This window comes from Xiphophorus hellerii, chromosome 9 (genome assembly GCF_003331165.1).
Source record: "Xiphophorus hellerii strain 12219 chromosome 9, Xiphophorus_hellerii-4.1, whole genome shotgun sequence".
NCBI classification, from domain to species: domain Eukaryota; kingdom Metazoa; phylum Chordata; class Actinopteri; order Cyprinodontiformes; family Poeciliidae; genus Xiphophorus; species Xiphophorus hellerii.
Window position 1 is genome coordinate 30,371,808 of NC_045680.1, and position 71,615 is coordinate 30,443,422.

The window sequence follows — 71,615 nt, forward strand, 5'->3', positions numbered from 1 at the left end:
CAAATTTAAACACTGAACAGGTCCCAGTTGATCCTCTCCAGATGGAAAACAAGGAGCTGAAAACCTGTAAATAAGAAATGGTGGATTACAGTGTGAACATTACCTCTGCATCCTCCGGCCTGCAGCTCCAGGAGATCTCGCCGTTGTCCGCTGTCGTCCAGAAGAAATGAAGTCCCATGATGAAATTAAAATTTGTTTGAATTAAGTTATGAAAGTATGGATCCTAAATTTCAAACTAAATTTTAAGTATCGGTAGGTACAAAAAATAAACGTATGTTGAAATGTAAAGACCTCATCTTCACTCAAAAACTGTATTCATTGGAAAGATAACCATCCTAATGCAGCTATACTACTGTGAACATAGCCACAGTATATTAGTACTAATAAGTAGGTAATCAAGGTTTATTATAGTGATATTTACAAAGCCTAAGATGAATCCCTTCCTACAGCCTCTAAACTGTATTTGCCAAGTCTTTGGCAGCCATTCTAGATATCAGATTCTAGTTACACCTAAACCTGCACAGGTCACAAGACCACAGCAACTGATTCAAACACTAAAACCCAAAGACAGAAGGATTTAAAACAGCAGAATCCTTCTCAGCTCATTGACTCTCAGCAGAGAATCAAACCAAACCAGCACAGCAAGAGGCCTAGCGTTGGCCTTCAACAAGCGATAGCATCAGCGGAGTAGCACAGCAAAACCCGCAACAGCTCCTACCCTGAGATGTCTTCTGGACCCGCCATTGGAACAGTTCTTTGACTTAAACCTTTGATGGGTTGGGCGGATCCGCCAGGCACCTTGTAGCGATTCCTCAGCTTGATTGAAGGGATCCTCAGCTTGATTGAAGGGAATCCTCAGCTTGATTGAAGGGAATCCTCAGCTTGATTGAAGGGAATCCTCAGCTTGATTGAAGGGAATCCTCAGCTTGATTGAAGGGAATCCTCAGCTTGATTGAAGGGAATCCTCAGCTTGATTGGAGGGAATCCTCAGCTTGATTGGAGGGAATCCTCAGCTTGATTGAAGGGAATCGTCAGCTTGATTGTAGTACATCCATAATCGATCAACTGCTGGCGATCCTCAGCTTGATTGTAGTACGTCCATAATCGATCAGCTGGCAGCTAAAGATGCCATTATATCTCCTCAGATGTTTCAGGGACGCCAGCAACCAAACAAACCGCCGCTGAGAGGCCATGGTCGGGTCTCTCCTTGTGTGCTGCTCTGTTTGGACACAAAAAATTACTTCACTAACCAGGCCCAGCGGCAGAATCAGCTGTGTGCCGCCTCCCCCTCCCCCGAACTGGAAGCCATTTGTTGTTTTCACTTTAAAGTGGCTAACTCTCTGTTATTCCTATATTGATTTGATACAATAAGGGCTTCCGCACTTCCCATAACTGTAGCTTCTGTCACTTTATTCAGCAATTAAAACTGTTTAATCCATTGTCAACACGTCGTAACCTGCTTTTCCAAGCCACCTTTAAACGTAACATGATCGTCAAGATGCTCGCCCTGGCTCTACACCTGTGCAAAGGAGACCAGCTGCTGCTGTGCAGAGCTGCACACGTGCGTTAGAATCATGGCAGCAAACCAGCAAAATGCAAAGACCTTTGCACGGTTTTCCCCTCAAACTAACCGACTAAGTTGAGTAATGCTGTTGGATGCAGGTAATGTTAGCTAAGAGATGACAAGCTAATACCAACACAGCACCTTAAGCTTGTTAACAAGCAGCCTGTAGGCTACTGGTGTTGTTTATGTTCAAAACTGGGAAGTACTTGTTACATTCGAGTAGCTTTTTTGGGGGGGGGAAAGGTACTTAGAGTAGTTTTATTGCACTGTACCCTTTTCTTTTACTTGAGTGATATTATTGCTACGTAGATTCAATTTACACCCACAGAATAAGCCGATGCTATACGGCAAGCCGTTTTAACATAAATTCGGTTTCTTCTGACTATCCGTAATTACGTTCTAGATATCTAAAAATGCATTTTGACTAGACAAAACTACATTTTGACTATCTGGAGCGGTAACTTAAGATATCTGCATTTACATTCTGACTAGTAAGAATAATAATTCGAGATATCTTCAATTACATTTTGACGAGTCAAAATTCCTTTCAAGATATCTCAAATTACGACACTGGTTCCGTCATTAATAACAATTTAAGATATCTTTAACTTAATTATGACTAGTCAAAATTACAATTTTAGATATCTGAATTAAGAATTGCGTGGAAGCCCCTTTGTGCTGTCCAAACAGTTGCCTGCAGAATTTTATGTTTCCCGCACAAAATTGTCGATAAATGCCACAACATAGAAAGAGCTCGGCCATGTTGGATATGCAGAGAACTCAAAACTTCATCAACTATAAGACTGCTTCTCAAATCTGCAAAGAATTTCCTGTTTATTCGTTTCCGACAAACCGAATGCACTTAAAAACTGCTTTGAAAAGCTAAAATTGCTATTGTCAAAGCATTTTCAACATATGAAATGTTTTTTCTATTTTTTTTTTCTTCTATTTGTCATTGCTTTATTAAACTTTCAAATTGCCACGTAAGTCAGGGTCGTTTTGACTACACATAATACATATTCAAGATATCAGTTAATGGGCGTGCCGTGGTGGCGTAGGGGTTGGCGCGACCCACGTTTGGGGGCCTCGAGTCCTCGACGCGGCTGTCGCGGGTTCGACTCCCGGACCCGGCGACATTTGCCGCATGTCTTCCCCCCTCTCCCTCCCCCTTTCCTGTCAGCCTACTTCATGAAAAGGGACACTAGAGCCCACAAAAAGACCCCCTGGAGGGGTTACAAAAAAAAAAAAAAAAAAAAAAAAGATATCAGTTAATGTCATTCTGACTAGTCAGAATGTTAATTTAAGATATCTTAAATAGAAAAGCTGTGTAATTCAAGATATCTCCAAATCATTCAGAGATATCTTAAAAAGAATTTTGACTAGTCAAAATTACAATTCAAGATATCTTAAATTTAGTTTTGTCTAGTAATTATTTGCTTTTAAGATATCTATAATTTAGTTTTCACTAGTCAAAACTACAGATTTCCTATTCAAAATAAATGTAAGATATCTCGAATGTTGTTGTCATTCGAGATATCTTTAATTAGAATTATGACTAATCAAAACTAAATTCGAGATATCTCGAATTTACTTTATGATTAGTCATAATTTGATTGTAGATATCTGAAGTGTGCATTTCAGATAGTCAGTAATTCATTGTAGATATCTTGAATTGAAGTCTCCATACAACTCTATGATAAATCTGACGTCATTTCGACTAGTCAGAATGTAATTAGAGATATATCAAATAGGTATTTTATCAAGTCAAAATATAATTAGAGATATCTTAAATCGCTAAAACGTCTAGTCATAAAACAATTTGAGATATCTGGAATGTAAGGGCGGCAAAACCGAATTTATTTTAAAACGGCTTGCCGTAGGTTAGCCCCCCTGTTAAACTCGTCTGGAGCCGAGCCTGTCGTCGATGGAAAAAGACAAAAACTAAAAGTAAGGTTTCCGAAATATAACTTACCGAATAACCAACGCAGCAATTTCAAACATGGCACTCCAGCGGCCTACTTGCCGTCACTGCAGCCTCCTCGCAGGTCAAGTAGGCCTCGATGTCCATAATCGATCAGCTGGCAGCTCCAGCTGCCATTTTATCTCCTCAGATGTTTCAGGGACGCCAGCAACCAAACAAACCGCCGCTGAGAGGCCATGGTCGGGTCTCTCCTTGTGTGCTGCTCTGTTTGGACACAAAAAATTACTTCACTAACCAGGCCCAGCGGCAGAATCAGCTGTGTGCCGCCTCCCCCTCCCCCGAACTGGAAGCCATTTGTTGTTTTCACTTTAAAGTGGCTAACTCTCTGTTATTCCTATATTGATTTGATACAATAAGGGCTTCCGCACTTCCCATAACTGTAGCTTCTGTCACTTTATTCAGCAATTAAAACTGTTTAATCCATTGTTAACACGTCGTAACCTGCTTTTCCAAGCCGCCTTTAAACGTAACATGATCGTCAAGATGCTCGCCCTGGCTCTACACCTGTGCAAAGGAGACCTGCTGCTGCTGTGCAGAGCTGCACACGTGTGTTAGAATCATGGCAGCAAACCAGCAAAATGCAAAGACCTTTGCACGGTTTTCCCCTCAAACTAACCGACTAACTTGAGTAATGCTGTTGGATGCAGGTAATGTTAGCTAAGAGATGACAAGCTAATACCAACACAGCACCTTAAGCTTGTTAACAAGCAGCCTGTAGGCTACTGGTGTTGTTTATGTTCAAAACTGGGAAGTACTTGTTACATTCGAGTAGCTTTTTTTGGGGGGGGGGGGAGGTACTTGGAGTAGTTTTATTGCACTGTACCCTTTTCTTTTACTTGAGTGATATTATTGCTACGTAGATTCAATTTACACCCACAGAATAAGCCGATGCTATACGGCAAGCCGTTTTAACATAAATTCGGTTTCTTCTGACTATCCGTAATTACGTTCTAGATATCTAAAAATGCATTTTGACTAGACAAAACTACATTTTGACTATCTGGAGCGGTAACTTAAGATATCTGCATTTACATTCTGACTAGTAAGAATAATAATTCGAGATATCTTCAATTACATTTTGACGAGTCAAAATTCCTTTCAAGATATCTCAAATTACGACACTGGTTCCGTCATTAATAACAATTTAAGATATCTTTAACTTAATTATGACTAGTCAAAATTACAATTTTAGATATCTGAATTAAGAATTGCGTGGAAGCCCCTTTGTGCTGTCCAAACAGTTGCCTGCAGAATTTTATGTTTCCCGCACAAAATTGTCGATAAATGCCACAACATAGAAAGAGCTCGGCCATGTTGGATATGCAGAGAACTCAAAACTTCATCAACTATAAGACTGCTTCTCAAATCTGCAAAGAATTTCCTGTTTATTCGTTTCCGACAAACCGAATGCACTTAAAAACTGCTTTGAAAAGCTAAAATTGCTATTGTCAAAGCATTTTCAACATATGAAATGTTTTTTCTATTTTTTTTTTCTTCTATTTGTCATTGCTTTATTGAACTTTCAAATTGCCACGTAAGTCAGGGTCGTTTTGACTACACATAATACATATTCAAGATATCAGTTAATGTCATTCTGACTAGTCAGAATGTTAATTTAAGATATCTTAAATAGAAAAGCTGTGTAATTCAAGATATCTCCAAATCATTCAGAGATATCTTAAAAAGAATTTTGACTAGTCAAAATTACAATTCAAGATATCTTAAATTTAGTTTTGTCTAGTAATTATTTGCTTTTAAGATATCTATAATTTAGTTTTCACTAGTCAAAACTACAGATTTCCTATTCAAAATAAATGTAAGATATCTCGAATGTTGTTGTCATTCGAGATATCTTTAATTAGAATTATGACTAATCAAAACTAAATTCGAGATATCTCGAATTTACTTTATGATTAGTCATAATTTGATTGTAGATATCTGAAGTGTGCATTTCAGATAGTCAGTAATTCATTGTAGATATCTTGAATTGAAGTCTCCATACAACTCTATGATAAATCTGACGTCATTTCGACTAGTCAGAATGTAATTAGAGATATATCAAATAGGTATTTTATCAAGTCAAAATATAATTAGAGATATCTTAAATCGCTAAAACGTCTAGTCATAAAACAATTTGAGATATCTGGAATGTAAGGGCGGCAAAACCGAATTTATTTTAAAACTGCTTGCCGTAGGTTAGCCCCCCTGTTAAACTCGTCTGGAGCCGAGCCTGTCGTCGATGGAAAAAGACAAAAACTAAAAGTAAGGTTTCCGAAATATAACTTACCGAATAACCAACGCAGCAATTTCAAACATGGCACTCCAGCGGCCTACTTGCCGTCACTGCAGCCTCCTCGTAGGTCAAGTAGGCCTCGATGTCCATAATCGATCAGCTGGCAGCTCCAGCTGCCATTTTATCTCCTCAGATGTTTCAGGGACGCCAGCAACCAAACAAACCGCCGCTGAGAGGCCATGGTCGGGTCTCTCCTTGTGTGCTGCTCTGTTTGGACACAAAAAATTACTTCACTAACCAGGCCCAGCGGCAGAATCAGCTGTGTGCCGCCTCCCCCTCCCCCGAACTGGAAGCCATTTGTTGTTTTCACTTTAAAGTGGCTAACTCTCTGTTATTCCTATATTGATTTGATACAATAAGGGCTTCCGCACTTCCCATAACTGTAGCTTCTGTCACTTTATTCAGCAATTAAAACTGTTTAATCCATTGTTAACACGTCGTAACCTGCTTTTCCAAGCCGCCTTTAAACGTAACATGATCGTCAAGATGCTCGCCCTGGCTCTACACCTGTGCAAAGGAGACCTGCTGCTGCTGTGCAGAGCTGCACACGTGTGTTAGAATCATGGCAGCAAACCAGCAAAATGCAAAGACCTTTGCACGGTTTTCCCCTCAAACTAACCGACTAACTTGAGTAATGCTGTTGGATGCAGGTAATGTTAGCTAAGAGATGACAAGCTAATACCAACACAGCACCTTAAGCTTGTTAACAAGCAGCCTGTAGGCTACTGGTGTTGTTTATGTTCAAAACTGGGAAGTACTTGTTACATTCGAGTAGCTTTTTTGGGGGGGGGAAGGTACTTCGAGCAGTTTTATTGCACTGTACCCTTTTCTTTTACTTGAGTGATATTATTGCTACGTAGATTAATTTTACACCCACAGAATAAGCCGATGCTATATGGCAAGCCGTATTAACATAAATTCGGTTTCTTCTGACTATCCGTAATTACGTTCTAGATATCTAAAAATGCATTTTGACTAGACAAAACTACATTTTGACTATCTGGAGCGGTAACTTAAGATATCTGCATTTACATTCTGACTAGTAAGAATAATAATTCGAGATATCTTCAATTACATTTTGACGAGTCAAAATTCCTTTCAAGATATCTCAAATTACGACACTGGTTCCGTCATTAATTACAATTTAAGATATCTTTAACTTAATTATGACAAGTCAAAATAACAATTTTAGATATCTGAATTAAGAATTGCGTGAAAGCCCCTTTGTGCTGTCCAAACAGTTGCCTGCAGAATTTTATGTTTCCTGCACAAAATTGTCGATAAATGCCACAACATAGAAAGAGCTCGGCCATGTTGGATATGCAGAGAACTCAAAACTTCATCAACTATAAGACTGCTTCTCAAATCTGCAAAGAATTTCCTGTTTATTCGTTTCCGACAAACCGAATGCACTTAAAAACTGCTTTGAAAAGCTAAAATTGCTATTGTCAAAGCATTTTCAACATATGAAATGTTTTTTCTATTTTTTTTTTCTTCTATTTGTCATTGCTTTATTGAACTTTCAAATTGCCACGTAAGTCAGGGTCGTTTTGACTACACATAATACATATTCAAGATATCAGTTAATGTCATTCTGACTAGTCAGAATGTTAATTTAAGATATCTTAAATAGAAAAGCTGTGTAATTCAAGATATCTCCAAATCATTCAGAGATATCTTAAAAAGAATTTTGACTAGTCAAAATTACAATTCAAGATATCTTAAATTTAGTTTTGTCTAGTAATTATTTGCTTTTAAGATATCTATAATTTAGTTTTCACTAGTCAAAACTACAGATTTCCTATTCAAAATAAATGTAAGATATCTCGAATGTTGTTGTCATTCGAGATATCTTTAATTAGAATTATGACTAATCAAAACTAAATTCGAGATATCTCGAATTTACTTTATGATTAGTCATAATTTGATTGTAGATATCTGAAGTGTGCATTTCAGATAGTCAGTAATTCATTGTAGATATCTTGAATTGAAGTCTCCATACAACTCTATGATAAATCTGACGTCATTTCGACTAGTCAGAATGTAATTAGAGATATATCAAATAGGTATTTTATCAAGTCAAAATATAATTAGAGATATCTTAAATCGCTAAAACGTCTAGTCATAAAACAATTTGAGATATCTGGAATGTAAGGGCGGCAAAACCGAATTTATTTTAAAACGGCTTGCCGTAGGTTAGCCCCCCTGTTAAACTCGTCTGGAGCCGAGCCTGTCGTCGATGGAAAAAGACAAAAACTAAAAGTAAGGTTTCCGAAATATAACTTACCGAATAACCAACGCAGCAATTTCAAACATGGCACTCCAGCGGCCTACTTGCCGTCACTGCAGCCTCCTCGTAGGTCAAGTAGGCCTCGATGTCCATAATCGATCAGCTGGCAGCTCCAGCTGCCATTTTATCTCCTCAGATGTTTCAGGGACGCCAGCAACCAAACAAACCGCCGCTGAGAGGCCATGGTCGGGTCTCTCCTTGTGTGCTGCTCTGTTTGGACACAAAAAATTACTTCACTAACCAGGCCCAGCGGCAGAATCAGCTGTGTGCCGCCTCCCCCTCCCCCGAACTGGAAGCCATTTGTTGTTTTCACTTTAAAGTGGCTAACTCTCTGTTATTCCTATATTGATTTGATACAATAAGGGCTTCCGCACTTCCCATAACTGTGGCTTCTGTCACTTTATTCAGCAATTAAAACTGTTTAATCCATTGTTAACACGTCGTAACCTGCTTTTCCAAGCCGCCTTTAAACGTAACATGATCGTCAAGATGCTCGCCCTGGCTCTACACCTGTGCAAAGGAGACCTGCTGCTGCTGTGCAGAGCTGCACACGTGTGTTAGAATCATAGCAGCAAACCAGCAAAATGCAAAGACCTTTGCACGGTTTTCCCCTCAAACTAACCGACTAACTTGAGTAATGCTGTTGGATGCAGGTAATGTTAGCTAAGAGATGACAAGCTAATACCAACACAGCACCTTAAGCTTGTTAACAAGCAGCCTGTAGGCTACTGGTGTTGTTTTTGTTCAAAACTGGGAAGTACTTGTTACATTCGAGTAGCTTTTTTGGGGGGGGGGGGAAGGTACTTGGAGTAGTTTTATTGCACTGTACCCTTTTCTTTTACTTGCGTGATATTATTGCTACGTAGATTAATTTTACACCCACAGAATAAGCCGATGCTATATGGCAAGCCGTATTAACATAAATTCGGTTTCTTCTGACTATCCGTAATTACGTTCTAGATATCTAAAAATGCATTTTGACTAGACAAAACTACATTTTGACTATCTGGAGCGGTAACTTAAGATATCTGCATTTACATTCTGACTAGTAAGAATAATAATTCGAGATATCTTCAATTACATTTTGACGAGTCAAAATTCCTTTCAAGATATCTCAAATTACGACACTGGTTCCGTCATTAATTACAATTTAAGATATCTTTAACTTAATTATGACAAGTCAAAATAACAATTTTAGATATCTGAATTAAGAATTGCGTGAAAGCCCCTTTGTGCTGTCCAAACAGTTGCCTGCAGAATTTTATGTTTCCTGCACAAAATTGTCGATAAATGCCACAACATAGAAAGAGCTCGGCCATGTTGGATATGCAGAGAACTCAAAACTTCATCAACTATAAGACTGCTTCTCAAATCTGCAAAGAATTTCCTGTTTATTCGTTTCCGACAAACCGAATGCACTTAAAAACTGCTTTGAAAAGCTAAAATTGCTATTGTCAAAGCATTTTCAACATATGAAATGTTTTTTCTATTTTTTTTTTTCTTCTATTTGTCATTGCTTTATTGAACTTTCAAATTGCCACGTAAGTCAGGGTCGTTTTGACTACACATAATACATATTCAAGATATCAGTTAATGTCATTCTGACTAGTCAGAATGTTAATTTAAGATATCTTAAATAGAAAAGCTGTGTAATTCAAGATATCTCCAAATCATTCAGAGATATCTTAAAAAGAATTTTGACTAGTCAAAATTACAATTCAAGATATCTTAAATTTAGTTTTGTCTAGTAATTATTTGCTTTTAAGATATCTATAATTTAGTTTTCACTAGTCAAAACTACAGATTTCCTATTCAAAATAAATGTAAGATATCTCGAATGTTGTTGTCATTCGAGATATCTTTAATTAGAATTATGACTAATCAAAACTAAATTCGAGATATCTCGAATTTACTTTATGATTAGTCATAATTTGATTGTAGATATCTGAAGTGTGCATTTCAGATAGTCAGTAATTCATTGTAGATATCTTGAATTGAAGTCTCCATACAACTCTATGATAAATCTGACGTCATTTCGACTAGTCAGAATGTAATTAGAGATATATCAAATAGGTATTTTGTTAAGTCAAAATATAATTAGAGATATCTTAAATCGCTAAAACGTCTAGTCATAAAACAATTTGAGATATCTGGAATGTAAGGGCGGCAAAACCGAATTTATTTTAAAACGGCTTGCCGTAGGTTAGCCCCCCTGTTAAACTCGTCTGGAGCCGAGCCTGTCGTCGATGGAAAAAGACAAAAACTAAAAGTAATGTTTCCGAAATATAACTTACCGAATAACCAACGCAGCAATTTCAAACATGGCACTCCAGCGGCCTACTTGCCGTCACTGCAGCCTCCTCGCAGGTCAAGTAGGCCTCGATGTCCATAATCGATCAGCTGGCAGCTCCAGCTGCCATTTTATCTCCTCAGATGTTTCAGGGACGCCAGCAACCAAACAAACCGCCGCTGAGAGGCCATGGTCGGGTCTCTCCTTGTGTGCTGCTCTGTTTGGACACAAAAAATTACTTCACTAACCAGGCCCAGCGGCAGAATCAGCTGTGTGCCGCCTCCCCCTCCCCCGAACTGGAAGCCATTTGTTGTTTTCACTTTAAAGTGGCTAACTCTCTGTTATTCCTATATTGATTTGATACAATAAGGGCTTCCGCACTTCCCATAACTGTAGCTTCTGTCACTTTATTCAGCAATTAAAACTGTTTAATCCATTGTTAACACGTCGTAACCTGCTTTTCCAAGCCGCCTTTAAACGTAACATGATCGTCAAGATGCTCGCCCTGGCTCTACACCTGTGCAAAGGAGACCTGCTGCTGCTGTGCAGAGCTGCACACGTGTGTTAGAATCATGGCAGCAAACCAGCAAAATGCAAAGACCTTTGCACGGTTTTCCCCTCAAACTAACCGACTAACTTGAGTAATGCTGTTGGATGCAGGTAATGTTAGCTAAGAGATGACAAGCTAATACCAACACAGCACCTTAAGCTTGTTAACAAGCAGCCTGTAGGCTACTGGTGTTGTTTATGTTCAAAACTGGGAAGTACTTGTTACATTCGAGTAGCTTTTTTTGGGGGGGGGGGGGAGGTACTTGGAGTAGTTTTATTGCACTGTACCCTTTTCTTTTACTTGAGTGATATTATTGCTACGTAGATTCAATTTACACCCACAGAATAAGCCGATGCTATACGGCAAGCCGTTTTAACATAAATTCGGTTTCTTCTGACTATCCGTAATTACGTTCTAGATATCTAAAAATGCATTTTGACTAGACAAAACTACATTTTGACTATCTGGAGCGGTAACTTAAGATATCTGCATTTACATTCTGACTAGTAAGAATAATAATTCGAGATATCTTCAATTACATTTTGACGAGTCAAAATTCCTTTCAAGATATCTCAAATTACGACACTGGTTCCGTCATTAATAACAATTTAAGATATCTTTAACTTAATTATGACTAGTCAAAATTACAATTTTAGATATCTGAATTAAGAATTGCGTGGAAGCCCCTTTGTGCTGTCCAAACAGTTGCCTGCAGAATTTTATGTTTCCCGCACAAAATTGTCGATAAATGCCACAACATAGAAAGAGCTCGGCCATGTTGGATATGCAGAGAACTCAAAACTTCATCAACTATAAGACTGCTTCTCAAATCTGCAAAGAATTTCCTGTTTATTCGTTTCCGACAAACCGAATGCACTTAAAAACTGCTTTGAAAAGCTAAAATTGCTATTGTCAAAGCATTTTCAACATATGAAATGTTTTTTCTATTTTTTTTTTCTTCTATTTGTCATTGCTTTATTGAACTTTCAAATTGCCACGTAAGTCAGGGTCGTTTTGACTACACATAATACATATTCAAGATATCAGTTAATGTCATTCTGACTAGTCAGAATGTTAATTTAAGATATCTTAAATAGAAAAGCTGTGTAATTCAAGATATCTCCAAATCATTCAGAGATATCTTAAAAAGAATTTTGACTAGTCAAAATTACAATTCAAGATATCTTAAATTTAGTTTTGTCTAGTAATTATTTGCTTTTAAGATATCTATAATTTAGTTTTCACTAGTCAAAACTACAGATTTCCTATTCAAAATAAATGTAAGATATCTCGAATGTTGTTGTCATTCGAGATATCTTTAATTAGAATTATGACTAATCAAAACTAAATTCGAGATATCTCGAATTTACTTTATGATTAGTCATAATTTGATTGTAGATATCTGAAGTGTGCATTTCAGATAGTCAGTAATTCATTGTAGATATCTTGAATTGAAGTCTCCATACAACTCTATGATAAATCTGACGTCATTTCGACTAGTCAGAATGTAATTAGAGATATATCAAATAGGTATTTTATCAAGTCAAAATATAATTAGAGATATCTTAAATCGCTAAAACGTCTAGTCATAAAACAATTTGAGATATCTGGAATGTAAGGGCGGCAAAACCGAATTTATTTTAAAACTGCTTGCCGTAGGTTAGCCCCCCTGTTAAACTCGTCTGGAGCCGAGCCTGTCGTCGATGGAAAAAGACAAAAACTAAAAGTAAGGTTTCCGAAATATAACTTACCGAATAACCAACGCAGCAATTTCAAACATGGCACTCCAGCGGCCTACTTGCCGTCACTGCAGCCTCCTCGTAGGTCAAGTAGGCCTCGATGTCCATAATCGATCAGCTGGCAGCTCCAGCTGCCATTTTATCTCCTCAGATGTTTCAGGGACGCCAGCAACCAAACAAACCGCCGCTGAGAGGCCATGGTCGGGTCTCTCCTTGTGTGCTGCTCTGTTTGGACACAAAAAATTACTTCACTAACCAGGCCCAGCGGCAGAATCAGCTGTGTGCCGCCTCCCCCTCCCCCGAACTGGAAGCCATTTGTTGTTTTCACTTTAAAGTGGCTAACTCTCTGTTATTCCTATATTGATTTGATACAATAAGGGCTTCCGCACTTCCCATAACTGTAGCTTCTGTCACTTTATTCAGCAATTAAAACTGTTTAATCCATTGTTAACACGTCGTAACCTGCTTTTCCAAGCCGCCTTTAAACGTAACATGATCGTCAAGATGCTCGCCCTGGCTCTACACCTGTGCAAAGGAGACCTGCTGCTGCTGTGCAGAGCTGCACACGTGTGTTAGAATCATGGCAGCAAACCAGCAAAATGCAAAGACCTTTGCACGGTTTTCCCCTCAAACTAACCGACTAACTTGAGTAATGCTGTTGGATGCAGGTAATGTTAGCTAAGAGATGACAAGCTAATACCAACACAGCACCTTAAGCTTGTTAACAAGCAGCCTGTAGGCTACTGGTGTTGTTTATGTTCAAAACTGGGAAGTACTTGTTACATTCGAGTAGCTTTTTTGGGGGGGGGAAGGTACTTCGAGCAGTTTTATTGCACTGTACCCTTTTCTTTTACTTGAGTGATATTATTGCTACGTAGATTAATTTTACACCCACAGAATAAGCCGATGCTATATGGCAAGCCGTATTAACATAAATTCGGTTTCTTCTGACTATCCGTAATTACGTTCTAGATATCTAAAAATGCATTTTGACTAGACAAAACTACATTTTGACTATCTGGAGCGGTAACTTAAGATATCTGCATTTACATTCTGACTAGTAAGAATAATAATTCGAGATATCTTCAATTACATTTTGACGAGTCAAAATTCCTTTCAAGATATCTCAAATTACGACACTGGTTCCGTCATTAATTACAATTTAAGATATCTTTAACTTAATTATGACAAGTCAAAATAACAATTTTAGATATCTGAATTAAGAATTGCGTGAAAGCCCCTTTGTGCTGTCCAAACAGTTGCCTGCAGAATTTTATGTTTCCTGCACAAAATTGTCGATAAATGCCACAACATAGAAAGAGCTCGGCCATGTTGGATATGCAGAGAACTCAAAACTTCATCAACTATAAGACTGCTTCTCAAATCTGCAAAGAATTTCCTGTTTATTCGTTTCCGACAAACCGAATGCACTTAAAAACTGCTTTGAAAAGCTAAAATTGCTATTGTCAAAGCATTTTCAACATATGAAATGTTTTTTCTATTTTTTTTTTCTTCTATTTGTCATTGCTTTATTGAACTTTCAAATTGCCACGTAAGTCAGGGTCGTTTTGACTACACATAATACATATTCAAGATATCAGTTAATGTCATTCTGACTAGTCAGAATGTTAATTTAAGATATCTTAAATAGAAAAGCTGTGTAATTCAAGATATCTCCAAATCATTCAGAGATATCTTAAAAAGAATTTTGACTAGTCAAAATTACAATTCAAGATATCTTAAATTTAGTTTTGTCTAGTAATTATTTGCTTTTAAGATATCTATAATTTAGTTTTCACTAGTCAAAACTACAGATTTCCTATTCAAAATAAATGTAAGATATCTCGAATGTTGTTGTCATTCGAGATATCTTTAATTAGAATTATGACTAATCAAAACTAAATTCGAGATATCTCGAATTTACTTTATGATTAGTCATAATTTGATTGTAGATATCTGAAGTGTGCATTTCAGATAGTCAGTAATTCATTGTAGATATCTTGAATTGAAGTCTCCATACAACTCTATGATAAATCTGACGTCATTTCGACTAGTCAGAATGTAATTAGAGATATATCAAATAGGTATTTTATCAAGTCAAAATATAATTAGAGATATCTTAAATCGCTAAAACGTCTAGTCATAAAACAATTTGAGATATCTGGAATGTAAGGGCGGCAAAACCGAATTTATTTTAAAACGGCTTGCCGTAGGTTAGCCCCCCTGTTAAACTCGTCTGGAGCCGAGCCTGTCGTCGATGGAAAAAGACAAAAACTAAAAGTAAGGTTTCCGAAATATAACTTACCGAATAACCAACGCAGCAATTTCAAACATGGCACTCCAGCGGCCTACTTGCCGTCACTGCAGCCTCCTCGTAGGTCAAGTAGGCCTCGATGTCCATAATCGATCAGCTGGCAGCTCCAGCTGCCATTTTATCTCCTCAGATGTTTCAGGGACGCCAGCAACCAAACAAACCGCCGCTGAGAGGCCATGGTCGGGTCTCTCCTTGTGTGCTGCTCTGTTTGGACACAAAAAATTACTTCACTAACCAGGCCCAGCGGCAGAATCAGCTGTGTGCCGCCTCCCCCTCCCCCGAACTGGAAGCCATTTGTTGTTTTCACTTTAAAGTGGCTAACTCTCTGTTATTCCTATATTGATTTGATACAATAAGGGCTTCCGCACTTCCCATAACTGTGGCTTCTGTCACTTTATTCAGCAATTAAAACTGTTTAATCCATTGTTAACACGTCGTAACCTGCTTTTCCAAGCCGCCTTTAAACGTAACATGATCGTCAAGATGCTCGCCCTGGCTCTACACCTGTGCAAAGGAGACCTGCTGCTGCTGTGCAGAGCTGCACACGTGTGTTAGAATCATGGCAGCAAACCAGCAAAATGCAAAGACCTTTGCACGGTTTTCCCCTCAAACTAACCGACTAACTTGAGTAATGCTGTTGGATGCAGGTAATGTTAGCTAAGAGATGACAAGCTAATACCAACACAGCACCTTAAGCTTGTTAACAAGCAGCCTGTAGGCTACTGGTGTTGTTTTTGTTCAAAACTGGGAAGTACTTGTTACATTCGAGTAGCTTTTTTGGGGGGGGGGGGAAGGTACTTGGAGTAGTTTTATTGCACTGTACCCTTTTCTTTTACTTGCGTGATATTATTGCTACGTAGATTAATTTTACACCCACAGAATAAGCCGATGCTATATGGCAAGCCGTATTAACATAAATTCGGTTTCTTCTGACTATCCGTAATTACGTTCTAGATATCTAAAAATGCATTTTGACTAGACAAAACTACATTTTGACTATCTGGAGCGGTAACTTAAGATATCTGCATTTACATTCTGACTAGTAAGAATAATAATTCGAGATATCTTCAATTACATTTTGACGAGTCAAAATTCCTTTCAAGATATCTCAAATTACGACACTGGTTCCGTCATTAATTACAATTTAAGATATCTTTAACTTAATTATGACAAGTCAAAATAACAATTTTAGATATCTGAATTAAGAATTGCGTGAAAGCCCCTTTGTGCTGTCCAAACAGTTGCCTGCAGAATTTTATGTTTCCTGCACAAAATTGTCGATAAATGCCACAACATAGAAAGAGCTCGGCCATGTTGGATATGCAGAGAACTCAAAACTTCATCAACTATAAGACTGCTTCTCAAATCTGCAAAGAATTTCCTGTTTATTCGTTTCCGACAAACCGAATGCACTTAAAAACTGCTTTGAAAAGCTAAAATTGCTATTGTCAAAGCATTTTCAACATATGAAATGTTTTTTCTATTTTTTTTTTTCTTCTATTTGTCATTGCTTTATTGAACTTTCAAATTGCCACGTAAGTCAGGGTCGTTTTGACTACACATAATACATATTCAAGATATCAGTTAATGTCATTCTGACTAGTCAGAATGTTAATTTAAGATATCTTAAATAGAAAAGCTGTGTAATTCAAGATATCTCCAAATCATTCAGAGATATCTTAAAAAGAATTTTGACTAGTCAAAATTACAATTCAAGATATCTTAAATTTAGTTTTGTCTAGTAATTATTTGCTTTTAAGATATCTATAATTTAGTTTTCACTAGTCAAAACTACAGATTTCCTATTCAAAATAAATGTAAGATATCTCGAATGTTGTTGTCATTCGAGATATCTTTAATTAGAATTATGACTAATCAAAACTAAATTCGAGATATCTCGAATTTACTTTATGATTAGTCATAATTTGATTGTAGATATCTGAAGTGTGCATTTCAGATAGTCAGTAATTCATTGTAGATATCTTGAATTGAAGTCTCCATACAACTCTATGATAAATCTGACGTCATTTCGACTAGTCAGAATGTAATTAGAGATATATCAAATAGGTATTTTGTTAAGTCAAAATATAATTAGAGATATCTTAAATCGCTAAAACGTCTAGTCATAAAACAATTTGAGATATCTGGAATGTAAGGGCGGCAAAACCGAATTTATTTTAAAACGGCTTGCCGTAGGTTAGCCCCCCTGTTAAACTCGTCTGGAGCCGAGCCTGTCGTCGATGGAAAAAGACAAAAACTAAAAGTAATGTTTCCGAAATATAACTTACCGAATAACCAACGCAGCAATTTCAAACATGGCACTCCAGCGGCCTACTTGCCGTCACTGCAGCCTCCTCGCAGGTCAAGTAGGCCTCGATGTCCATAATCGATCAGCTGGCAGCTCCAGCTGCCATTTTATCTCCTCAGATGTTTCAGGGACGCCAGCAACCAAACAAACCGCCGCTGAGAGGCCATGGTCGGGTCTCTCCTTGTGTGCTGCTCTGTTTGGACACAAAAAATGGCTTCACCAACGTCTTCGGTGGAAGAAGACAAAAACTTAGCATAAGGTTTCCGAAAAATAACTCACCGAAACTTGGCGTCACTGCGGCCTGCTTGGCGTCACTGCGGCCTGCTTGGCGTCACTGCGGCCTGCTCGTTGGCCTACTTTCAAGTACAAGACGCCAAACTAGGCCTCGTCGAACACCGACACGATTTCAGTCGGATCCACAAACATTTCAGTCTTTAGGCTGGCGTCCACTCGGATTCCGCGTGTTGGGAAATCAGAGAACATCGTTTTAAATCCACGTCCCCAAATTCATGAATGTCAGACTGACAGTTCCGTGTCCGTGGAGTCAAGTGCTAGCAGGATCTTTTTTTTTTTTTTTTTTTAAAAACGCTCATGTAGAAACTGCGTCATCTTTATATCCTATATGGCGCATGCGCGTCACGCTCATTGATAACAAAAAATGGCGCCATTCGCCACTGTTGCCAGATTTTAAATTTTCCAGCGCAAACACAAGGTAAAACTAAACCTATAAAACCTGCCCAACTGCAAAGGAACAGTGCAAATTTAAACCTCTAATAAAACTCATGTTAATATCACTATATGTTTTACTCATAATCTATCGCTAATATATTTGTAGAATAATTTAGAGAAACAGAACAATGTAACATTTATTTTTCATAATGTAGGACTGATTTTTTTTAAGTTTTCAAAATGTACATTTTTCTAAGAACTAATACATTTTTAGAAAAAATTAGACAAACCCTAAAACTATAAGAGGGATAAATGTGCTTTTTATATTTTCAAAGCTAAATACCAAACTGCTGCTCCAGTATGTCCTGACTCTTATGGAGAGTGAAGAGTGTCAAATGATAATAAATAACTTATGTAATAATTATTTAAGTGTGCCATTAATTCATTAAAACTCTTCACTGTTCATAGATCTGTCTTTTGATCCATCTTTAAATAATATAAGTTTATTCACAAATTGCTTATTTAAAAAATGTAAGTAATGTTTTGTAAAATAAATTCTTCTTTATCTTTGATTATTTTTTGCAAATATAACTCAACAGATCTTAAATGTTCAGCTTGGATTTAATTTAAATGTAAATTATGAACTTTTTGTCATCTTGATATGTCTGAACTAAATAAACTTTATTAAAAGTTTATTTTAATAAAGTCAGAATCCAGAGCTGTTCAGATTACTACCAACTTCAACTGTGATCTCTACAGAAACAGAGACGCTTGGCCTTCAGTGAAACCACCTGTCAGATCAACTTTTCTGTTGAAAAATCGTTTAGTTTCAACCATATTTATTATCTTTCAAGTCCCTTACTTAACTATTAACCATTTATTTAAGGAAAGTTGTGAAACTGCAAAATAAAACAGAATTTTCCTCCACTTGTCAATTTTCTCTAATGTGTTTTGAAAAAAACATTCAACTTAAAGTAGCAGTAAAGCTGAACTGATAACGTGCAGAGGTTGCATAAAACAACATAGCGATCAAATTGTGTATTAACAGGCAAGACAACAGTTCAGTGTGGCTACACCGCCTAATAACTTTCTGCCATGGCAGCACAGTGCTTCCTGTACATGGAGGAGAAAAATCATAGCAGTCTCTCAGTTCATTGAGCAATACAGAATATAAGCTTTCAAATAGCTTATTTATTATATTTTTATACTACCATAAACCATAAATAGAGTTAAAATGTAAATTTTCTGTGTGTAACTGATATATTTTCTACATTATGCTAAAACCATATCTATGGTTGGGTTAAATTCTCTTTCATGCTCAGTCTTTAGTGTAAGACAGTTTAGGACGCCCCCTTGTGGATTGAAGTAATTCCTTCACTCCTTCCAGAGCCTGAGATTTATTGCTGGTGTGTTTTTCAGAGAAGAAAAGCAACACATGGAAAACATTTAACATTAATTCCTGAAGGTGGGGTCTCTGTGTGCAGGTGAGGTTTTCTGAATCAGTGGGACTGACCACCTGTCTGAGCTCGGGGACGTGGGAGGGGCTCACGGCAGGATCTGTCCTAGGATGCCCTCTTGACTTGGTGGTGGGAGACAGTAGGACTCTGGCTGAGTTATTCAACTCAGTTGCACATTTTTACTAATCTGAGTATGCTATTTATAATAACTATACTGTATTATTTTCCTTATGTTGTAAATTTGCCGTTAGTGTACTACAACTGTCCTTTATCATTCCTCAGTTACACTATGTGTGTAACATACCTGCTATAATTAGCATAATTTGTAATTAGCTTACATCATACCGGTATTATTATGACTATTTATATTAACCTTACAGGAGTAGCAAGCTAAAAAATATATATTTGATTTAAAATGCAGAGGAGTATTTAAATGTGCCATATCATTTAAACTACACACACAATGAGTTCTGGACGAGCAGCTGCATCCAAAACTTACGTCACCAAGTGGGAATGTAGATCAGCCTCCGGAGCAGAGGAGAAGGCTCTTTAGAGGGACAAATCATGCTTTCCTGTCTGGCTAAAGGCCCTGTTCATCTTCCCATGTCTGAATTTTTCAGGGAACAAAGTGACCAGATCAGACATTTTAGAATAATTATGAATGCTTTAGATAAGGCCCATATTAGATTATTATTATTTTTTGTATTTTCCATGCACATAGGGTCTTTTATAGCACAATCAAGTAACTGTGTTAGCTACAGTTGTTGTAAAAATGCTGTATATACCAAACATGACTTAATTTGATGCCTTGAAATTGGGCTTCTATCTTTTTAAGACCGTGGTGCCAAACTTCAGTCCTGCAGCTTTTAGGTGTCTCCCTGCTTCACCACGCCTGGCTCCTATATTATATTAATATTTTGATATAAAGCTCAAAAAAGTTTTTTACTTTTAAACTGGCACTCGGAGAAATATTCATATCCCTTGCAAGCACCCAGACTCCTCTCTCAATGTTTTCATTGCACACTTAGGTATTTTAATCAATCCCATTGTTCCAACGTTGTAGGAACAATTTGCCTTCTATTGTTTCAAAATGACAGCCCACAAGTTCATAAAGAAATGTCTATAAAGACATGCATGAGTGATATCAGTGTGGAAGAATATGGGGGAATTTTACTGCCACAAGTCGAAAGCAGGATTTCAGACTGAAGGAAACAAACACACCCAGTACAACACTTTTATTCTATTGGCTGAGAGGTTGCCAGGCAACGGTACTTTTTCTTCCAAAAGAGCAGAAAAGAATTTGCATGCGAGCAGAGAGGTCTGATCCGAGCAGAGACCAATTCTGAGCAGACTCCAGTTCATCTTTCAAATGCCGGATCTCGTTGTGGGCCATGGCCAACCTGCGGGAACCTTCTTCCACATCCCGCTCCAGTCGGGAACACTCCTTCTCCAAACGTCTTGGTTCACCGGCCAAAGGTGTCTCCCCACCCTGGAAGGGGATGAAGACACATGCTACCAAAATGGACAAATCTGAAGCAATTTAAATGTTTGTAAATAACAAAGAAAGACTTGAGTAAAAATATCCAGAAAAACAAGCTGAGACAGAGACAACACCTTGAGATACGATCTGGAGAAAGATGTATGAGTGGTGTTGGACCTTGAACTTCTGTCATGCAAAGTTTATCTGCTGTTGGCAAGATTAGTATCACTGGAAAAGGCAAAACAAAGAGTGATGTTAGAGAATAAAAAAACTGGCATGCAGAAGATGCCCACAAAGTCAGTTTCATGATCATCCAAATGACAAAAAAGCAGTTTCATAGTTTGTTAGTCCATGCAGAATACAATGCTGCTTAGTATGAAAGTGCTGTTACAAGATCAATAAAGATATTTTACAGATTTTCTCAGTCGCTTCGGTGCATTTCTCGAATCATTCTCAACATTTGCAAAACGGTAAACACATTTCTCAAAACAGTTTGTACAAACAGAACACCATGGATTACCTGCAAAAACCAATGTCTTTCTCAAAATCCTTAGCTCATTTCTCAAAATTAAATATCTGTGTCAGTGAACACGTCAAAGCCTCAATAAGACAAGTCCTTATTTCATCGAGTACAAATAAGACAGTCAAACTGATTAGTAATGTTGTCAATACAAGAGTATCCTGTCCAGTCCCTTGTCTTTTCATTGTCAGAAACGTAACATCGTCTTGTGCTCCTGCTATACAGTATAATCTATATACCGGACAGTTGATGGTTCATGAGATGCAACTTTGAGCTACTTCAGAAAATTGCTCGATCTTTGGTTGAGCTGATGCCTCACACATTTTGAGAACGTCAGGATTCACCTGGGAGCAATGTACCAACTCAGGACAGACTTAGTAAGAAAAGACTAATGAAAATGCATAGAAATATGCCCAATATATTATTACAACTTTGCATGTTAAGACTTTTGCTTAAATGTTGTTTAGGTTGAGATGATTCAAGAGATAACTACACATTTCAGTCAACATGACATAAGCAACAGAAAAGGTAGGAAAAAGTAGAGAACTGTACATAATCACTTTCATGGATATATCAAAGCATTTCAACTGGTTGAAAGAAATGAGAAACTGCTTTTCTTGATGTGCATGAGAGACGCAATAATACGAAGGTTGGGCAAGTAGCTTTGAGAATTACAGTTCTGTTCTGAGAAATGCACCAAAGTAATTGAGAAAAACTGTAATACTGGACAAATGTTCTGAGAAAAGAAAGTTATCCAAACCAACCGAGCTCTATGTTAAAAATCCCCCAAACACTCATCAAAACCTGGTACTAGCTTTAGTGAGCTATTAGTTTTTAATATTGAGCTGACTTGGCTTGGATAGTTTTGTTTCCCATCCATAAATTAAATCAGAATTTGAAAACTGTATTTTGTATTTACACAAGTTTTCTTTATGTGATATTTTTTTCTCGCATTTTAAAGCAAAAACAGAAGAAGTCTGTAAGAGGGCTAAACATGTTTCCTTAGCACTGCAGTTAGAAGCTCGTATACATACTGGTACGAAGGTGTGCTTGCTCTGCAAAGTCTTATGGAGTCCAAATATTTTCTTCCAGGAGCTTTGTAAAGGTCGTGGGGACCTCTTGTGGGTGGGCTGCAAAATTACAATTAATACCAGAAATTATTCCTCTAATAATCAAGAAAAAGGAAAACATATCAACTTTACCGCTGCAACCTATCATTCAATCAATCAAATGCAAAGTGCTTTAATGGGGATAACAGCTTAAGATAAATTATGCAAACAAAATGTTCAGTCTACTACAGATAAAGTAAAAATAATTACTAAGCAAATCCAACTAAATAATATATAAATTGTAAAATTGAGGAAACAGAGTATGTAATAAGTATGTATTGTAAAGAGGAAATAATTTAGAAATATTACAATTCTAAATTTGTAAGATTTTACTTCATTGTAAGAAAAACAAATAGGAACTGAACAAAAAATCTTTGTTTTATAAAATTGTAAAGACTCAAAAATAAAAAAAGGGCTTAGATCATATGCAACAAAACCAAACAAAAATAAAGCTTCAAAAAAATTATAAATGTTCTAAAGATGAATATCATAGTCAGCATATCTAATTCAACATTTAGTTTAGGTTTTTTACATGAAAGAGTCACAAAAATCCTTCTCATGTGACCTGAATCGTCATCGTCAGAGGATTTTGACTATGACTAATTAATACTTTCAAAAAGCAATTAAAGCACCTTAAAATTGGTTCAAAAATGCACTTGTCACTCCCGCAGAGACTTTAGAATCAGTGTGGTGTGAACTCACTTTTTGGTCTTAATCAGCATTATAGACAAATGTTTATAATGGTCAGGTTGCAGACCAGTGCAGCAGAATTCATTAGAGTCTCAGCACTGGACTGGACTGAGATAGAAAAAACATTCTACTCCAATAAATCTCACTTTTTTACCTTGACAGTTTTTATCTGTGAAGACTTTAAAAATTAAACCCACACACCACGAAAATAATAGTACTACTGTTTCACCTACCGCACATATGACGGGGTTCAGTGGTTCTGCGTGGGTCCTCAGTCGACTCTCTGGGTCTCCATCACCAGGATCCTGATTCATCTCAAGCAGGGAAGCCCTCTCCACCAGGAGATACGCCACCTGCTCACTGGGGGAGCTGTGAATCAGCTCAGTGAGACCCTGCTGGTACAACATTTTAGCAACTTCATTTATCTGGGAATCTGGAAGAAAGGAGTAGGAGAGGTGGATGTAATTTAACTCATAATCATTACATTTCTGGGGTTAAAAGTGTTTTGGTGATTTGGTGTTACATGAAGACAGATATTGATAGCAAAAGCAGCACATGTTGCATCAATAAAGTGCTATATTTAATAATTAAGAACAGAAAATAGATAAGAGAAAAGGGAGAAGGTGGCTCATTCCTATGTAATATCATACTGCAGTCACAAATAAGCACTGAAAATGTGCCAGAGGTTTCGTCAACTGTCTATAATTACTCAAACTTTTACACAATGTGCATGTAAAAGTCCTACCTTGCAGTGAAACGAGGTGCAGCAGCTGCTTTCTGAGTTGTTCGTTCTCATCTTGTATCTCCTGAGCCAAAACGTCTTTCTGCTCTGTGAAGATTTTGATCTGCTCCAAGGACTTGCGTACCTTGCAGACAAAAAGATCGTCTTGCTCATCATTACAATCCCAGACAGCGCTGATTAACTGAGCAGTGATAATCTACCTCTGCCATCTCTGCAAAATGTTGCAAGCGTTTTGTTCCCAGATCCTTAGTCACACTGTCCAGACAGCTTCGTGTGTGAAGGAAGGTACGCCGGAGGCCTCAGGTGCAAAACCTTCCTCAGTCAGCCATGTCAAGATCTGCTCCAGCTCCTGGAAGAGGAAGCATAGACAGGATTATGTGAAGCAATGGACAGCACTTTTATGCCTGTAAAGCTTGTATTTATTTATTTTTTGCTTCATGAAATGAATTAGAATCCACAAAGGAAATAAACATCTTCCTATACTTTTAATCAAATACAATGATAAAAGCACCATTCAGTTTTTATACTTCACTAATCTGGAACACACTTATAGAAAACTGCAAAACTGATTAAACACAGTTTTTTAAATCAAGGCTAAATCCATTTTGCTTAGAGATGCCTTTGATTAATAATACCTGGAACATCATAAAGTCTACTTTATGATGATGTTCACTTTATGATGTACATCATTGTTTATCCTTGCATTTTGTCATTGCAATGTGATTTTATTGTTGTTTTATTTTTCTTTCTAGTCATGTAAAGCGTTTTAGAAAATATGTTCTTATAGGGTCTTGCCTTGTCAATCTTCTTTATGTTTTCAGGCACAAATTTAAAAATCTCTCAGGCCTTTTTGGGGTAATTTTTAAAATATAAAAACAAAATTCACTTTGAGCTAACAGCAGAAATTTGATACTTAATTGGATAGATGGATGATCGTGGACAAACAGATGGATATACCTTTTAGACAATGTGACAGTCAATGAAATGCAAAAGAAAAATTCAAACTTCTCCAGAAATCCTATAAATATTACAGCAAGTCATCTTGCAGCAAAGTCGCATAATTGGGTAAATAACTATTTAACGTGCTGAATCTAAACTACACAAATATACATGTTTAAAGCTCTTAATGTGTTCATTAAAGGATAAAACATACATCTGTTTTTAATATATCCGGACTATAACATAAACACTGCATTTACACTTCGTCTTAAGTTTCTGCTAAAAAAGAAAAATGATTAGATAATTTCACTTTTAGAAGAAGTTTGTTTTTTTAAATGAACGTAGATGATTTTTGTTTTTAAGTATATATAATCACGTTCTGTGGTAGTAATGACAGCAAGAGAGCGATATTAAGTTTGAACCGCAGTGATTTGTCCGGTGGTCCCTGAAGACGTCACAGGTTACCAAACTGTTCGGTACGTCACGTTGTTTGGGTGACGTGTTGATCATTTCTCCTACCTTTTTTTTCTTCCACAACTTAACTAAAAACAAAACAAGAATCCAAAAGGGGTGGATGATAATTCTTAACATATTTTAAAACTCTCTTCTGAACTGAGTTTAATCAAATTCGGCTTTGCACATCAAGAGACTGTTGTTTTTTTTTTTATTATTTCCACATTCTTCCATGCAAAAAGACTCAGTTAGATGGAAGCTCATGTATAAATATAAATGTCCAGGTCCAACCATAGTCTTTTATATTTAGTTCTGAACACCGATATGTCATTGTTCTATTTCATTGTTGAAGGAAAGCGAGCATCTGCATCAGTCCAGGTTTCTCTTCCATCTGTTTAACCATCAGCTCTGACCAGCTTTTCTGTCTTTGCTAAGCAGGCCCACAGAATAAAGCTGCCACCAGGGTGGGGATGATGTGCACAGGGCTATGTGTTGCCAGTTTAAATAATATTGCACACTTAAACACCTCCATGCATTTCAAAATCCAAATATATATTTTCAGTTTATTACTCCTGTAAAGTTAAAATAAATAGCAATAACACCTATATGATGTACGGCAAGCCAATTACAAAAAATGTAAGTATCTTACACACATAGCATAGGAATGATTAAGCATCTGATGACATGTTGGTAACGGGGTCCCTATCATATACAGAACTCTTACTTTATGTTGCTGTTATTTTGTTACTCTAACTGTGGTTATTGCAGAAGACTCTTGGATGCACAAGCGCTGTGTGTGAGGTTCGGGGTGAATACCATTAGAGATGCCGTGTGTTTTTCAACAGTCAATAAAGCTGACTTATAAAAGATAAAACTAAAGCTCGTCCATTCCACAGTCCCCATTTAAAAATCTGCTCAGGGCTAAAAAAAAGGCTTGGCTCCAATTTACCCATTTAAAGACAAACTCCAAGGACTTTCTGCTTTATTCATTTTTATTTTAAAAGACTGAGAACATCCCTGTAAAGAAATCAAAATGGTCAGCAAGGAATTCCCAGGAATGAAAGGGAACCAGGATGGATGGATGGGTGGATGAATGAAGGGAACCAGGATGGATGGATGAAGGGAACCAGGCATGGATGGATGAGTTCATCTGGGTCAGAAGGCAGCTTCTTATCAGGACGGTATAGTTAAATCCTCATTTTCTTCTCTCAGATCTGCCCAGCAGGAGAAGCTCGCTGCGTCTCCTCTCTTCCAGCGTCCATCGGCTCAGTGTGACATAGCGACTCAAACTCAACAGGCGAGGCCGTTTTCAGGCTGTTTGATCTCAAATCTCCCCCACCAGTGGCGCCTCAGATGAGCGAGTCGTAGCGACACACCGCCGACCCGTTCGGCTCATTACTGACGGTACCACAGCCCGATTCTATCAAGCTGCTGTGGGACACCTGATGAAACTCTCCCTGCTCAGACCCAAATAAAAAGGAGAAACAGGAACTCAGACATGAATTATTTTCATCAACATTTGTAAGGTTGTTGTGATGGAAAATAAAAATCCAACTGAGAAAAAAGAAGCTGCTGAGTGGAGGACCGAAGGGAAAGAGTCCTCTTCTTCTGGTCCTAACAGGAAGAAGACATTTAAATTTATTCTGGACACTTAAAATGTCTTCGGGTTCTAGTACTAAATGTTCATTAGAATTTAAAGTTTATTGATATTTGAGAATGTGTTTTTGCATCATTGTGCCATAGCCACTATATTAGTTGACAATGGTATTAAAACAACATTATCGTTTATGGCAATAACTTCTGGGACAATTTATTGTCCAGCAAAATTTATGTTGACAACCGTCACAATAAGTTTTGCTGGATGATAAATTGTCCAAGAAGTTATTGCCATAAACGATAAAACGGTAATGAGACCATTTTCAACCAATACAATGGCTAAAGCATAACAATGCAAGAACACAGTCTCAAAGATAAAACTTTAAAAACCAAACTGAGAAGAAAGAAGCTTCTGAGTGGAAGACTGAAGGGGAAAAGTCCTCTTCATCTCAAACTTTAAATTCTAATGAACATTTAACACTGGAACTGGAAGACATTTAGAATATCCTAAATACATAAACAGAATCTACAAAATAAAAGGAATTATAAAGTGCATGGTCTCAATTAAACCTTGTTTTAAAAGAACAATTTTGTTAACAAAACACCAGATTGAAGACTTTATTTGTCCAGTTTTTGGTAGAAACAGAGAAACAAATCAAGCAAATGGAAATTGAGGACAGGAAGGCGACAACAGGACAGGTGCAGGTTCTAGGTCAAGCCCTTTAACGACTCAGAATATAATCACCACTTTTCAAAAACTAACTTCTAAATATTACTTAAATAAACAGCAGAATACCTGCAGCATTCCTTAAGAAAGATTGCCAAGAAAGTTCCAAGTCAACAATCAGGAAGCGACACCTGGGAAAACTTTCAGGGTTTCCTACAGAAAACCTGTGTCCAGTGGAAGAGCTGCTCTTACATCAGCGGTCTGCTGCGTGTTTCGGTTATAAAATGTCAAGTTACAGAAAGTCTGAGGTGCAGGATCAGGAATCAAAACTCAGAAATAACAGCATGTGAAGCCAACGGAAAACTGATGGGACGGCACAATTGGTTCACAACTCCTCAGTCAGTTCAATGTCTTAACTATAAACCTTTACTTTAATCTGTCTTTACCATCACTGGTGGAGAAAATCCCCATCTAAAATAACAACCCAAAGCTTGGTGAGGGGAGGGAATAAAGCCTGGTGGCCCCGCCAGGGTGATAAAACACTTGGAGAAACTGACTTCAGTCTATAGCTCTGGTGGTAAGCGGGAACCCTGTATATATCGTCATCTCTAAATAGGAACACTGTATCTATATTTCTAAGCAATCTTTGGGCTGCTCTTGGTCAGATCCCTCACCTAGGACCGTTTGCCCCGGCAGACCCAACCCAAATAGATGCATGAAGCCTCCGACAGCCCTAGGATCACTGGGACACTCAAACCCCTCCACCACGATAAGGTGGCAGCCCACGGAGGGGAAAAACAAAGACAGAAACAGTTCCATTCTCTGACCTGAACTGATCTGTAGAGAGGCCAGAAGGTGGCGCTCTTGTGTTTCTAACTAAACAACAAGTTTAGTTAGAAACTAAACCTTTTCTAACTAAAAAGCTTAGTTAGAAACTTAGCTTTTTGTTTTCTCAGTTATTTTTCTCTCCACAGAAGCTACACCTGGTCTGGTGTTCTGACTAGCTGTGGTTGCTTCCTGGAAAAGGTCATTGGCTGACATGATGCTGCCATCACCTAACCGTTCTCCCTCTCCTTTTCATTTCCACGAACATGGAAAGTTCTCCTGATCAGTTGACCTGTTGTTGTGTCTCTGCTCTGTCTTCTCTCACCTCCAGTCGGTCATAGCAGGTGGCTGCTGGTACTGAGCTCGGTTCTGGTTCTGCTGAAGATTTCTTCCTGGTAGAGCGGAGTTCTTCTGCTGCACTGTCGCTACATGCATGCTCTGTGTTAGGGACTGCTGTAAAGTCAACAACTCAACACAAGCGATTTGCTGTCGCCCCCTGCTGGTCAGATGGAGTGAATGCTGTAAGTAACGAATCCATACAATCTGTTGGGTTTTATTTGGTACAAACTTTTTCAACTACTTTATAATTAAGTGAACCTAATGAATTGATAACTTGGATCAATAGTAATCTGACTAAATTGAAATGACTTTTTATAAAATGCCTCAACAACATCGTTGTGAATTAGCGTTATAATTATAAGCTTTTAATGTTTTGGTATCTATTTTGGGGGTTTTGAATGTTTTGGTATCTATTTTGGTGTTTTGAATGTTTTGGTATCTATTTTGGGGGTTTTGTATCTATTTTGGGGGTTTTGAACTTTCTTGTATTGGTTGTTGGGGTTTTTGTTTTTTTATATTGTTTATTTTTGGGGCTCATTTATTAGTTTGAAAGTTCAATTTTATATATTGCTAATTCACAACAAATGTCATCTCAATGCACTTTGAAGTAATTTTACTTCAATCACATGTATTCATATTGCTAATGCTATAAGCTCAATTGATTATTAAAGTAGTCTAAAAAGTTTGTACCAAACTAAACTCAGCAAATTGTAAGGAGTCGTTACTTACAGCATTCACTCCATCTGACCAGCAGGGGGCGACAGCAAATCGCTTGTGTTGAGTTGTTGACTTTACAGCAGTCCCCAATACAGAGCATGCATGTAGCGACAGTGCAGCAGAAGAACTCCCCTCCAACAGGAAGAAATCTTCAACAGAACCAGAACCGAGCTCAGTATCAGCAGCCATCTGCCATGACCGACTGGAGCTGAGAGAAGACAGAGCAGAGACACAACAACAGGTCAACTGATCAGGAGAACTTTCCATGTTCGTGGAAATGAAGAGGAGAGGGAGAAATGTTAGGTGATGGCAGCATCATGTCAGCCAATGACCTTTTCCAGGAAGCAACCACAGCTAGTCAGAACACCAGACCAGGTGTAGCTCCTATGGAAAGAAAAATAACTGAGAAAACAAAAGCAGTTGACATAAATTATATACAAAAAAAAAAAAAAGACAAACAGCATAAATACAGACAGATCACAATAAACCAGTCTAAGCCTACTCATAATAAATGCCATAACCATGGTAACGCTAAAATGATGCAAAAACACACCCTCAAACATCAATATACATTAAATTCTAACATTTAACATATCTAAAATAAATAAAACTAAACAAAATTGTTCATAAAAAAAGAGAATGCCTAGAGAAGGCCAAAGTACCAGACTGAAGACTTATCCAGTTTTTGGAAGAAAAAAAAAAAAAAAAAGATAAACTGAAGTCGTTTTGATAAGCGTTTCAAGTTCAGTTATTTCTTCTGTCTGTCGATGGTGGGGGCAATGAAGTACAAAATCCAAAAGAAAAAGAAAAAAAAAAAGACGATCCAGGTGGATTCCTGAACGACAACCGGACAGGTGCAGGTTTAACTCTTTAGCAACTCAATGAATAGTCACTTTTCAAAACTCACACTTGTAAATATCAAACAGCAAAATACCTGCAGTATTTCTTGAGGAAGATTACCGACACTGATGATAGGGTAATTAATGTCATCCATCAGCAGGGGGTTGGAGGAGGAGACGAAAGCCTTTTCTGGTGGATGATGGGGATCCGATGAAGGGCGAATCAGAGACGAAAAACTAGATGATCCAGGAGAATTCCTAAAGGACAAAAGGACAACAAGACAGGTGCAAGTTTAAGGTCAAACCCGTTCTCTGAAGTCATTTTCAAATACTCAAAATACCTCTCTAATAACAGCAAAATACCTGCAGCATTTCTTGAGGAAGACATCTGAGCCCGATGGCAGGGTCACTGAGGTCATCCATCAGCCGGGTGGCATTAAGGTTCTTTTCCGTTGTTGTTGGGGCAATGATCCAGGAGGGTTGCTGAAGGACAACCGGACAACAACAGGACAGGTGCAGGTTTAACTCTTTAGCAACTCAATGAATAGTCACTTTTCAAAACTCACACTTGTAAATATCAAACAGCAAAATACCTGCAGTATTTCTTGAGGAAGATTACCGACACTGATGATAGGGTAATTAATGTCATCCATCAGCAGGGGGTTGGAGGAGGAGACGAAAGCCTTTTCTGGTGGATGATGGGGATCCGATGAAGGGCGAATCCGAGACGAAAAACTAGATGATCCAGGAGAATTCCTAAAGGACAAAAGGACAACAAGACAGGTGCAAGTTTAAGGTCAAACCCGTTCTCTGAAGTCATTTTCAAATACTCAAAATACCTCTCTAATAACAGCAAAATACCTGCAGCATTTCTTGAGGAAGACATCTGAGCCCGATGGCAGGGTCACTGAGGTCATCCATCAGCCGGGTGGCATTAAGGTTCTTTTCCGTTGTTGTTGGGGCAATGATCCAGGAGGGTTGCTGAAGGACAACCGGACAACAACAGGACAGGTGCAGGTTTAACTCTTTAGCAACTCAATGAATAGTCACTTTTCAAAACTCACACTTGTAAATATCAAACAGCAAAATACCTGCAGTATTTCTTGAGGAAGATTACCGACACTGATGATAGGGTAATTAATGTCATCCATCAGCAGGGGGTTGGAGGAGGAGACGAAAGCCTTTTCTGGTGGATGATGGGGATCCGATGAAGGGCGAATCCGAGACGAAAAACTAGATGATCCAGGAGAATTCCTAAAGGACAAAAGGACAACAAGACAGGTGCAAGTTTAAGGTCAAACCCGTTCTATGAAGTCATCATTTTCAAATAGTCAAAATACCTCTCTAAAAACAGCAAAATACCTGCAGCATTTCCTGAAGAAGACATCTGAGCTCGATGGCAGGGTCACTGAGGTCATCCATCAGCCGGGTGGCATTAAGGTTCTTTTCCGTTGTTGTTGGGGCAATGATCCAGGAGGGTTGCTGAAGGACAACCGGACAACAACAGGACAGGTGCAGGTTTAACTCTTTAGCAACTCAATGAATAGTCACTTTTCAAAACTCACACTTGTAAATATCAAACAGCAAAATACCTGCAGTATTTCTTGAAGAAGATATCTGAGCTCGATGGCAGGGTCACTGAGGTCATCCATCAGCGGTGGGGGAGACGAAGGCCTTTTCCGTCGGCCATTGTTGGGAGCAGTCGGGGAGTGGATGGGTCACTTGAGGACTTTTCTCCCCCATCAGTCGCTGGGATTTTTGTTGTCACTGCAATAGTTTTCAAGCATTTACCTGTCGGCCGGGTTCGTTTTCACACAACCCCGACCGAAAAGTAACCAACCCTTTACCCGTCGGGAGAGTTCGTTTTCACACAAACCCGACCGAAAGGCAACCAACCCTTTACCCGTCGGGAGAGTTCGTTTTCACACAAACCCGACCGAAAGGCAACGAACCCTTTACCCGTCGGGAGAGTTCGTTTTCACACAAACCCCACCGAAAGGCAACCAACCCTTGACCCGTCGGGAGAGTTTGTTTTCACACAAACCCGACCGAAAGGCAACCAACCCTTGACCCGTCGGGAGAGTTCGTTTTCACACAAACACCACCGAAAAGTAACCAACCCTTGACCCGTCGGGAGAGTTCGTTTTCACACAAACCCGACCGAAAGGCAACCAACCCTTTACCCGTCGGGAGAGTTCGTTTTCACACAAACCCGACCGAAAGGCAACCAACCCTTTACCCGTCGGGAGAGTTCGTTTTCACACAAACCCGACCGAAAGGCAACCAACCCTTTACCCGTCGGGAGAGTTCGTTTTCACACAAACCCGACCGAAAGGCAACCAACCCTTTACCCGTCGGGAGAGTTCGTTTTCACACAAACCCGACCGAAAGGCAACCAACCCTTTACCCGTCAGGAGAGTTCGTTTTCACACAAACCCGACCGAAAGGCAACCAACCCTTTACCCGTCGGGAGAGTTCGTTTTCACACAAACCCCACCGAAAGGCAACCAACCCTTGACCCGTCGGGAGAGTTCGTTTTCACACAAACCCCACCGAAAAGTAACCAACCCTTGACCCGTCGGGAGAGTTCGTTTTCACACAAACTCCACCGAAAAGTAACCAACCCTTGACCCGTCGGGAGAGTTCGTTTTCACACAAACCCGACCGAAAGGCAACCAACCCTTTACCCGTCGGGAGAGTTCGTTTTCACACAAACCCGACCGAAAGGCAACCAACCCTTTACCCGTCGGGAGAGTTCGTTTTCACACAAACCCGACCGAAAGGCAACCAACCCTTTACCCGTCGGGAGAGTTCGTTCTCACACAAACCCGCCCGAAAGGTAACCAACCCTTTACCCGTCGGGAGAGTTCGTTTTCACACAAACCCGACCGAAAGGCAACCAACCCTTTACCCGTCGGGAGAGTTCGTTTTCACACAAACCCGACCGAAAGGCAACCAACCCTTTACCCGTCGGGAGAGTTCGTTCTCACACAAACCCGCCCGAAAGGTAACCAACCCTTTACCCGTCGGGAGAGTTCGTTTTCACACAAACCCGCCCGAAAGGTAACTAACGCTTTACCCGTCTGTAGGGTTTGTTTTCACACACTCGACCGAACTGTATGTGAAAAACACCTAACACACAACCTTTTGTTACCAAGGGTAACCCCTTTTGTAACCAAGATCAAAAGTTAACATAGCCTACCGTGTTTTTCATGAGTGGAGCATTGTGCCTGGAATAGATCAACCCCTTCGTTGTACTCATTTGTAACTAAATACCTTAAACTCATCCGATGACTTCATAGCCTTGAGTACCAAACCACATTTCCTGGCGTTGTATTCACATTCCTACCTACCTTTCAGTCCGAGGCCTTCTGGCGTCTTGAGTCGTCGTTCCATCTCAACAAAAACTGTTGATTGGCTTCCATATCTTCCCGGTCCATATACCATACCTTCCCGGTCCACATACCATAGCTTCCCGGTCCACATACCGTGTGGTGCTGAGAAGGCCTTAAATTCTCAACCATGACCTCAAAACTATCATTCACCACCATAGATACTGCGGATGCATGTGGTGACAGGGGAGAAAAAATCTTCCCTTTAACAAGAAGATTTCCAAAAAAAAAAAAAAACGGCCATCAAACATTGGCTAAAAGTCATAAAAGCTTAAGCTTAACACTTTCCAAAAAGAAAGACTTCCCTTTAACAGGAAGACTTTCCAAAATAAGGTTAACGCTAAAACACTTATTTAAATTGGTTAGTAGTTAAGCTAAAGCGATGACTTGTACTGAATATAAAATTGGCGACAGTGGAGAGGAAAGACTCCCCTTGACCAGGAAGATTTTCAAAAAGAAAGACTTCCCTTTAACAGGAGGACTTTCCAAAAATAAAAACTTCCCTTTAACAGGAAGACTTCCAGAAACACTAACACTGCACCAATTACGTAAATTAATTATAAATAAGCTTAAACAATGCCTCCTACTGAGAATCCACGTGGTAACAAGAATGGAAACATTTCCCTATAACAGGAAGATTTTCAAAAACAAAGACTTCCCTTTAACAGGAAGACTTTCCAAAATAAGGTTAAAGCTAGAACTATTATTTAAATTGGTTAATAGTTAAGCTAAAGCAATGACTTGTACTGACTATCCAACTGGTGACAGTGGAGAGGAAAAACTTCCCTTTACCAGGAAGATTTCCAAAATAATAATTAAACACCACACCAATTATTTAAATTCAATAAAAGTAAAGTAAGCTTAAGCAAGGCCTCCTACTGAGGATCCAAGTGGTGACTGGAGAGGAAAAGCTTCCCTTTAACAGAAAGACTTTCCAAAAAGAAGAACTTCCCTTTAACAGAAAGACTTTCCAAAATGAGGCCAGCACTGCACCAATTATTTAAATTGGTTAACAGTTAAGTAAGCCAAATCAATGCCTCATATTTAGAATGCATGTAGTGACAGTGGAGCGAATAAACTTCCCTTTAACAGGAAGAACCCTCCAGCAGAACCAGAAGTTGGCTCTGTACGAAAGCCATCTGTCACTACCCCCGGGGGATTTGAAAGAACAGAATAAAGAGAGAGACAGAAAAAAAAGAGCTGCTTCAGGAGTGTTTCTATAGGAGAAAAGGGAGTTAGTTGTAGTAGAAGCTCCTGTGGTGGCTTCATCCGAGAAGAAAAAAAAATTATTTGCAACAAAAAGTCCACCAGTTGCTTAGTCTAGGAGGGAAAATGGGTTAAAAACAAATTTAAACACTGAACAGGTCCCAGTTGATCCTCTCCAGATGGAAAACAAGGAGCTGAAAACCTGTAAATAAGAAATGGTGGATTACAGTGTGAACATTACCTCTGCATCCTCCGGCCTGCAGCTCCAGGAGATCTCGCCGTTGTCCGCTGTCGTCCAGAAGAAATGAAGTCCCATGATGAAATTAAAATTTGTTTGAATTAAGTTATGAAAGTATGGACCCTAAATTTCAAACTAAATTTTAAGTATCGGTAGGTACAAAAAATAAACGTATGTTGAAATGTAAAGACCTCATCTTCACTCAAAAACTGTATTCATTGGAAAGATAACCATCCTAATGCAGCTATACTACTGTGAACATAGCCACAGTATATTAGTACTAATAAGTAGGTAATCAAGGTTTATTATAGTGATATTTACAAAGCCTAAGATGAATCCCTTCCTACAGCCTCTAAACTGTATTTGCCAAGTCTTTGGCAGCCATTCTAGATATCAGATTCTAGTTACACCTAAACCTGCACAGGTCACAAGACCACAGCAACTGATTCAAACACTAAAACCCAAAGACAGAAGGATTTAAAACAGCAGAATCCTTCTCAGCTCATTGACTCTCAGCAGAGAATCAAACCAAACCAGCACAGCAAGAGGCCTAGCGTTGGCCTTCAACAAGCGATAGCATCAGCGGAGTAGCACAGCAAAACCCGCAACAGCTCCTACCCTGAGATGTCTTCTGGACCCGCCATTGGAACAGTTCTTTGACTTAAACCTTTGATGGGTTGGGCGGATCCGCCAGGCACCTTGTAGCAATTCCTCAGCTTGATTGAAGGGAATCCTCAGCTTGATTGAAGGGAATCCTCAGCTTGATTGAAGGGAATCCTCAGCTTGATTGAAGGGAATCCTCAGCTTGATTGAAGGGAATCCTCAGCTTGATAGAAGGGAATCCTCAGCTTGATTGAAGGGAATCGTCAGCTTGATTGTAGTACATCCATAATCGATCAACTGCTGGCGATCCTCAGCTTGATTGTAGTACGTCCATAATCGATCAGCTGGCAGCTCCAGATGCCATTATATCTCCTCAGATTTTACAGGGACGCCAGCAACCAAACAAACCGCCGCTGAGAGGCCATGGTCGGGTCTCTCCTTGTGTGCTGCTCTGTTTGGACACAAAAAATTACTTCACTAACCAGGCCCAGCGGCAGAATCAGCTGTGTGCCGCCTCCCCCTCCCCGGAACTGGAAGCCATTTGTTGTTTTCACTTTAAAGTGGCTAACTCTGTTATTCCTATATTGATTTGATACAATAAGGGCTTCCGCACTTCCCATAACTGTAGCTTCTGTCACTTTATTCAGCAATTAAAACTGTTTAATCCATTGTTAACACGTCGTAACCTGCTTTTCCAAGCCGCCTTTAAACGTAACATGATCGTCAAGATGCTCGCCCTGGCTCTACACCTGTGCAAAGGAGACCAGCTGCTGCTGTGCAGAGCTGCACACGTGTGTTAGAATCATGGCAGCAAACCAGCAAAATGCAAAGACCTTTGCACGGTTTTCCCCTCAAACTAACCGACTAACTTGAGTAATGCTGTTGGATGCAGGTAATGTTAGCTAAGAGATGACAAGCTAATACCAACACAGCACCTTAAGCTTGTTAACAAGCAGCCTGTAGGCTACTGGTGTTGTTTTTGTTCAAAACTGGGAAGTACTTGTTACATTCGAATAGCTTTTTTGGGGGGGGGGGAGGGTACTTGGAGTAGTTTTATTGCACTGTACCCTTTTCTTTTACTTGAGTGATATTATTGCTACGTAGATTAATTTTACACCCACAGAATAAGCCGATGCTATATGGCAAGCCGTATTAACATAAATTCGGTTTCTTCTGACTATCCGTAATTACGTTCTAGATATCTAAAAATGCATTTTGACTAGACAAAACTACATTTTGACTATCTGGAGCGGTAACTTAAGATATCTGCATTTACATTCTGACTAGTAAGAATAATAATTCGAGATATCTTCAATTACATTTTGACGAGTCAAAATTCCTTTCAAGATATCTCAAATTACGACACTGGTTCCGTCATTAATTACAATTTAAGATATCTTTAACTTAATTATGACAAGTCAAAATAACAATTTTAGATATCTGAATTAAGAATTGCGTGGAAGCCCCTTTGTGCTGTCCAAACAGTTGCCTGCAGAATTTTATGTTTCCCGCACAAAATTGTCGATAAATGCCACAACATAGAAAGAGCTCGGCCATGTTGGATATGCAGAGAACTCAAAACTTCATCAACTATAAGACTGCTTCTCAAATCTGCAAAGAATTTCCTGTTTATTCGTTTCCGACAAACCGAATGCACTTAAAAACTGCTTTGAAAAGCTAAAATTGCTATCGTCAAAGCATTTTCAACATATGAAATGTTTTTTCTATTTTTTTTTTCTTCTATTTGTCATTGCTTTATTGAACTTTCAAATTGCCGCGTAAGTCAGGGTCGTTTTGACTACACATAATACATATTCAAGATATCAGTTAATGTCATTCTGACTAGTCAGAATGTTAATTTAAGATATCTTAAATAGAAAAGCTGTGTAATTCAAGATATCTCCAAATCATTCAGAGATATCTTAAAAAGAATTTTGACTAGTCAAAATTACAATTCAAGATATCTTAAATTTAGTTTTGTCTAGTAATTATTTGCTTTTAAGATATCTATAATTTAGTTTTCACTAGTCAAAACTACAGATTTCCTATTCAAAATAAATGTAAGATATCTCGAATGTTGTTGTCATTCGAGATATCTTTAATTAGAATTATGACTAATCAAAACTAAATTCGAGATATCTCGAATTTACTTTATGATTAGTCATAATTTGATTGTAGATATCTGAAGTGTGCATTTCAGATAGTCAGTAATTCATTGTAGATATCTTGAATTGAAGTCTCCATACAACTCTATGATAAATCTGACGTCATTTCGACTAGTCAGAATGTAATTAGAGATATATCAAATAGGTATTTTATCAAGTCAAAATATAATTAGAGATATCTTAAATCGCTAAAACGTCTAGTCATAAAACAATTTGAGATATCTGGAATGTAAGGGCGGCAAAACCGAATTTATTTTAAAACGGCTTGCCGTAGGTTAGCCCCCCTGTTAAACTCGTCTGGAGCCGAGCCTGTCGTCGATGGAAAAAGACAAAAACTAAAAGTAAGGTTTCCGAAATATAACTTACCGAATAACCAACGCAGCAATTTCAAACATGGCACTCCAGCGGCCTACTTGCCGTCACTGCAGCCTCCTCGTAGGTCAAGTAGGCCTCGATGTCCATAATCGATCAGCTGGCAGCTCCAGCTGCCATTTTATCTCCTCAGATGTTTCGGGGACGCCAGCAACCAAACAAACCGCCGCTGAGAGGCCATGGTCGGGTCTCTCCTTGTGTGCTGCTCTGTTTGGACACAAAAAATTACTTCACTAACCAGGCCCAGCGGCAGAATCAGCTGTGTGCCGCCTCCCCCTCCCCCGAACTGGAAGCCATTTGTTGTTTTCACTTTAAAGTGGCTAACTCTCTGTTATTCCTATATTGATTTGATACAATAAGGGCTTCCGCACTTCCCATAACTGTGGCTTCTGTCACTTTATTCAGCAATTAAAACTGTTTAATCCATTGTTAACACGTCGTAACCTGCTTTTCCAAGCCGCCTTTAAACGTAACATGATCGTCAAGATGCTCGCCCTGGCTCTACACCTGTGCAAAGGAGACCTGCTGCTGCTGTGCAGAGCTGCACACGTGTGTTAGAATCATGGCAGCAAACCAGCAAAATGCAAAGACCTTTGCACGGTTTTCCCCTCAAACTAACCGACTAACTTGAGTAATGCTGTTGGATGCAGGTAATGTTAGCTAAGAGATGACAAGCTAATACCAACACAGCACCTTAAGCTTGTTAACAAGCAGCCTGTAGGCTACTGGTGTTGTTTTTGTTCAAAACTGGGAAGTACTTGTTACATTCGAGTAGCTTTTTTGGGGGGGGAAGGTACTTGGAGTAGTTTTATTGCACTGTACCCTTTTCTTTTACTTGAGTGATATTATTGCTACGTAGATTAATTTTACACCCACAGAATAAGCCGATGCTATATGGCAAGCCGTATTAACATAAATTCGGTTTCTTCTGACTATCCGTAATTACGTTCTAGATATCTAAAAATGCATTTTGACTAGACAAAACTACATTTTGACTATCTGGAGCAGTAACTTAAGATATCTGCATTTACATTCTGACTAGTAAGAATAATAATTCGAGATATCTTCAATTACATTTTGACGAGTCAAAATTCCTTTCAAGATATCTCAAATTACGACACTGGTTCCGTCATTAATAACAATTTAAGATATCTTTAACTTAATTATGACAAGTCAAAATAACAATTTTAGATATCTGAATTAAGAATTGCGTGAAAGCCCCTTTGTGCTGTCCAAACAGTTGCCTGCAGAATTTTATGTTTCCCTGCACAAAATTGTCGATAAATGCCACAACATAGAAAGAGCTCGGCCATGTTGGATATGCAGAGAACTCAAAACTTCATCAACTATAAGACTGCTTTCTCAAATCTGCAAAGAATTTCCTGTTTATTCGTTTCCGACAAACCGAATGCACTTAAAAACTGCTTTGAAAAGCTAAAATTGCTATTGTCAAAGCATTTTCAACATATGAAATGTTTTTTCTATTTTTTTTTTCTTCTATTTGTCATTGCTTTATTGAACTTTCAAATTGCCACGTAAGTCAGGGTCCGTTTTGACTACACATAATACATATTCAAGATATCAGTTAATGTCATTCTGACTAGTCAGAATGTTAATTTAAGATATCTTAAATAGAAAAGCTGTGTAATTCAAGATATCTCCAAATCATTCAGAGATATCTTAAAAAGAATTTTGACTAGTCAAAATTACAATTCAAGATATCTTAAATTTAGTTTTGTCTAGTAATTATTTGCTTTTAAGATATCTATAATTTAGTTTTCACTAGTCAAAACTACAGATTTCCTATTCAAAATAAATGTAAGATATCTCGAATGTTGTTGTCATTCGAGATATCTTTAATTAGAATTATGACTAATCAAAACTAAATTCGAGATATCTCGAATTTACTTTATGATTGGTCATAATTTGATTGTAGATATCTGAAGTGTGCATTTCAGATAGTAAGTAATTCATTGTAGATATCTTGAATTGAAGTCTCCATACAACTCTATGATAAATCTGACGTCATTTCGACTAGTCAGAATGTAATTAGAGATATATCAAATAGGTATTTTATCAAGTCAAAATATAATTAGAGATATCTTAAATCGCTAAAACGTCTAGTCATAAAACAATTTGAGATATCTGGAATGTAAGGGTGGCAAAACCGAATTTATTTTAAAACGGCTTGCCGTAGGTTAGCCCCCCTGTTAAACTCGTCTGGAGCCGAGCCTGTCGTCGATGGAAAAAGACAAAAACTAAAAGTAAGGTTTCCGAAATATAACTTACCGAATAACCCACGCAGCAATTTCAAACATGGCACTCCAGCGGCCTACTTGCCGTCACTGCAGCCTCCTCGTAGGTCAAGTAGGCCTCGATGTCCATAATCGATCAGCTGGCAGCTCCAGCTGCCATTTTATCTCCTCAGATGTTTCAGGGACGCCAGCAACCAAACAAACCGCCGCTGAGAGGCCATGGTCGGGTCTCTCCTTGTGTGCTGCTCTGTTTGGACACAAAAATTACTTCACTAACCAGGCCCAGCGGCAGAAATCAGCTGTGTGCCGCCTCCCCCTCCCCCGAACTGGAAGCCATTTGTTGTTTTCACTTTAAAGTGGCTAACTCTCTGTTATTCCTATATTGATTTGATACAATAAGGGCTTCCGCACTTCCCATAACTGTAGCTTCTGTCACTTTATTCAGCAATTAAAACTGTTTAATCCATTGTTAACACGTCGTAACCTGCTTTTCCAAGCCGCCTTTAAACGTAACATGATCGTCAAGATGCTCGCCCTGGCTCTACACCTGTGCAAAGGAGACCTGCTGCTGCTGTGCAGAGCTGCACACGTGTGTTAGAATCATGGCAGCAAACCAGCAAAATGCAAAGACCTTTGCACGGTTTTTCCCCTCAAACTAACCGACTAACTTGAGTAATGCTGTTGGATGCAGGTAATGTTAGCTAAGAGATGACAAGCTAATACCAACACAGCACCTTAAGCTTGTTAACAAGCAGCCTGTAGGCTACTGGTGTTGTTTATGTTCAAAACTGGGAAGTACTTGTTACATTCGAGTAGCTTTTTTGGGGGGGGGAGGGTACTTCGAGCAGTTTTATTGCACTGTACCCTTTTCTTTTACTTGAGTGATATTATTGCTACGTAGATTAATTTTACACCCACAGAATAAGCCGATGCTATATGGCAAGCCGTATTAACATAAATTCGGTTTTCTTCTGACTATCCGTAATTACGTTCTAGATATCTAAAAATGCATTTTGACTAGACAAAACTACATTTTTGACTATCTGGAGCGGTAACTTAAGATATCTGCATTTACATTCTGACTAGTAAGAATAATAATTTGAGATATCTTCAATTACATTTTGACGAGTCAAAATTCCTTTCAAGATATCTCAAATTACGACACTGGTTCCGTCATTAATTACAATTTAAGATATCTTTAACTTAATTATGACAAGTCAAAATAACAATTTTAGATATCTGAATTAAGAATTGCGTGAAAGCCCCTTTGTGCTGTCCAAACAGTTGCCTGCAGAATTTTATGTTTCCTGCACAAAATTGTCGATAAATGCCACAACATAGAAAGAGCTCGGCCATGTTGGATATGCAGAGAAACTCAAAACTTCATAACTATAAGACTGCCTTCTCAAATCTGCAAAGAATTTCCTGTTTATTCGTTTCCGACAAACCGAATGCACTTAAAAACTGCTTGAAAAGCTAAAATTGCTATCGTCAAAGCATTTTCAACATATGAAATGTTTTTTCTATTTTTTTTTTCTTCTATTTGTCATTGCTTTATTGAACTTTCAAATTGCCAGCGTAAGTCAGGGTCGTTTTTGACTACACATAATACATATTCAAGATATCAGTTAATGTCATTCTGACTAGTCAGAATGTTAATTTAAGATATCTTAAATAGAAAAGCTGTGTAATTCAAGATATCTCCAAATCATTCAGAGATATCTTAAAAAGAATTTTGACTAGTCAAAATTACAATTCAAGATATCTTAAATTTAGTTTTTGTCTAGTAATTATTTGCTTTTAAGATATCTATAATTTAGTTTTCACTAGTCAAAACTACAGATTTCCTATTCAAAATAAATGTAAGATATCTCGAATGTTGTTGTCATTCGAGATATCTTTAATTAGAATTATGACTAATCAAAACTAAATTCGAGATATCTCGAATTTACTTTATGATTAGTCATAATTTGATTGTAGATATCTGAAGTGTGCATTTCAGATAGTCAGTAATTCATTGTAGATATCTTGAATTGAAGTCTCCATACAACTCTATGATAAATCTGACGTCATTTCGACTAGTCAGAATGTAATTAGAGATATATCAAATAGGTATTTTATCAAGTCAAAATATAATTAGAGATATCTTAAATCGCTAAAAACGTCTAGTCATAAAACAATTTGAGATATCTGGAATGTAAGGGCGGCAAAACCGAATTTATTTTAAAACGGCTTGCCGTAGGTTAGCCCCCCTGTTAAACTCGTCTGGAGCCGAGCCTGTCGTCGATGGAAAAAGACAAAAACTAAAAGTAAGGTTTCCGAAATATAACTTACCGAATAACCAACGCAGCAATTTCAAACATGGCACTCCAGCGGCCTACTTGCCGTCACTGCAGCCTCCTCGTAGGTCAAGTAGGCCTCGATGTCCATAATCGATCAGCTGGCAGCTCCAGCTGCCATTTTAATCTCCTCAGATGTTTCAGGGACGCCAGCAACCAAACAAACCGCCGCTGAGAGGCCATGGTCGGGTCTCTCCTTGTGTGCTGCTCTGTTTGGACACAAAAAATTACTTCACTAACCAGGCCCAGCGGCAGAATCAGCTGTGTGCCGCCTCCCCCTCCCCCGAACTGGAAGCCATTTGTTGTTTTCAACTTAAAGTGGCTAACCTCTCTGTTATTCCTATATTGATTTGATACAATAAGGGCTTCCGCACTTCCCATAAACTGTGGCTTCTGTCACTTTATTCAGCAATTAAAACTGTTTAATCCATTGTTAACACGTCGTAACCTGCTTTTCCAAGCCGCCTCTAAACGTAACATGATCGTCAAGATGCTCGCCCTGGCTCTAACCTGTGCAAAGGAGACCAGCTGCTGCTGTGCAGAGCTGCAAAGTGTGTTAGAATCATAGCAGCAAACCAGCAAAATGCAAAGAACCTTTGCACGGTTTTCCCCTCAAACTAACCGACTAAGTTGAGTAATGCTGTTGGATGCAGGTAATGTTAGCTAAGAGATGACAAGCTAATACCAACACAGCACCTTAAGCTTGTTAACAAGCAGCCTGTAGGCTACTGGTGTTGTTTTTGTTCAAAAACTGGGAAGTACTTGTTACATTCGAGTAGCTTTTTTGGGGGGGGGGGAAGGTACTTGGAGGTAGTTTTATTGCACTGTACCCTTTTCTTTTACTTGAGTGGATATTATTGCTACGTAGATTAATTTACACCCACAGAATAAGCCGATGCTATATGGCAAGCCGTATTAACATAAATGCGGTTTCTTCTGACTATCCGTAATTACGTTCTAGATATCTAAAAATGCATTTTGACTAGACAAAACTACATTTTGACTATCTGGAGCGGTAACCTTAAGATATCTGCATTTACATTCTGACTAGTAAGAATAATAATTCGAGATATCTTCAATTACATTTTGACGAGTCAAAATTCCTTTCAAGATATCTCAAATTACGACACTGGTTCCGTCATTAATAACAATTTAAGATATCTTTAACTTAATTATGACTAGTCAAAATTACAATTTTAGATATCTGAATTAAGAATTGCGTGGAAGCCCCTTTGTGCTGTCCAAACAGTTGCCTGCAGAATTTTATGTTTCCCGCACAAAATTGTCGATAAATGCCACAACATAGAAAGAGCTCGGCCATGTTGGATATGCAGAGAACTCAAAACTTCATCAACTATAAGACTGCTTCTCAAATCTGCAAAGAATTTCCTGTTTATTCGTTTCCGACAAACCGAATGCACTTAAAAACTGCTTTGAAAAGCTAAAATTGCTATTGTCAAAGCATTTTCAACATATGAAATGTTTTTTCTATTTTTTTTTTCTTCTATTTGTCATTGCTTTATTAACTTTCAAATTGCCACGTAAGTCAGGGTCGTTTTGACTACACATAATACATATTCAAGATATCAGTTAATGTCATTCTGACTAGTCAGAATGTTAATTTAAGATATCTTAAATAGAAAAGCTGTGTAATTCAAGATATCTCCAAATCATTCAGAGATATCTTAAAAAGAATTTTGACTAGTCAAAATTACAATTCAAGATATCTTAAATTTAGTTTTGTCTAGTAATTATTTGCTTTTAAGATATCTATAATTTAGTTTTCACTAGTCAAAACTACAGATTTCCTATTCAAAATAAATGTAAGATATCTCGAATGTTGTTGTCATTCGAGATATCTTTAATTAGAATTATGACTAATCAAAACTAAATTCGAGATATCTCGAATTTACTTTATGATTAGTCATAATTTGATTGTAGATATCTGAAGTGTGCATTTCAGATAGTCAGTAATTCATTGTAGATATCTTGAATTGAAGTCTCCATACAACTCTATGATAAATCTGACGTCATTTCGACTAGTCAGAATGTAATTAGAGATATATCAAATAGGTATTTTATCAAGTCAAAATATAATTAGAGATATCTTAAATCGCTAAAACGTCTAGTCATAAAACAATTTGAGATATCTGGAATGTAAGGGCGGCAAAACCGAATTTATTTTAAAACGGCTTGCCGTAGGTTAGCCCCCCTGTTAAACTCGTCTGGAGCCGAGCCTGTCGTCGATGGAAAAAGACAAAAACTAAAAGTAAGGTTTCCGAAATATAACTTACCGAATAACCAACGCAGCAATTTCAAACATGGCACTCCAGCGGCCTACTTGCCGTCACTGCAGCCTCCTCGTAGGTCAAGTAGGCCTCGATGTCCATAATCGATCAGCTGGCAGCTCCAGCTGCCATTTTATCTCCTCAGATGTTTCAGGGACGCCAGCAACCAAACAAACCGCCGCTGAGAGGCCATGGTCGGGTCTCTCCTTGTGTGCTGCTCTGTTTGGACACAAAAAGCGCAGAACAACGCTCTCAGCTAACATTTTTTTTTCTCTCAGACTTAACAAAAGTTAACAAAAAAAAGAAATCTTCTCACAAAAATCGTTAACTAAAAACAAGAGGAGAAAAACGCCACCTGGTGGCCACAACAACACAATACAGTGGGACAGAGTTAAATAAACAGAGATAAAAAGTATAAATTAAAAATAAAAACACATACCTGGGGGAAGAAGGGAAAACAAATTAACAACCTCCTCAACTCCTTCTCCCTGCACTCCAGCTCTAAAAATGTGGAAATAAAAACAATGTTCAACCGAGCTGTGCTGGACTAACACCGGTCGTTCGCGCCAAAATAAAAAGGAAATTATAATAAAACTGTTTATAAAAAAACCCCACAATGACGGTCAAAACTGCAAAATAACACACTAACAAACAATAATAAACAACATATGGTAAAGACCTCAACATGAACAACATCCATACAGAAAAACAAACATATCTCAGCAGCGAACTTTCCTCTGACTTACCCACAGCAGCGCAGAACAACGCTCTGAGGGAAAAGGGGGGGCAGAGGAGCTACGAGGGCTGGAATAGACTACGGAAGCCCAGGAAACACAAACGAGGCGGAGAGCAGAAGGGCGACCCCCACAGGCAAAAACAACAAAATAAATAAAAATAACTGAATAAGATAAAATTCACAAATTCTCAATATAAAATGAATAAGAAATAATAATTTAACAAAGAAACACATTTGTAACTCTGTTACACCAGTAATATTTTTACATTTCCTGTCTACTTAACATCTTTTAATACAAAAACACCGGCTTAGCAAGTTTTCTGGGGGAAACCCTGAAATATTTTTGTTTTTGAGCTCATATGTCTAATGTATTCAATAAATTAGCAGCAAAAATGGATTTTTAATTGAAAATGTTGATTATTTTATCTGATTTCTTCAAAGCTAACACCAAACAACAGATTACAGTTTGTGGTATAACATGACTCAGTTACATTAGTTCTGTCAGTAGGAATAGGTCACAATTCCAGCAAATGTTTTGAGACGTTTTTGGATGGTTGCCTCCAATATTACATCACAGAGTGTAAAGGGAATACTACCTAACTGTAAAGGTAATTATTTATATTATATTGATATTTATTTAACCTGTCGAGGGTGTACCCCGCCTCTCGCTCGTTGATAACGGAAGATAGGCAGGGTGTAAGACAATGAATGGATAGATGGAGGATATTTATTTACATTTCTATTTACATTTCTTATCGCTGTATGAAAGATAAGATAGGTTCAGTCCAAAATAGGTTTATAAAATATTAAATTATCAGCTTCTTTGTTATGTATGTCAGACTGAGATGGCTGAGATAAAAAAAATTAAAAATTGCAGAGTTTACCTGAATTATGTTAAGAAATGTTTTAGGAAGGGCAGTTGGACTGTCCTGATTTAATAATGTAGAAATTGCAAAGTAAACAACCAACTATTGCTGGGTTGAATGTGACGTAGTACCGATATGACGCAGTGCAGATGGGGGTCAGGAAGTAAATGCAGCCCATTTACTTTAGTCAATCCAGCTTCAAAATGACTAAAGTCTGTGTCGTGTACGGTTGTTCCAACCGTTCTAGTAAAGAGAACAGTTTTCTTTTCGATATTCAACTCAAATTCTGGTTTGAGTTAAATATCCAAGATCTCTATCGGTCATGGACTATAACTTGACATCAGGTCAGGCTGAGACAGCAGGCACTTGAACCCAAATGTTTATGGACAATTTTGAGAAAAAATGTTAATAAACTCAGAAAACAATGTTGATAAACTCAGAAAACATGTTGATAAACTCAGGAAACATGAGGGGGTCTGTTGATTCTTCTTGTGTGAATTTTGCGGTTATTTGTAAAAACTGGAGGGGCCATTGCTATGATTTGGAGTCTAGAGGGCCACATAGAAAGCTATGGCGGGCCAGATTTGGCCCTCGGGCCTTGAGTTTGACACACGGGCCATATATGATAATCTATAGAACGTTTTTCAATATCTAAACATTGGGAAGTTAATTTTGCTTGTTTAGTCAAACATTTATTTTCTTCTGTATTGTGGAAAAAGAGAGTGGGAAAAAAATTTATAATAAATCGATGTAAACAATATGAAAAGTAAATATAAAAACTAAAACTATTGATTTATAAATCTTGTTGAAAGTTGGTTAGGATTGATTAAGCCTCGTTGTTAATATCAGGCTTAAAACTCAAAAATTGTAAATGAGTAAAAGTTGTAATGTACTAGTATTGTGGTTTGTTTATTGTTGTCATAGCAACTGCCTGCCAAGATGGCTGTCAGTTAAAACAAAGAATGTTGTAATCTATATTTCCAGTATGTTTTGTTAGCTTTTAAAGGCACAATGTACTTCTTATTATAAATAGTTTCTAGTGAGAAAATAAATGTGTGTATTTTTTATCTGGTTTCTACTGTAGAAAACTTTTTCCACATTTTAATCTTCTAATCAAAATTAAATTACACGTTATCACAGAACTGTTCAGTTTAAATATCAATAACTTTCAAGGACTTGAAGCAAAGTTTAGTGCTTTAATTACTGATTAAACACAAAATTAAAGCACCACTTTCACATTTTTTTGTGAAAACCTCATATCCACAGATGTCAACCAAGCAAGAATTTTGCAGTATTAACTTATGTTTTGCGGCGGTCTTTGACCAAGCTCAGGAACTTCTCGGCACTGATCTCATCATCAATCACAGTGTAATCGATACCCTGGTTTGGTAGCAGGATAAAATGGAGACGCCTTCCTGTTATGGCAGCTGTCTGTTTTTCATTCTTCTGATTTTCAGAGATAAAACACAGTTTCTCCTTGAAGGATTCAGATTGTCCTATTGACTATCTACTCTTATTTGTAGTTATAATCCTTCAGTAAATGTGACAAGATGAAAATAAACCAACAGTTATTGTGACAACAGTTACAGAGTCTCATAACATCTCTGCCTTCCAGCCAGAAACAAGCGATCTCCATTTACACTGGATTTATATTCCACCCTGGGGCTATTGCTGAAATCTTTAAATATTTGATTCCTGTTCTAAAAATGCTTATCAGTGTCGATTTTTAAAGGTCAAACACCAAATGTACCTTAATATGCATTACAGTGGAAATGGTGTTAGCATAACCGCAGAAGCTAACATCTACAGCCTTACTTATCTCAGCTCTGGTTGGCTCAACCAATCAGCGACAAGGAAAATGAAAGGCGCTCCTGGATTGGCTAAAAGTATGTCAACTGTCATTACTTTTAGCCAAACTAGCCAAAGACTTCCCAGGCTGCATTTTATTTAGAAAATCTTAGACGTGAATTCTGAAATCTGCAAATATTGAACTGCAAACGGGGGCGTCCACTGTACTTGGTTTTATTATACAACCGTACATCTTTGAAAAGCATTAGTGGAGCCTCCTGCACAACTAACAAGGATGCAGCAAGTGTTTTCTGAATAGTATGCCAACAACAAAACATTTGTCTTTTCCAGCAGCCATTGTACAGCACACACAACAGTAAAACCAGCTGACCAAATGTGCTGGAGCTCAGTTTGGGTTCCTGGGTAAAAGGTGGACCTCTGCTGGGATTGCTGGGTAACAAGCTGGGGTTGCTAGGTGACAGGCAACTCCATCACCTAGCTGCTGATTAGTGATGTTACAGTCCAGATGTTTTTGAAACTAAAAATTGTACTCAATTAAAAGTAAAAAGTAGCTGTCCAAGACATACTACTAAAGTAATAGTAACATTTTATTTGGTAAAAGTCTACTCAAGTACTGAGTAACTAATCAAATTATCAATAATTTCATATTTAAAAATTACATAATCAGACGAACCAAAATATAAAGTTATGTGGAAATTTTGGTATTTTAATTGGATTATTCTTCAACTTCACGTTTAGAAAATATAAATAAAGGGATATGTTTGAGCTACACTGCAAAAACAAAAAAATCTTACCAAGTATTTTGGTAAACTTCCTATCACAAATATTAGTCCACTTGAAATAAAAATTAATGAACTACAACAGCATTTAATTTCCCTGTGGGATTAATAAAGTATTTTTGAATAAGATAAAACCACAAGTAACTTCATCAAGATATGAGCTTGTTTTAAGTCCATATTTCCTTAATATTGATGGAAAAGTACTCGCTCCATTGGTAGATTAAATTAATCTATAACAAGACATTTAGTCCCATATCATACGTGAAATAATCTGCCAGTGGAACAAGTACTTCATCAATATTAAGGAAATATTTACTCGTGAAGCTGAGGCTCCGCTTGCGCAAAATCTCTGCTGAAGTACGAGAGGAAGACAAACTCTGCAACAAAACCTCTTCTGCGCTGGAGTATCTCCTCCGATACAAACACTTCTCCTTCATCCTGGAGGCCCTGAAGAACCTCGGTAAGACCTGGACTGGATTGTTTTCGCTCGCTGCTGTCGGCTGAGTGGTGATGGAAACGTTTTTTATGCAGAGGCCGCCACCAGGCTGTCGCCAGAGTGCTGCGAGCGGCTGGTGGGAAGCGACGCCACCGGTGTCATCTTCACGCTGATACGCAGCTGCAACCGGAGCGGACCCTGCATGGAGGTCATCACCTTCTCCGTCCAGATCCTCCTCAACCTCTCCAAGGTACAACTGACGTCTCCGGTTCATAACATCGATGCTTTTCTGACTGAATATCTTTCATTTTTATACAAATCTCATCCTGTTTACAAAAGCTGATTGAAATTTACCAACTTAATCTTTCAGGTTTTTTTCCCTTAATTTTATTGGTTTTACAAAAACAGGCTCTAGTTGTACTTTTCATAAAGCCCTCCTGTATTGAATCCTTTTTTTGAACTGCGCCCTCTGGTGGAAGATGTTGGTAGTACATGTGGCAAATGCAAATTAAAGACCAACAAGGCTAAATAAAGTATTTTGGTGCTTAAAAAATCTCTAATAGTCATACATTAAGTAATAATTAAAGTACTATAAGCTGTTATTAGTGTATCTATCTAGCTGTTTCAGGCCTTAAAAGGACGATAAATTGTCCCATAAGTTTTTGCAATAAACGATAATATTGTTGTTTTTTGAGGCTATTTAAGGAATATAATCACAATATATCAGCACCAACATCAGTATCGGTCGTTACTAGTAATTTTTTAACATGTCTGCATTGGGCCTGATAAATACAACGATCATAAACAACATCTTGTTTCTGTCTGTTTATGATCGTTTGTTTTTTCAAAGGTGTCAAAAAAAGTAGAGAAATATATTATATAATTCAGCAAGAACAGTAATATTAATATCGGATGGACCAAATTTTCATATTGGTGCATCCCTAAATATAATGGTCTCAGAGATCAATAAACTTTAAATTCCGATGAACTGGAAGACATGTTAAAGATATCCAAAATGAATAAACAAAACGGAAACAACAAATAATATGAATTATGAAGTCTGTGTAAACAAAATGCCCTTCAAAAAAAGATTTGGTTGAAGACCAAAGCAGCAGACTGAAGACTTTTGTCATCCATGTTTTTGGTAGAAGAAGAAAAAAATGTAATTATTGAGCTTGTTTTAATTTGTCATGTGATTAATTAATTATTTCATCAGAGATCAATCAGAGAAGATGGTTCAAATCTAACTATTAACACTCAAATGTGTATTTCCCCTCAGTACCACCTGACCATAGAGGCGGTGTATTCGGTGGAAAACTCCCTGGAAAACGCTGCTGGATTTACCTGCAGAAATACCGGGAGAAAGCCGGGGACAAGGTGGCCGAAAAGGGCGGCAGCATCTTCACCAAAGCCTGCTCCTTCTCTCTCGCTCTGCTGCTGCAGGACGAGCGCCGCGCTCAGGTCTGAAGCAGACAAAAAAAATCTTTCCCACTAATCCTTACGAAAACATTTAATTTAATCTATTTCCCCTCAGGAGGTGGTGAAGCTGCCTAAAGTTTTGGACCGGATACGCAGCATCTACCGGCTCACCGCGCGGAAACACAAAATGGACGAAGAGCGCAGCATCACCAGGCAGGAGAATCAACGCCTCGATCAACGGGAGCTTCTTTGTTCCGCCAACCGCCGCGCAAATCCAAACCGCCACCAAAGTAGGCAGCATCTGATCTGTACAAACCCAAACAGGACTTTTGGTTCTGTGGAAACTAAAATGCTGTTTTCTGTGGAGCTAAATTAGTGTCAGAAAGATTCACAAAGCGTACGGTAAAATCTGCATGTGTGCAATAAGACGTAATAAGTGTAAAAGAAGATTTGTAAATGTACGACATTATTCGCTGTTCTGTACAACACGATGCAAATCTTACTGTGAATGTTGGGACTAATTTAGCTCATATTTTTGTGTCGTTCAGGTTTGCACCAGATTGGGTTCTGAGGAAGGACAAACTGAAAGACGTCGTCGATCCCCTCAGGGCGATCCAGATGGTGGCGGAAACGCTCGCCATCGTTTTATAAACAGAAAACCTTCAAGAGTCTTTTGTTTTCACAGAAAACCTCAGATTTTTAATATTTTTTGTTTTGTTTTTCAATCAAATGATTTGTTTGTAAATCCTGAATTTGATGTTTTTTGATAATAAAATTGATCTTGTTTATGTTTTTCCCTTTCAATTCTTTCTTCCTGTTTCGGGAAACTAAAAAAATGCCTAAAAAACTCATCTTTTCAAATCTTCTTACTCTGCACTGTCTAACTTTCTGATGGTTTATCTTGTTTGTACGGGTTCTTTGTTAATAAATGCGTTTAAATAAAATGTATTAATACTGAGTCATCTACATAAGGTTGTACAGCTAAAACCATCATCTTCACATTTTAGTTATTATTTAGCATATCTTTAGGCAGATGAGTGTTTTTACAGAAGAAAACTAAAAACTTAGTTTTGGGTTTGTTTCTAAGTGTTGTCATGATTAAACACCCTGTCAGTTCTGAGGCTCTGCTGAAAAGTAAATATGAATCTGAAAAGTACACTGTTATCCTTTGCTGTATTTTCTACAGTTAAATACCACAAAATGCCCAGTAAAACTACCATAAGACATCTTTACAAGTAGTTACTGTAATTTGCATTGCATTATGGGTATAGTACATAGTATTACAGTAACTTACTGTATGTTTGAATTTGCAGTAATTTACTGTTTACACATTACAGTAGTGGTACTGTACTTATAATATACAGTAAGAATTATATTTGATTCCCAACGGTCATCATACACTGCTAGCCTTTGCTGTATTTATTTCAGTTAAATACCACAAAATGCCCAGTAAAACTACCATAAATAGGGTGACCATATTTTCAGTTGGGAAAACAAATCATTTGTTTTCCCAACTGAAAACAAATGATTTGTTTTCATTTGTTTTTGTTTTCGGGGGGGGGCTGAGAGCGGGGAAACTCTTTTGTAAATAGTAGGTAAACATACATTTGCGCTTTCGTATGTTGTTGGCTACTGACAGCCACGCCATCTATCTTCTGATTAAGAACAGGGCTGCCCGCACTGACTCGGCTCAGGGATTACGTCACACGCAGCGCCGTGCGCAGTGCCCTAGTGCCTGTAAATATAATGGTCCAATGAAGGTAATTTAAAAAACAGGACATTTCCCTCACTTTCTAAAAAAAACCCGGGACGCCCGGGACAGGACGTGAAATACGGACATGTCCCGGGAAATACGGACGTTTGGTCACCCTATAAGACATCTTTACAAGTAGTTACTGTAATTTGCATTGCATTATGGGTAAAGTACATAGTATTACAGTAACTTACTGTATGTTTTGAAGTTGCAGTAATTTACTGTTTACACATTACAGTAGTGGTTCTGTACTTATAATATACAGTAAGAATTATATTTGATTTCCAACGGTCATCATAGCTGCTTCATCGTGGTTCCCTGTTTCTGTATTTTTACTCCTTTAGTGGTTAACATGTTTTTAAGGCAGAAAGAGAGCATGTACTTTTGTTTTTTTCACATCCTAGCTAACATTAACATGCAGTTTATCTAGCTACGTCATCAAGCGTGGCTTCGCTTCCAACTGTTTTCTGATGACGTTTGTTTTAAACTCCGAAGCTTTTTCCCTCCAAGTGCAGCTCTGTCTCCGTGCTGTGGGCTCACACTGCTTCAGCTCTTCAAGACAGGTAAAAAAACACTTCTTAGAAAACTGTTTGAAGCCAAAACCTAGTCTGGAAATGTACATTTTAGATGGAGTTAACGTAGCTTATAGCATCATGCTATAATGCTATAACTTAGCATTATAGCATGAGCTGGTTTGTGCTGGTTAGCCTGGTAAAATAACGTTACCTTTACGTTACTAACTCTGGTGTTTTACATAACTGGCATATTGCAACCTTATAAGTTACGTGTCTGTAAATGAGGTGAAAGATAGGAAAATATGATGTTGTTATTTTTTGAGCTGGTTCGGAGTTAACGTTAGCTAAGGTGCTAATTTTACCGTTGAAGGTTTTAGCTTGACTTTTAACCGCTTAATCTTCCTCGGGCGGCTTTGGGTTGAGATGAGCTCAGTGCTGAGTGTCTGTTAGCATTGTTGTTACATCCTTTGTGGAACAATATAACCTTAACTGATAATTGATCCCCCCCCCCGTCCCCTTTTCTTTATTTTACATGTAATGACTGTTCATTTGTTTAAACCATGATCTTGCAAATGTTAAAAGTGCAGATTAGCTACGTAGGTCAGCAAGGATGAATTTCTAACATTGTTCTTTTTCTTCCTTTTCTTCAGATGACCTTTTTTTTAACTCCCAAGCTTTTTCCCTCCAAGTGGCTGTGCAGTTCTGTCCTGCTGACTGCTAACATAGCTTCATCTCTTCAAAAGACAAGACAACAGGTAAAAAGACAGCTCTTCAAACATATTTGAAGCCACAAAATAGTCTGGAAATGTAGAGGAGCAGCTAACCTAATCTATAACTTTGAGCTTGCTACAGCTGGTTAGCCTGCTAAAGTACCATTACATCTCCAACATAGTGTATAAGAGTCTGTAAATGAGGACAAAGGTGAAAAACATTAAAGTGGTTTCTGTTATTTTTTGAGTTGGTTCAGCCACAGTGGCAGGTGGACAAAAAAGTTAATTTCCAACCCTGGTTACATATAAGGGCTGTTCACATGTTTAAACCATGCTCCTGTAAATTTAAAGTTAAGTCAGTACTAACAGGTGCAAACTATGTACAGGTGTAAATTCTGCAGCATTTGTACTTCAGAATTTACAGAATTTGTAGTCATGTGAAGAAACATCAACACACAGCTAATTATCGGTTTGCATGTGGAATAGAGCAATGTCCTGCTTCCTTCAGAACATTTTCTGCATTCAGGTCCCACATGCACAGGAGTCACCGCCATTGCAGAAGTCAGACTGAACACTTGTGGAATGTAATGCTATAAAAAAATGCATTTAGCCCCACAAACTGTCATTCACATCCACTGTTTCAGAGTGGTAGCAGGATGTAGGGGTAAAGTCTAGTCTAGTCTCCGGGATGAGGTTCTCAAAAACCTGTTGTAATCTGGGGGAACTGGCCCTTTAAATATAAATTACTACCAGTAATTCATATTTAAGAGAGTTTTCCTTTTATGTTTTAAAGGTATCTTCCACCAAGATGTCTGTTGAAATGGAAATGACCTTACCCACTACACCAAGGGTAATCATGCTTGGTAAGAGGAATATTTTCTATCACTATAATTTTTTCGTAGCAATGTATGTAATTGTTATGGTAGTCTGTACTTTTACTCACTAGCGTTAGCCTGACAAGGGTTTGTCTATTTTAGGAAATAGCTTGATGTCTGCAACCCGGTGGATGGTCAGTATGGAGGAGAAGGTATTTTTCCAGCCTGAGCAACTACATGACTTTGCCAGCGTCCTTGCTGTCTTTCTTGGGTCATATTCTGTCTTCAATCTGGAGTATCAGGAGTCAGCATCCACCACGCTGGAGATGATACAATGGCAAGTACTCTACACCAAGCCATTTATGAATTAAATTTAATGACAGTTTGACTGATGATGAAGAACCATAGCTGATTGCTGTATTGTACGTCTTCATTAAAAAATACAATTAATATATTTTATTTCTGTTAAAAGATTCTTTGTGAGGATCAATCCAGATGTTGGTACCAAATGCACAGCCAAAGTCGGTACAAAGCCGCAAGACGGGAAGTCTTGTCAAGAGGAAAGTAGTCAGTGTCAACTGACCACCTTCTTCCAACAACTTGCTGAATTTGAATGGAGGACTTCCAACTAGGTAAGTATTTTACCAAATGTAAATGTTTACTATTTTATTGTCTTTTCCTCCTATCTTGCATGCTCTGACTTTACTTTAGCCTTTTTAATCTGATTTTAATGATTATTTATAAATGGCATGTGATTCCTACACAATAGCCCTTTAGAGTAGCCTGCATCTTTTCTGTGTCCGTGGTAAAAAGTGGATGTCGCTGCATCTCTTAATAAATCACAGAAATGTATAAGTGTGTAGTCGTTTAAGTGTGGTGTATTTTTATACTATGCAGTTTTCAGTTTATTAGGCACACCTTTGCAGTAATCCGTCAGCACCAACAAAATGACTAAAAAGATTGTTGTACTTCATCGTCCCCTTGGGGACATTTGTAGTACGCAATCTTTTGAATTACTGAAGACTGACTGCTTTTTGCCATAAACAATCCAAAAACCTGAAGTGAAGCCAGTCCTGCTCATTCTTTATGCAGCTTCTATTATCACTTCAATCCAATTGATTTTTTTTAAAACAAATTATCAACTTAATGCTGCTTTATGACAAAGATTTTATGCATTTGAACATTGTCACTTCAGCTTAATTTGTCAACTTCCTGTCGATTTGAAAATGTAGATAACTTCCTGACCATCTCATGACCTCCCACATTGTCTGTCTTATTCTTTACAGTTCAGCTTCCACAAGATGGATCCCACTGCTTTTGTTTGACGAATGGAATAAAAGTTCTTCTGATGTAGGAAATGTGTTCTATGGTTTTGTTGTTTTACAGCACATTATATTGTATTGTGACGTTGTTTTTTATGACATTGCGAATATGTAAATGGATTTTATTTCTACAAATCTGCTGAAAATAAATACCTGTTATTCACAGTACTTGGACTAAAATTTCTTTTATGAAATTTTTCGGTTTATGGTAAAATATTCTTATCTTAAAGAAATGTAAACTTTAATTTACAGTAAAACTCTGACATTATGTTGTGAAACAAGTTTACAGTAGACCAGCTTTACTATAAAATACAATTACTGTATTATACTAGAAACTACATTTACAGTAATGCAGTTATAACTGTAAAGCACACTCACAGTAAAAATTAACTGTGAAATATCATAACAGTAAAGGTACTGTAGAATGGTAATTACAGTAACTTGCTGGCAACAGTGTTGCCAGTAAGTTACTGTACAATTACAATAAAAGGTCTAACAGTGTAGTTCTGAACTTTTTTCAAATTATTTTTTCGTTTGCAGATTTAGAAACTTTTCCCCCAAAACTTTCAGTTTCAAATTATTTTAGTTTGAAGATTTTTTTCATTGTAGAAACTTTTTCAGTTTTAAATCATTTTTTTAGTTTGTTAGCAGATTCCCTTTTGGCACAGCGATAAATGTCACATCTGTGTTAGAAGGACACACATTTTATTTGACAAAGGTGGGTTAAGTTAGACATTTCACGTGATGCGACACGCAATAAACCAACAAGAAAACAAACAAATGAGAAAACATGTCAACAGTTTCAAGATTTTTTTTTTAAACTCTTTTTTCAGTCTCAAACTTTCTTTTTTCCATTTCAAGTATTTGTTTTACGTCTCTTTCAGTCTTTTTTCTTAAATAGCTGCTTTACAGTTCTTTTTTTTTCACAATATCAAATTTTTTTTTGCAAAACTTTTTGACCCCAATTTTGCTCCATACCACTGCTGATCTACTTAACAGTCTAGTTTGCTTTAAGTACTAGAACTAGCCAGAAGTGCAGAGTACCCAAATATTGTACTCAAGTGTAGTACTACTTCATATTTTTACTCAGGTAAAATTAAAAACTAGTCATCCAAGAATGACTCAAGTAAGAGTAAAAAAGTATTTGGTAAAACTTCCCCACACTGGCTAGCTGTTTAGTTCTTGTTAAATCTGATTTTGTTTTTCTCTGTATTTTTATTTTTTGCTGAATCAATGGTTATAGTGGAAGTGGATATATATTGTGATTGCACTAATGTTTGATTTACCGTAACAGCATCAGGCTGTTTTTTACGTGTTTATTGAATCGAGGAAAAGTTCCCCTCCACTATATGTTACACCTTGCTGTTGTTAAAAGATAAACTGTGTCACAAAATACCACATCACTGACTTTACCTCGGGGAAAATAATAAAACAGCTGCGTATTCATTTTGGGAATGAAGGGAGTTTTCAGAACGCTGGTTTGTAATTTATTAATAAAGTTTGACTGAAATATCTGACTATTTTGTCGACATTCCCTTTAGCGCAGCGCCATCTAGTGGATGCATAACGTAACTCCAGCCTCTACTGTAGCGTCTATTCTATGCGCCTTATAATGCGGTGAGCCTTATATATGAAAAAAGGTTTTAAATAGGCCATTCATTGAAGGTGCGCCTTATAGTGCGGAAAATACGGTAAATGTTTTCAAACTTTTGCAACACCACACTTTGGAGATAAAAAATTAACTAAAACATTTAATGTATCTTTTAAGAAGACTCAGTGATCTTGCTGTTACCCAACCAGAACTTGTGTACAAGACAATATTGAGAGTTTTAACTTTTCATCTCCTCGTCTGGTTTGGTCACATGAGCTGCAGACTAACAGATAAACTTTTAAGAAACTTCCAGTGGCGGGTAAAGTAGCAGGTAAATAGACCTGAGTGAAGTTGGCCCCCACCTTCTTCAAATCAGGCAAATTTGGTGTCAAACGTTTGTGCAGCAAAAATTTTGTTTGTGGATTTTTGTTTGATTTTGTTTGTAATGGAAATAATTTCTGATTAAGTTTTCTGTTTTCATGCTTTCATGGATTGTTCTTCTTTTTTCCCTTTTCTACAGGTTTTCATGTTAAATTGCACTTTTTTGTTAAGTTTGTTAAACTACCTTGAATCTGTATTTCTAAATAAAGACTAACAGAAAGATCACACAGTAACTTTTATTTTTTATAAAACCTGTTTTGTTCTTATAACAAACAAACCAGATAAAACAAGTTTGGGTTTCTTTATGGTTCGGAGAATTAAATTATGATTACAATTATCATCTAATATTATGTACAGATTAAACTCTAATCTTAATTTAACATCCTGGAACCTGAAGAATCCAAACCTGTTAAATCAACTTTTTAAAGTTTGGTATAAAAAGAAAAACAGGATTTATCAAAGAAAAAAGGTGAATGGACTGAACTTGTGTAGAGCCTTGCTGGTCACGTTGACCACTCAAAGCGCTTCACACTACAGTCACATTTACAAACACACACATTCACACCCACATGCAGGTCAGAGGGCAACTTGCCGCTAAGTGCCCCGCCCTGGGTCAGCTCAACATGTGGCTGAGGAAGCTGGAATCGAACTTACAACCTTCTGGTCACAAGACGACCACTCTACCCACTGAGCCACAGCCGCACTAAAAAAGCCACTGCATGATCCTTTTGCTAATCTTCTTTAAAATACAGATTTAAACAGTTTAAAAGCTACAATTCAGTGCAATTTAATATAAAAAGTGAGTAGAAACTAAAGGACAAACCATAAAAGCACAAGTACAGTGGAAATAAACAGAAATCATTACTATTAAATGAAGACATTTTAACTCTTAAATCAATACGTTGCTATAAAAATTGAGCCCAGTGTTGCTGCGGCGCTAAAGCAGCGAAGGGAACAGGGCTAACGTTCGGCTAATTCAATTAATTATAAAGTTTAACAATAAAGCTGCACATGTGTTTGGGGTTTCTTCAAATCTTTGGGGGCAATTTGCAGTGACCAACTGACCTGACCTACATGTTTTAGGAGATGTGGGGGGAACCGGAGCACCCGGAGAAAACCCACGCAAACACGGGGAGACCATGCAAACTCCACACAGATGGTGTCTGTGAAGACGCAGCGCTAACCGCTGCACCACCGTGCTGCCCACGTTTTTTCCAATTGAGTTGGGAAGGGATCTATTTTCTAGTTTGTCAATGGGGGATAAAACTTTAACGTTTTAAATTTGACGGAGCGTGGCCTGGCGCCCCGTACACAGAGGCTACAACCTCCATGAGTTTGAGTCCTCTTTCCTCTCTTGCTCGTCTTTCTCCTTCTCTGAATATCATCATAATCCAGAACATTAGACATGTTCTGGATTGTCTTCACTGTTTTATTTTTCTTTTGGCTTCTGCCATCTCAGAGTCTTCCGTAATTTTTTCCAAAAAGACATTTTAGACTTTTTCTTCTTACCGTCCTGCATGATTTTAACATCCGGATTGTCCAAATCCTCCAGGACGGTTTCTCCAGTGATCTTAGTCTCTTCTGAGGATTCTGGGTCTGTGGAACAACCTGATAACGGTTCTCCTAAGATTTTCTCCTCTGGAGAAACCTTTTCACTTACGACATCAACTGGGTCCACTTGGTCCTGTAAGTCTTCCTCCTTCTCTTGGGAAACTGTGATGTCTTTTTTTTGGAAACCGTCTTCCTCAGCTCTCAGCAGCAGTAGATCCTCTTTCGCTCTTTGTAAATCATTTTTCAAGCAACTTATTTCCAGCTGGTATTTCTCTGCGTCATGTTTAAATGCAGTGACTTCATTTTCATACTGACATTTGAGCTGCAGGTACAAACCGTTTACCTTCTCCAGGTCTGCCTGGGCACTGCTTTCTCTGTCTTGCAGGATTTTAATCTCTGTTGTTGCGTTATTTTGGAGGACGGCATATTCAGATCTCAGGTGGTCCAGACTCGCCTTGGCCTTCTCTACTGTCTCCAGATGTGTTTTTCTCTCCTCCTTTACCTGCTGCTGAAGTTTTTCAAGTTGTTGCAGCGCAGATCGGTTAATATCCCAAATAAGCTTTTCTGCCTTTTGTCTCTGTAAAAGAGCCATTTGGTCCTGCCTTATTTTCTGCTGGTAAGTCTCCACCTGCTGCTGTAACTCCAGTATGTCGTTTCTATATCTACATTTAAGCTCCTCATGTGAAACATGAACCCGATCCAGTTCATGGAACATCTGTCTGTCCCTGTTTCTTAGAATTATGATCTTTCTTGCCATTCTCTGGAAGAGCTCTTCCTTCTCAGCTCTCAGATTGTTGACTAGGTTCAGATGCTCTCTCTCTCTCTCTATATTGGCGTCTTTCTCACGTCTCGCCTCCTGCCGATATCTCTCCACGTCTTGCTTAAGTCCAGAAACGTCACTATTATATTTACAGCTGAGTTCACTATATGAATTTTTGAGCTGAGCCAATTCTTCCTGCAGACGTTTCTCATTGTCTTGCAGGGACGCGATCTTATGGGACATTTCCAGACTGGAGTCCAGTCTTTGGGTTTCCCCGTGTAAAATATCCAAGTGTGCAGGAGCGAAGCTGCCTTGGGGGTTTTGCCAGACTCCCGTTCTTGCCTGGAGTCCCATCATCCTGTTGCGGTATTTCTCAAATTGGTGAAACATTTCTACCTCAAATCCTTTAGCCAAAATCTGTCGCCGTAAATTACTTGAACCGTCGTTTGGAAAGAGCTTTGCGCACGTCTGAGCTAGTCAGTGATATTGCAAGCAATGAAAAATATGCAGAATTGTGTCACATACAATTCTGCAGTTGATGACATCACAGACTGCATCGCCAGTGACATCACAGAATCTTCCTTTGCTGGCGGTGTGACATCATTCCACCACCAAATATCTCACTCTTCATTCTTGTTTACATTCAAAATAGTCCATGATTCAGTCGTTTTTATCCAAACTCATTTCTGTTTTGGGCCAGATCAAAAACCTGAATGTTCATAAAGGGCCTGTTGCACCAGAACATATTGATAAAAACCAATTAAACTGTTAAAATATCAATAAATAGGTGTTTCAGCATCAATGCGTTTTTCTTACAATAACGTAATATTGAACATCTTTTCACACTAATCAGTTCATCCAGGATTGTTTTTGTGCTTTTCTGCAATCAACACAGATTTTGTGGCGCTAAGTTAGAAATATCTGTAAGGAATTTTTTACAATATTTGCGCTAAAATATGATGTTAAATGTGACCTTTTATTAATCTCTCTATCGGTCATGGACTATAACTTGACATCAGGTCAGGCTGAGACAGCAGGCACTTGAACCCAAATGTTTATGGACAATTTTGAGAAAAAATGTTAATAAACTCAGAAAACATGTTGATAAACTCAGAAAAATGTTGATAAACTCAGAAAACATGTTGATAAACTCAGAAAACATGTTGATAAACTCAGAAAAATGTTGATAAACTCAGAAAACATGTTGATAAACTCAGAAAAATGTTGATAAACTCAGAAAAATGTTGATAAACTCAGAAAACATGTTGATAAACTCAGGAAACATGAGGGGATCTGTTGATTGTTGTGTGAATTTTGCGGTTATTTGTAAAAACTGGAGGGGCCCATTGCTATGATTTGGAGTCTAGAGGGCCACATAAAAAGCTATGGCGGGCCAGATTTGGCCCTCGGGCCTTGAGTTTGACACACGGGCCATATATGATAATCTATAGAACTTTTTTCAATATCTAAACATTTGGAAGTTAATTTTGCTTGTTTAGTCAAACATTTATTTTCTTCTGTATTGTGGAAAAAGAGAGTGGGAAAGAAAATTTATAATAAATCGATGTAAACAATATGAAAAGTAAAATATAAAAACTAAAACTATTGATTTATAAATCTTGTTGAAAGTTGGTTAGGATTGATTAAGCCTCGTTGTTAATATCAGGCTTAAAACTCAAAAATTGTAAATGAGTGAAAGTTGTAATGTACTAGTATTGTGGTTTGTTTATTGTTGTCATAGCAACTGCCTGCCAAGATGGCTGTCAGTTAAAACAAAGAATGTTGTAATCTATATTTTCAGTATGTTTTTGTTAGCTTTTTAAAGGCACAATGTACTTCTTATTATAAATAGTTTCTAGTGAGAAAATAAATGTGTGTATTTTTTATCCGGTTTCTACTGTAGAAAACTTTTTCCACATTTTAATCTTCTAATCAAAATTAAATTACACGTTATCACAGAACTGTTCAGTTTAAATATCAATAACTTTCAAGGACTAGAAGCAAAGTTTAGTGCTTTAATTACTGATTAAACACAAAATTAAAGCACCACTTTCACATTTTTATTGTGAAAACCTCATATCCACAGATGTCAACCAAGCAAGAATTTTGCAGTATTAACTTATGTTTTGCGGCGGTCTTTGACCAAGCTCAGGAACTTCTCGGCACTGATCTCATCATCAATCACAGTGTAATCGATACCCTGGTTTGGTAGCAGGATAAACATGGAGACGCCTTCCTGTTATGGCAGCTGTCTGTTTTTCATTCTTCTGATTTTCAGAGATAAAACACAGTTTCTCCTTGAAGGATTCAGATTGTCCTATTGACTATCTACTCTTATTTGTAGTTATAATCCTTCAGTAAATGTGACAAGATGAAAATAAACCAACAGTTATTGTGACAACAGTTACAGAGTCTCATAACATCTCTGCCTTCCAGCCAGAAACAAGCGATCTCCATTTACACTGGATTTATATTCCACCCTGGGGCTATTGCTGAAATCTTTAAATATTTGATTCCTGTTCTAAAAATGCTTATCAGTGTCGATTTTTAAAGGTCAAACACCAGATGTACCTTAATATGCATTACAGTGGAAATGGTGTTAGCATAACCGCAGAAGCTAACATCTACAGTCTTACTTATCTCAGCTCTGGTTGGCTCAACCAATCAGCGACAAGGAAAATGAAAGGCGCTCCTGGATTGGCTAAAAGTATGTCAACTGTCATTACTTTTAGCCAAACTAGCCAAAGACTTCCCAGGCTGCATTTTATTTAGAAAATCTTAGACGTGAATTCTGAAATCTGCAAATATTGAACTGCAAACGGGGGCGTCCACTGTACTTGGTTTTATTATACAACCGTACATCTTTGAAAAGCATTAGTGGAGCCTCCTGCACAACTAACAAGGATGCAGCAAGTGTTTTCTGAATAGTATGCCAACAACAAAACATTTGTCTTTTCCAGCAGCCATTGTACAGCACACACAACAGTAAAACCAGCTGACCAAATGTGCTGGAGCTCAGCTTGGGTTCCTGGGTAAAAGGTGGACCTCTGCTGGGATTGCTGGGTAACAAGCTGGGGTTGCTAGGTGACAGGCAACTCCATCACCTAGCTGCTGATTAGTGATGTTACAGTCCAGATGTTTTTGAAACTAAAAATTGTACTCAATTAAAAGTAAAAAGTAGCTGTCCAAGACATTACTAAAGTAATAGTAACATTTTATTTGGTAAAAGTCTACTCAAGTACTGAGTAACTAATCAAATTATCAATAATTTCATATTTAAAAATTACATAATCAGACGAACCAAAATATAAAGTTATGTGGAAATTTTGGTATTTTAATTGGATTATTCTTCAACTTCACATTTAGAAAATATAAATAAAGGGATATGTTTGAGCTACACTGCAAAAACAAAAAAATCTTACCAAGTATTTTTGGTAAACTTCCTATCACAAATATTAGTCCACTTGAAATAAAAATTAATGAACTACAACAGCATTTAATTTCCCTGTGGGATTAATAAAGTATTTTTGAATAAGATAAAACCACAAGTAACTTCATCAAGATATGAGCTTGTTTTAAGTCCATATTTCCTTAATATTGATGGAAAAGTACTCGCTCCATTGGCAGATTAAGTTAATCTATAACAAGACATTTAGTCCCATATCATACGTGAAATAATCTGCCAGTGGAACAAGTACTTCATCAATATTAAGGAAATATTTACTCGTGAAGCTGAGGCTCCGCTTGCGCAAAATCTCTGCTGAAGTACGAGAGGAAGACAAACTCTGCAACAAAACCTCTTCTGCGCTGGAGTATCTCCTCCGATACAAACACTTCTCCTTCATCCTGGAGGCCCTGAAGAACCTCGGTAAGACCAGGACTGGATTGTTTTCGCTCGCTGCTGTCGGCTGAGTGGTGATGGAAACGTTTTTTATGCAGAGGCCGCCACCAGGCTGTCGCCAGAGTGCTGCGAGCGGCTGGTGGGAAGCGACGCCACCGGTGTCATCTTCACGCTGATACGCAGCTGCAACCGGAGCGGACCCTGCATGGAGGTCATCACCTTCTCCGTCCAGATCCTCCTCAACCTCTCCAAGGTACAACTGACGTCTCCGGTTCATAACATCGATGCTTTTCTGACTGAATATCTTTCATTTTTATACAAATCTCAACCTGTTTACAAAAGCTGATTGAAATTTACCAACTTAATCTTTCAGGTTTTTTTCCCTTAATTTTATTGGTTTTACAAAAACAGGCTCTAGTTGTACTTTTCATAAAGCCCTCCTGTATTGAATCCTTTTTTTGAACTGCGCCCTCTGGTGGAAGATGTTGGTAGTACATGTGGCAAATGCAAATTAAAGACCAACAAGGCTAAAATAAAGTATTTTTGGTGCTTAAAAAATCTCTAATAGTCATACATTAAGTAATAATTAAAGTACTATAAGCTGTTATTAGTGTATCTATCTAACTGTTTCAGGCCTTAAAAGGACGATAAATTGTCCCAGAAGTTTTTGCAATAAACGATAATATTGTTGTTGTTTTGAGACTGTTTAAGGAATATAATCACAATATATCAGCACCAACATCAGTATCGGTCGTTACTAGTAATTTTTTTAACATGTCTGCATTGGGCTGATAAATACAACGATCATAAACAGACATCTTGTTTCTGTCTGTTTATGATCGTTTGTTTTTTCAAAGGTGTCAAAAAAAGTAGAGAAATATATTATATAATATCAGCAAGAACAGTAATATTAATATCTGATGGACCAAATTTTCATATTGGTGCATCCTTAAATATAATGGTCTCAGAGATCAATAAACTTTAAATTCTGATGAACTGGAAGACATTTTAAGATATCCAAAATGAATAAACAAAACGGAAACAACAAATAATATGAATTATGAAGTCTGTGTAAACAAAAATGCCCTTCAAAAAAAGATTTGGTTGAGACCAAAGCAGCAGACTGAAGACTTTTGTCATCCTGTTTTTGGTAGAAAGAAGAAAAAAATATAAATTATTGAGCTTGTTTTAATTTGTCATGTGATTAATTAATTTATTTCATCAGAGATCAATCAGAGAAGATGGTTCAAATCTAATTATTAACACTCAAATGTGTATTTCCCCTCAGTACCACCTGACCATAGAGGCGGTGTATTCGGTGGAAAACTCCCTGGAAACGCTGCTGGATTTACTGCAGAAATACCGGGAGAAAGCCGGGGACAAGGTGGCCGAAAAGGGCGGCAGCATCTTCACCAAAGCCTGCTTCCTTCTCGCTCTGCTGCTGCAGGACGAGCGCCGCGCTCAGGTCTGAAGCAGACAAAAAAATCTTTCCCACTAATCCTTACGAAAACATTTAAATTTAATCTATTTCCCCTCAGGAGGTGGTGAAGCTGCCTAAAGTTTTGGACCGGATACGCAGCATCTACCGGCTCACCGCGCGGAAACACAAAATGGACGAAGAGCGCAGCATCACCAGGCAGAGAATCAACGCCTCGATCAACGGGAGCTTCTTTGTTCCGCCAACGCCGCGCAAATCCAAACCGCCACCAAAGTAGGCAGCATCGGATCTGTACAAACCCAAACAGGACTTTTGGTTCTGTGGAAACTAAAATGCTGTTTTCTGTGGAGCTAAATTAGTGTCAGAAAGATTCACAAAGCGTACAGTAAAATCTGCATGTGTGCAATAAGACGTAATAAGCGTAAAAGAAGATTTGTTAATGTACGATATTATTCGCTGTTCTGTACAACACGATGCAAATCTTACTGTGAATGTTGGGACTAATTTAGCTCCATATTTTTGTGTCGTTCAGGTTTGCACCAGATTGGGTTCTGAGGAAGGACAAACTGAAAGACGTCGTCGATCCCCTCAGGGCGATCCAGATGGTGGCGGAAACGCTCGCCATCGTTTTATAAACAGAAAACCTTCAAGAGTCTTTTTGTTTTCACAGAAAACCTCAGATTTTTAATATTTTTTGTTTTCTTTTTCAATCAAATGATTTGTTTGTAAATACTGAATTTGATCTTTTTTGATAATAAAATTGATCTTGTTTATGTTTTTCCCTTTTCAATTTTTTCTTCCTGTTTCGGGAAACTAAAAAAATGCCTAAAAACTCATCTTTTCAAATCTTCTTACTCTGCACTGTCTAACTTTCTGATGGTTTATCTTGTTTGTACGGGTTCTTTGTTAATAAATGCGTTTAAATAAAATGTATTAATACTGAGTCATCTACATAAGGTTGTACAGCTAAAACCATCATCTTCACATTTTAGTTATTATTTAGCATATCTTTAGGCAGATGAGTGTTTTTACAGAAGAAAACTTAAACCTTAGTTTTGGGTTTGTTTCTAAGTGTTGTCATGATTAAACACCCTGTCAGTTCTGAGGCTCTGCTGAAAAGTAAATATGAATCTGAAAAGTAGTTCTGAACTTTTTTCAAATTATTTTTTCGTTTGCAGATTTAGAAACTTTTTCCCCAAAACTTTCAGTTTCAAATTATGTTTTAGTTTGAAGATTTTTTTTCATTGTAGAAACTTTTTTCAGTTTTAAATCATTTTTTTTTAGTTTGTTAGCAGATTCACTTTTGGCACAGCGATAAATGTCACATCTGTGTAAGAAGGACACACATTTTATTTGACAAAGGTGGGTTAAGTTAGACATTTCACGTGATGCGACACGCAATAAACCAACAGGAAAACAAACAAATGAGAAAACATGTCAACAGTTTCAAGATTTTTTTTTAAAATCTTTTTTCAGTCTCAAACTTTCTTTTTTCCATTTCAAGTATTTATTTTATGTCTCTTTCAGTCTTTTTTTCTTAAATAGCTGCTTTACAGTTCTTTTTTTTCACAATATCAAATTTTTTTTTTTGCAAAACTTTTTGACCCCAATTTTGCTCCATACCACTGCTGATCTACTTAACAGTCTAGTTTGCTTTAAGTACTAGAACTAGCCAGAAGTGCAGAGTACCCAAATATTGTACTCAAGTGTAGTACTACTTCATATTTTTACTCAGGTAAAATTAAAAACTAGTCATCCAAGAAATGACTCAAGTAAGAGTAAAAAAGTATTTGGTAAAACTTCCCCACACTGGCTAGCTGTTTAGTTCTTGTTAAATCTCATTTTGTTTTTCTCTGTATTTTTATTTTTTGCTGAAATAGATTTTTGATCAAATCAGTTTCTTTGTTTTCTTTGCTACATTTGATTTATTTATTTTTCTGAAATCAGTTTTTTTTTCTTCTTTTTTTATGTTCATTCCTGTTTCTGATTAAATTTTACCAAATCATATTTTGTGTCAACAGTTTGCAACTTGCACTAGCTGGTTAGCCGGTCAGCTGCCTACATACCTTTCTAGGCAGCTACTAAGTAAAAGTAGAACTACTTCAACATATTTTTATTCAAGTAAAAGTAAAAAGTATCCGTCCAAGAAATTACTAAAGTAAAAGTAAAAAGTATTTGGTAAAAAAGTTACTCAAATACTGAGTAACAGGTACAAAACGCTGGAATGAAACGGCTTCATCACCTCCTCCTGGTGTGGATCAGTTCTCCAGAACCTTAGTGACCTGATTATTCTATTCAGGTGGTGCAGCAGAGGCTCATCTAAAGGTTTCAGGGCAGCGGGCCTCCAGGGCCTCCAGGGCCTCCAGGGCTGGAGTTTGAGACCCCTGGTTTATAGGGACAACATGACTGGGACCTTTTTAACTGCTGAGTGAACCAGCAGCTGTTCATGTGACTCCTTATCAAATATCCATATCGAAACCAAGCAGGAGTTTTTCCTACAGACATCAGAAATGTTGATCAAGTTTAAACCAGAAAATCAGAAGAAAGAAAGTGGATCAGAATCTGGATTCAAAATGTTTCAGTCTTTTTGCTTCAGCTGCTTCTGGCCTCCATGTTTAACTAAAAATGTCCCAGAAAGTTTATGGTTAAAATTTACATCATGTATCATGAACTTGATGCCATTTATTTGTTTTTGAAACTAAAGTTAATCTGACCTGCTCTGTGTGACTGATATGGTTGTACTTTTAGAAATATCCTGGGTTCATTTGTAAAGTTTCCATGTGGCTTTCAGGATTCAAGACTTCAGTCCAAACACACGACTGTGAGGTAAACGGGTCTCCATATATTTCTCTCAGGGGTGTGTGTGTGTGTGTGTGTGTGTGTGATGGACTGATCTATCTCTGGCCCAATGAACGCAGCAGAAAGGGAGCAGGGCTAAATGAGCTTGCAAAGATAAAAGCATAGAGAAAATGAATGTTTATGTTAGGTACCAGGCTGGTGGGTTCTTTTCAGATCATCCACCAGAGGGCGCCTGATGACAGCTGGTTCTTGGAGGGCGTGCCGGCAGGTCCTAACCAGACGCACCTGTGGGGAATTGCCATCTCCTGGTGGAGTATATGAGCAGCTGACTGCCAGCACATCTTCGCCAGAGTGTTTGCCTGAACTGGTACACTGAGCCCTCAAGAGTTGTTTCGCTGAGTACACTTGTTGAAATTGGAGTTGTTTGGAGATCTAAAACTTCCTTTGTGATCCTTTTTCCAGGAAGCCTTCAGGAGAACTCGAGCCATCCCCTCTTTGGAAGGAATCCTCCAGAGGCGCCGTGAGAGTTCTAACTGGGAGCCCGAGCCTCACCATCATCTTCCCAGTTACTTACCGGTGCAGTCCTCAGTTGGCAGTCAGCTCCATTACTTCTCCGTGCGGTCTAAGCACAACCTGTCCACCCTCTGACTCTCTGCCCAGCTGTCGCCTTTGGACATACCCACCTCCTGGTGCCTGGCCTTCCTCCTCCTCCTCTGTTCGGACCCCGACTCCCACAAGTAAGAGCTTCAGAACCAGTTCAACTGAGTTGATTCGCTGATCCTGAACTCACCATATCTCTCTCCCTCAGTGAGTGGCTGAACCCGGAACCCTTTATTGAAGCCCAAGTCCAACTACCAGTTCTGAGTTTTTTGTGAATAAGAAAAATAAACCCTTTTGAACTTTTACACCAGTCTCTCTCTGAGTGTTTCTGCATGTGGGCAAAGAACGTTAAACCCAACATGACAGTTTATGTTTTAAAGCTTTCATAAAGGCTGATTGTCCAATCACAGCTCAGAATGAATGCAGACTCTTCAGCAGCTGCTGTCACACATGAATCAATGTTCAGATGACGATGGGCTCTGATGTTTGATTAGATGTCTGTTTGTAAAAGGTTTAACCTCGGATAAGAATATTTTCAAAACATTTCTCAAAGATTTCTAGATGTGGATCAGATTTTGTCAGAAGATGTTTGATTAAAATTTTTGCTATAAATCAAATTTAAGCAAGGTGTTGATGAACAATTATTTGGGATGGCTGGTCATTAATAGTCTAATTCAGAGATGAAAATAAAACCATTTTAAATATATTGCAACTGCAGAAATTATATTACATTTATAATTAACAAGGAAAAATCTAATATTTTTTTATTTCTGTTTTAGGAAAAAAATTAAAGCACATTCAGCTTTCTGGTTTTGAAGTCTTAAAAATATTTTTGCCTCGATTTTCTTTTGTTAACAAGCTGTAACAAAGAAAAGAACAGAATCAAGATGTTCACAACACAAACGGTTTGACAAAAAGACGCCCAGAAAAATGGTCCTTATTGATGATACTCAAGTGTTATTTTACAAAAGTTAGATTTCTGTTCAGCAGAGAAATGCTTTGAATTGTTCTGGGTCTGTTATGTTCTGCTGGGATTTCACTTCTGTCCAGCAGGTGGCAGCAGCAGGCTGCATTTTACCGCCGGTAAAACAGGAAGCAGTTGCGTTGGTAGCTTCCGGTTAGCTCAGCTAGCTCGAGCTAGTCGCTGTGTCCAGGTAGACTAGAGACTGCTGGACCTCACCTGGAGACCCCGGGTCTGAGCGGTACCGGTCGGGTTCTGCTGGGGGAACGGAGCAGGAACAGTTTGCAGCTCAGGGTCTTTATTTCTGGAGTTTATGAGCAAAACTGATAAACCAGTCAGGAAAACATTCCCGCCTTATGGAAGCTTTAAAACAACATTTTCAAAATTAAAAACAGAACAGAACATAATGTTATCCCCCAGCAGAATCACACGAAGCAAACTACAACAGAAAAAAATAGACAGTAGGGTAAATTTTAAACTGTAGCATCGTTCAAAGATACAAACTGTATCTTGAAACTTATTTTATTTGTCTGCTGTCGTCATGATTTACACTAACATGTTAAGTGTTTAGGCTGTTCAATAAAAATAGTCATTTTTTTTTCTGATGCGCCATCAAACATCAGTCCAGGTCATCTCAGCAGTGGCCTCTAGGTGGAGCTGTGTATTTATTTTTTAAATTTAAAATTCAAGGAAGTAATGAAAGAACAAGAAGGTTAAACTCCAACTTTTATTTAGCAAAAAATCAAGTTACAGAAGAAGACCCATTCATAGATATGAAAACAACTTACTTATCTAAATTATTCCGCTTATATTTGATGCTAATGTGAAATAGTTTAAGAATGTGTTCTGATCACATTCAGTGGTTCTGGGTTGCAGGTTGAATTCCCAGTCTGGCCAGAAGCTCTTTGATGCGTTTGCACAGATCAGCGTCTCCGTTTCTTCTGGAAGTTTCTCTTGTTAAGGTCTTCTCCAGTTCTGTGATGCTGGAATGTCGATATTTTGACTCTTCTTGGATCTCTGCTGCCCTCATGTGGTACTCAGTTGACTCGCAGCTGTTATTTTTCATAAAGAATAAATGTTTGGCGTAGACGTTGTAAAGCATCTGTTTTCTTGCTAGATCCAGATCTTGTCTTTGTTCCAGCAGCTCTTTGTAAATCTGCTCAGCTTTCTTTGCGTCTAGCTTTGCATGTATGGACGCCAAAGTGATTTTATCTTCAAGTTTGGGTTGAGGATCATTATGAATCACTTCCTCCCAGAGTCTGATTGCTCCGTTGATCTCGTTGCTGTCAGTTCTGTAGTCCTTA

At 37.9% G+C, this 71,615-nt stretch overlaps 3 protein-coding genes, 3 long non-coding RNA genes and 1 pseudogene across 9 annotated transcripts in view; 2 read left to right on the plus strand and 5 right to left on the minus strand.

The window, feature by feature from the left end:
* Positions 1-3,625: 3,625 nt before the first annotated feature.
* Positions 3,626-8,328, minus strand: LOC116725253 (uncharacterized). Its single transcript, XR_004340361.1, has 3 exons — positions 8,126-8,328; positions 5,833-6,045; positions 3,626-3,749 (listed from the first exon to the last, which is right to left on the minus strand). It is a non-coding gene; the product is annotated as an uncharacterized LOC116725253 (long non-coding RNA).
* A 2,183-nt stretch (positions 8,329-10,511) lies between these two features.
* Positions 10,512-15,215, minus strand: LOC116725254 (uncharacterized). The gene is made up of 3 exons (XR_004340362.1): positions 15,013-15,215; positions 12,720-12,932; positions 10,512-10,635 (listed from the first exon to the last, which is right to left on the minus strand). It is a non-coding gene; the product is annotated as an uncharacterized LOC116725254 (long non-coding RNA).
* A 5,460-nt stretch (positions 15,216-20,675) lies between these two features.
* On the minus strand, positions 20,676-32,257 carry LOC116725251 (uncharacterized). Of its 3 annotated transcripts, XR_004340359.1 has the most exons (13): positions 31,964-32,257; positions 31,734-31,853; positions 31,463-31,625; positions 31,233-31,352; positions 30,965-31,127; positions 30,735-30,854; positions 30,467-30,629; positions 24,197-24,345; positions 24,000-24,120; positions 23,488-23,687; positions 22,490-22,585; positions 21,070-21,163; positions 20,676-20,944 (listed from the first exon to the last, which is right to left on the minus strand). XR_004340359.1 is itself a non-coding variant. In XM_032571183.1 (12 exons), exons 8-12 carry the CDS (start codon positions 24,203-24,205, stop codon positions 20,696-20,698), a joined length of 675 nt encoding a protein of 224 aa, XP_032427074.1. In that variant the 5' UTR covers positions 24,206-24,345; positions 30,467-30,629; positions 30,735-30,854; positions 30,965-31,127; positions 31,233-31,352; positions 31,463-31,625; positions 31,734-31,853; positions 31,964-32,248; the 3' UTR covers positions 20,676-20,695. The 3 variants fall into 3 exon arrangements, 2 of the variants coding, with proteins under 2 accessions (XP_032427074.1, XP_032427075.1); XM_032571183.1 differs by lacking the exon at positions 21,070-21,163 and having other exon boundaries at positions 31,964-32,248; XM_032571184.1 differs by lacking the exons at positions 21,070-21,163; positions 30,467-30,629; positions 30,735-30,854; ... (3 more) ...; positions 31,734-31,853; positions 31,964-32,257 and adding an exon at positions 27,843-28,426 and having other exon boundaries at positions 24,197-26,845.
* Positions 32,258-45,668: 13,411 nt separating this feature from the next.
* LOC116726269 (uncharacterized) lies at positions 45,669-46,151 on the minus strand. The gene is made up of 2 exons (XR_004340574.1): positions 45,976-46,151; positions 45,669-45,730 (listed from the first exon to the last, which is right to left on the minus strand). It is a non-coding gene; the product is annotated as an uncharacterized LOC116726269 (long non-coding RNA).
* A 1,002-nt stretch (positions 46,152-47,153) lies between these two features.
* On the plus strand, positions 47,154-51,518 carry LOC116725914 (abnormal spindle-like microcephaly-associated protein homolog; annotated as a pseudogene).
* Positions 51,519-61,669: 10,151 nt separating this feature from the next.
* Positions 61,670-66,647, plus strand: LOC116725915 (abnormal spindle-like microcephaly-associated protein homolog). Its single transcript, XM_032572325.1, has 6 exons — positions 61,670-61,691; positions 64,367-64,540; positions 64,612-64,766; positions 65,802-65,978; positions 66,052-66,224; positions 66,484-66,647. Exons 1-6 carry the CDS (start codon positions 61,670-61,672, stop codon positions 66,584-66,586), a joined length of 804 nt encoding a protein of 267 aa, XP_032428216.1. The 3' UTR covers positions 66,587-66,647.
* A 4,377-nt stretch (positions 66,648-71,024) lies between these two features.
* The window catches only part of LOC116725268 (interferon-induced protein with tetratricopeptide repeats 2-like), a 2,102-nt gene continuing 1,511 nt past the window's right edge, over positions 71,025-71,615 (minus strand). For both annotated transcript variants that reach the window (XM_032571209.1, XM_032571208.1), the window contains exon 2: positions 71,025-71,615. This exon is cut by the window's right edge. In XM_032571209.1, coding sequence (XP_032427100.1) covers positions 71,168-71,615 — 448 coding nt within the window. In that variant the 3' untranslated portion in view covers positions 71,025-71,167.

What these genes read in the sequence shown, in the direction of transcription:
- LOC116725251 (XM_032571183.1), bottom strand. An exon ending in GCACCTCGTTTCACTGCAAG is followed by an intron (nt 23,688 to 23,999) that starts GTAGGACTTTTA and finishes CCTTTCTTCCAG; the next exon opens with ATTCCCAGATAAATGAAGTT. An exon ending in GCAAGCACACCTTCGTACCA is followed by an intron (nt 20,945 to 22,489) that starts GTATGTATACGA and finishes ATCCCCTTCCAG; the next exon opens with GGTGGGGAGACACCTTTGGC.
- LOC116725915 (XM_032572325.1), top strand. Translation starts at nt 61,670, where the DNA reads ATGGACTATAACTTGACATCAG. An exon ending in GGAGGCCCTGAAGAACCTCG is followed by an intron (nt 64,541 to 64,611) that starts GTAAGACCAGGA and finishes TTTTTTATGCAG; the next exon opens with AGGCCGCCACCAGGCTGTCG. An exon ending in AAATCCAAACCGCCACCAAA is followed by an intron (nt 66,225 to 66,483) that starts GTAGGCAGCATC and finishes TGTGTCGTTCAG; the next exon opens with GTTTGCACCAGATTGGGTTC.